The sequence below is a fragment of the Zonotrichia leucophrys genome, unplaced genomic scaffold (genome assembly GCF_028769735.1).
Source record: "Zonotrichia leucophrys gambelii isolate GWCS_2022_RI unplaced genomic scaffold, RI_Zleu_2.0 Scaffold_345_54933, whole genome shotgun sequence".
Classification (NCBI taxonomy): domain Eukaryota; kingdom Metazoa; phylum Chordata; class Aves; order Passeriformes; family Passerellidae; genus Zonotrichia; species Zonotrichia leucophrys.
In genome coordinates this window covers 1-54,933 of record NW_026992550.1, presented here as the reverse complement: position 1 = coordinate 54,933, position 54,933 = coordinate 1, and the positions used below count along the sequence as shown (strand labels likewise).

The 54,933-nt window shown below is 49.5% G+C and overlaps 2 protein-coding genes and 1 pseudogene across 2 annotated transcripts; 1 reads left to right on the top strand and 2 right to left on the bottom strand.

Annotated features, from left to right (window-relative positions):
* Positions 1-2,347: 2,347 nt before the first annotated feature.
* Positions 2,348-3,130, bottom strand: LOC135441569 (protein NYNRIN-like; the record flags this gene model as incomplete). Its single annotated transcript, XM_064701127.1, has 1 exon — positions 2,348-3,130. A coding segment is annotated over exon 1 (783 nt), but the record flags the coding sequence as incomplete, so codon positions are not given.
* Positions 3,131-11,086: 7,956 nt separating this feature from the next.
* On the top strand, positions 11,087-12,019 carry LOC135441568 (olfactory receptor 14A16-like). The gene has a single exon (XM_064701125.1). It carries the CDS (start codon positions 11,087-11,089, stop codon positions 12,017-12,019), a length of 933 nt encoding a protein of 310 aa, XP_064557195.1.
* Positions 12,020-13,314: 1,295 nt separating this feature from the next.
* LOC135441567 (zinc finger protein ZFP2-like) lies at positions 13,315-24,838 on the bottom strand (annotated as a pseudogene).
* Positions 24,839-54,933: the final 30,095 nt, after the last annotated feature.

The following is a 54,933-nucleotide window of genomic DNA, read 5'->3' as shown; positions in this document are numbered from 1 at the left end:
ACATAACTCAACACATAATATCAACGGCTACAAAACTATTTTTTTTAACAAACCAATTCACACAAAATTCATAACTGAACTATAATAAAACATTTTGCTAAATTTCATTTCTTTTCCAACATTTCCCCCCTTTTGAGCATCCTTCAGTCCTGCTGCAAGGATGCTCAACCAACGGTATTGACAGTAACATCTTCATAACAAGGTGGGGGATGTTCTTCATTCTGCCGCCCACGGGTCATCACCTTCAGCAACCGGAGAGATCGCTTCTTTTCCTATTCGATCACACCTAAAAGGCATCTATATACAATCCATATAGTCACCAAAAATACTAAAAGCATTAGTACATTCTGTATAACAGAAGTAATCCAGCCAGACAGGTGAAGCCCCAAAGAATCAAATACTGCTCCTATCCAATTATGCTGTGCTTCCCTTTCAATTTCCTTGGTTTTTGTTTCCACTTCTGCCAATTGGGAAATATCTTTCTCCACTTCAAGTGTAACATTTGGAATGTGTACACAGCAATGATCTACTCTCCTACTCAGGTAACCACAAACTCCATGTTCTTTTAACAGTAGCAAGTCCAATGCCATTCTGTTTTGTAAGGTCATTCTTGATGTAGCTTGCAATTGCAAATTTAGATCTTTAAATCTCTTCTTAGTAGCTGCTGCCAATCTTTCTCTCTGTCCTAACAAGTTGTTGAGCATTTCCCTATTTTGATATGTTGCTATTGGAGGGAATAATGACTCTAATATCCACCCAAATTGTACTCCTGCGCCAGGTTCATGCCACTGCTCCTCTAGGGATTCTTCCCTCTTTTTGAGTCCTTTCCTTTGAATCAATCTATTCTGTTTCCAGTATGGACACAATGTGGGAATCCCTAGGGTAATTTGTGTTACTGATCCATCCAAAGATAAATGTGTGGTCCACTGTCCGTGTCCCAACACCCAGACTAGATTTCCAGGACTGTGCACAGTAGTATATCTGCAATCTATAGGTCCATCCATGGACTCTCTGCTAACCGTGTGATTATACCCCCTACACTCACATCCCCATTTTAATGCCATTTTCACTGGTACCAATCCAATTCGGTCTTCCGGTGTATCACATGTAAAAACCTCAGTACAATTCCAATCCTCCTTCTGCGGTCTGAACTCTCGGGAAGATGTAGACGTGATGATGGCCCTATAATGTGACTGATTCTTTACCCCTGACCATTGGATGCACCATTGTACTTCCCCAAGGTAATTATAGTGTTCCAAAACACTGGGTCCCCATAATGTCTTCCAACTTTTCCAGGTGTCAAAATTCTGAGTGATATTCTGACAACTCATCTCATTTCGTTGGAATTTCGTTCTTATTTGTACTGTATTGCATGGCTCATCTACTGGGGTTGCAATCAAACACCTCCTGGTATTTTGAATCCAACCATAATGATTGGGTTTCATTTCACATTCCTCTTTAGTCATAGCCTGAATGGTCATGCACAAATCCCTCCATACCTCTACTTGTTTGGGAACTGACTGGCAGGACCATGAAACATTCTTGAATGATTCAGGCATTTTGGTTACTGGTATTATTCCCCAGGGAATTGGTTCACCTGCAGCCTGTGGTAATGGCAGACAAGCTGTTATTTTAGTCACGTTCTGCATGATCCCAAAATCTCTAATTAATCCTACCACTAGGTTTTCCTGCTCAGCATTTCGTTCTATTGTATCATTAGCCTCCCGTCTTATCCTTCTACCGTGTCTCTGTGAGGATGACATCATTCTGTCATGCCTCCACCATGCATTTCCTATTCTAGGATTAGTGACATTCAACCACCCACAACCTTTGCCTCCCTTCTCCCACCAACTGGTCCCATCCTCTATTCTGTCCCAGGTCAGTTCCCTATTTTGCTTCCACTCAGCACGATCCCTTGTCCATGGCAAAACACTCATACTCACTCTTTTGTAATCAAAACTATCCAGTATTTTCACCAAGCATGTATATTCTCCCGTATCGTTTGTGGTTACCTTAGTAAGATTCAGTGCCATGTTTCCTTGTTGTTTATCCTGATCCCAACCGACTTCTATCTTGCCTCGGCTTCTTTCAGCCCCCCGTTGCCATATTGCAATAACTTCACCGGCCTCAACTTTCTGGCTGTGAAACATAACACAAGTTAATTGAACATCCATCCCTTCCATGGCTGTAACCTTTGTTTCTTTAACCTGTACTAAAATAGACCCTTGAACGGGTACCAGTCTCATGATTACTAGCAGCAATATAATTAAGAAGGCGGCTTTGCGCGGAAGATCATCCGGGTTGGAGACACTATCTGGGTTTCCCATTGGAACGGTGCCTTCTTTACCCTGGTGTAATGGATCCAAGCATCCATCCCCTGGACCTTCACCGCCGTGTAGGTCGTCATCATCACCTGGTGGGGTCCGCTCCATGATTCCCGTAGCGGATCCGTAATCCACTTCTTGACGTACACCTGGTCCCCAGGCTGGATGTCGTGGACAGAGTTCTCCAGCGTGAGCGGTTTATTCCACTGTAACGTATTTCTTAAAGAATTCAAAATCTTATTAAGTGACATAACATACTCTGCAATTGCCTGATCCCCACTCGCATGTACCTCCCCTTTTAATACAGTTGCATGATATGGTTTGCCATATAGTATCTCATATGGACTTACGCCTGCCTTTTCCCTCGGTTTAATTCGAATCCTGAGTAGGGCCAAAGGCAAAGCCTGAGGCCAGTGCAGTTTAGCTTCCTGGCAAATCCTTTTGATTTGTCCTTTCAGAGTGTGATTCATTCTTTCCACCTGCCCACTAGACTGAGGTCTCCAGGGAGTATGCAAATTCCAGGTTATATCTAACATCCGTGCTAATTCCTGCACTACCCTGGCTATAAAATGAGGACCCCTATCTGACGACAATCCTAAGGGTACTCCAAATCTTGGTATTATTTCTTTTAACAAGGTTTTTACCACCTCCTTAGCCTGATTAGTTCTACACGGAAAAGCTTCTGGCCACCCTGAAAACGTACATACGTACACTAACAAGTATCTGTATCCCTGTGCCCTAGGCAATTCAGAAAAATCAACTTGCCAATAATCTCCTGGCTGTGGCCCAATTTGCAACTTTCCCATTTGTATTTGTCTCCTAACTACTGGATTATTTTTCAAACATACCGGGCACATTGCATTAACTCTTTTTGCCATTGTTAACATCTGATTAGAGATTATCTCATTCTTTAAAAATTTTACCAATGCTTCTGCCCCCCAATGGCATTTATTATGTTCTGATTCCAAAATAAATTTCATTATGCGAGTAGGTACCACTATTTGTCCCATCGGTGTAAAATATCACCCGAGCTGATTCCTCTGTGCCCCTAGCAAGTTTATTAGTTTTCCATCTTCTATTGAATATTTGGGCTCCTGATTCAGGTATGGGGTAGCTGGATTTGTTCTTACCGGTACCAATGCCATTTGAGTCCATACTTCCCGTGCCACTTGCCGTGCTGTAACATCAGCAAATCGATTTCCTCTGTAAACTTCTCCTTCCGCATTCTGATGTCCTTTAACATGCATTACTGCAACTGCTTTGGGACTATGTACTGCATCCAGTAGCTGTAGCACTTCCTCCCGGTGCTTGATATTGGTTCCCTGTAAATTCAAAAGCCCCCCTTTCTTTCCATAACGCCCCATGCACATGAACCACACCAAAGGCATATTTAGAATCTGTCCAGATATTAACCCTTTTGTCCTTGCTCAAGTACAGAGCTCTGGTGAGTCCAATCACCTCTGCCTTCTGGGCCGAAGTTCCAGGTAACAAAGCCTTTGCTTCTATTACCTGATCCGATGTTACCACTGCATACCCAGCATAGCGAGTCCCATTCTCGACAAAACTGGATCCATCAGTGTATAGTTCCCATTCAGGGTCTTCCAATGGTTCATCCTTTAGGTCGGGTCTGCTGGCATACACTTGTTCAATTACCTCCACGCAATCGTGCACCAGTCCCCCAGCCTCCTGGTCACTGTGTAAAAACTCTGCTGGATTAACATGGTTAGTAGTCTTTATTTCAATATCATCCTGCTCTCTCAGGATAGCCTGGTATTGCAATATTCGACTTGATGATAGCCAGTGACCCCCCTTTTGCTCCAAAACAGCCATGACCATATGGGGAACAAACACTTTCATTTTGCCCCCAAAGTCAATTTCCGGGCCTCCTGAATAAGGATTATTGTTGCCGCCACGGCTCGTAAACACGAGGGCCACCCGGAACTTACCGAATCCAGTTGTTTAGAGAAGTATCCTACCGGCCTCTTCCATGATCCCACCTTCTGGGTGAGGACCCCCAATGCCAGTTTTTGCCTCTCATTCACATACAACTGGAATTCCTTGGTCAGGTCAGGGAGTCCTAGGGCTGGGGCCTCTTTTAGTGCCTGCTTCAATTCCTGGAAGGCCTTCTTTTGTTCTGTCGTCCATTCCAACCGATGCTGCTTCAAGGCCTCATACAGTGGCTTGGCTAGGAGACCGAAATTCATGATCCACAGTTGACACCATCCCACCACTCCTAGAAAAGATCTCAATTCTTGATGGTTACGAGGCAAAGGAATAGCACATATTGCCTCTATTCGGTTTACTCGCAAACGTCTCTGCCCTTGTGTGATCTCACAACCGAGATAAATAACGCTGTTTTTGATCAATTGAGCCTTTTCCTTAGAGACCCTATACCCTGCTTGGCCAAGCATATTAAGTAATTTAATTGTTAATTCCACACACATGTCCCTTTCCTTAGTGGCAGAAAAATGTCGTTCACGTACTGCAGGACTACATACAAGGATGGAGATATTGTTACCTGGGTTGTCTTCCATTCCTCCAGCTCCTTGGCCAGTTGATTTCCAAAAATAGTGGGGCTGAGCTTAAACCCTGTTGGGAGTCTGGTCCACGTAAGCTGCCTCTTTCTCCCAGAATCAGGACTCTCCCACTCGAAGGCAAAATATTTCCTACTCTCTACTGCCAGTGGGATACAGAAGAAAGCATCTTTAAGATCAATCACAGAAAACCATTTAAACTCCTCCGATACAGATGTTAACAATGTGTAAGGATTAGCAACAACTGGATGTATGTCCTTTACTATTTCATTAATAGCTCTCAAGTCCTGTACCAAACGATATTTACCATTAGGCTTTTTCACTGGAAAAATTGGAGTATTATACTCCAATTCACATTCCTGTAATATTCCTTGAACCAAAAATTGTTTAATTAATGGGGCTACTCCCCTCCTTGCCTCAAGCTTCACGGGGTATTGCTTTACCCTCACTGGTCGGGCCCCTTCCTTTAGTTCCACCTTTACTGGCTGGGCAGCTTTAAATTTTCCGGGGACCCCTGACTCCCACACCCAGGGTATTACAGCCTGCTCAATTTCTTCTGGAATAGGAGAGGCATCCACTTCCTTAATCACAAAAATGCCTGCTATTTGTTCCTCAGGTATCTCCAATTTCACCCTTCCCCCTTCAAATATTATTTTCACATTAAGTTGGGACAATAGGTCTCTGCCAAGAAGGGGTGTGGGGCAATTTGGCATATACAAAAATTGATGATCTAATTCCTTCCCCCCAAACCTAAGATTTAAAGGTTGTAAAAATGGTTGTTCCTCTAGCTTCCCTGTTGCCCCCACCACCTGTACAGTTGTGTCACTCAAAGGCCCCAATAGTCTATTAAGTGCAGAATATGTAGCTCCAGTGTCTACCATAAATTCCTGACCTTTCCCATTTATCTCTAAAACTACCCTTAAACCTTGGTCTAGTCAGCTTTGATTCTGATAATTTCCCAAAACTAGTGCTTGAGCAGTCTCTGCTGGTCCTCCCGTAAATCCTCCCACATGAGTATTCCCTACTAATCCCATATTACCCCCTCTAACCGGGCATTCATTTTTCCAGTGCCCCAATTGTTGGCAAAATGCACACTGGTTTGGATCCAACCTCCCCGTGTTAGGTGCAAACCCAAATCCTCCCCGACCTCTCATCATCCCCCTCTGTCCACAATTAGCTCCTCCCCGACCTCGTCCCCTAATGAATTTTCCTCCTGCCCCTGTCTGTTGCATTACAGCCAGAATACTAGCTTGTTGTCTTTTTGCAGTTTCTTTTTCCCTGTTGTTGTATACCTTCCATGCTACCTCCAACATTTTATCCAAATTCCAAGTATCCTCCCCTTCCAGCTTTTGTAACTTTTTCCTAATATCCTCTTGTGATTGCCCTAAAAACAATAATGCCAATTGAAGTTTCCCTGATTGATCTTCTACATCTAAATTAGTAAACTTCCAAGCCATGTCTTTTAATCGTTCCAAAAAGGCAGACGGAGACTCATTCTTGTCCTGCTTGACTGAATACAACTTAGACCAATTCATAGTCTTAGGTATTCCTGTTCTAATTCCTTCCACCAACAATTCCTGATATCGTTTTACAGCCCTTATTCCTCCCGTAGAGTTTGGATCCCACCTGGGTTCCTCACTTGGCACCAATTCATCAACTGTTTCATTTAGTTGTCGCAACCTAATCTCCTCACAAGCCTTTTCTCTCATGGCTTTAATAACCATTTCCTTTTCTGTAGAATCCATTATAGTACCCAATAATACCTGTAAATCATTCCAGTCCGGATTCTGAGTTTTTATCACCATTTTAACCACCCTTGCCACCCTTTCAGGGTCCTCTCGGTAACTCCCAGCCGATTGTTTCCATATTACCAAGTCCCTTGGAGAGAAAGGCACCTTTATAAGTATCCTTTCTCCCTGTGGTCCCACAGCTTCCCTTAACGGCGCAATTAACTGTGGCCCCTTCTGCCCCTTCCTTCCTTGGCGAGTCCGCTCTGCTAACGGAGTCCTTTTAACACTTTCACTCTTTTCACCATCACTATCACTCTCGCTAGACCCCATTTTTATAGTTATGTCAGCAGGGGGAGCAAAAGGTACATTTGGAACAACCGGACCCCTCGGAGGTGCTACACAATAGGACAAATCTTCCTCAGTCGGGGGATACAAATCACGCTCCTTTCTTTCTTTACATCCAACACACCCGCTCTCATCATTCATCTGTAAAACCAAAATACCACACTCCTTTTGCCATTCTTCTTTCCGATATAAAACGAAAAACAAATCTAGATATGGTATTTCATCCCATTTCTCATTCCTTCTTAAAAATTGCATCAAAGGTTCCATTATCCCCAATTCCAGTGTACCATTCACCGGCCATCCCGCTTCCCCAATCTCATATTCAGGCCACCAACGGTTACAGTAATCTATCATTTTGTTCTTATCTAATTCTTGAGAATAGCCTTCTCCTTTCCACCTTTTCAATATACAACCTAATGGCGTATTTCCAGGTATTTTTCCATTGGCCTGCACTAAAGTTTTAAAAGTTTTAAAAGACATCATATTACAGCCTTTAATTTTTAATTCCACCTTTAGTCCCAATAAACCAATATGCCTTTTCGCCATCCTTCCCCAAGAAAAAAACAATAGGAGGCGAATTCCGGACCTGCGTCCCTTAGACGTCTTATGGCCGGAGCCTAGGCTTTTTTTTCCATTAACCACCAAACCAAATCCAATTATCACTTTTTCCCAATATAAAGCGCCTTTGGGCTTACCTTATGCAGTCGTCCGACAGGCGCGGGGGAGCCGGGCATGACCGATGACTCCTCCGAGAAATGCTCGGCACCGGCTTGGAGTATATCGAGATGCAAGCCGCCCCAGCTACCCTCGGAGTCCCGTCGCGGTCGCCAGAAAACTGTTGCCCGATTGATAAAGGACACAGAACTCGGATAAGTTTTGTGCGGCGCTTTATTGAAGGGCCCGGGGGCCTGCGGACTAACGTCCCAAAATCAGAACCCCTAAATTCACACAAGGGTGGTTTCCTTTTATATACATGCAATTCATAACAAAGTCTCCAAGAAACAGTGGCCCTTCGCCAAACTACGGACCCTTGTAATACATTCCCTAGTTCACGAGCAAAATCATAAATGTTTTGCTTGTCCTATTGTATGCTATCCCCCAAACCGGTTAGTCTTGTTACTCTCCTACCCTGGCTTAATGTTTATTAAGTTTCTAAGGCCACCTGCCAAGGTTACACATAACTCAACACATAATATCAACGGCTACAAAACTATTTTTTTTAACAAACTAATTCACACAAAATTCATAACTAAACTATAATAAAACATTTTGCTAAATTTCATTTCTTTTCCAACACCCCTCCCCCCAATAGCCGTACTCCGTCCCCTGGACTCCCAGGGCTGTCCCTGCCTGGGCAGCGCAGGGCTGGGCTGTGTTCTCCAGCCTCTCCAGCAGCCCCTCAGCTCTGGCTGCGCTCGCTCTTTGCCAGATGCGGCCAAGGACCAGACTCAAGAGCAGGATCCCACCCATGGCCGCTTCCACCAAGCAGCGCAGGTACCTGCTACCATCCCTCCTGGACCAGGCCTGCTGCCACTGCTTGGCCAGATCCTGCACTTGGAGCAGACCATGGAACGTCCCTCTCTTCCCGCCTGTCCTTCTTCTGCAGACACTGTGGAGGTTCCTGCACCTTCAGCGCAAAAAGACCAGCGGCCCCGCACCCGAAGGCACGGCCGAGCACAAATCCAGGCCCAGTGAGCTGCGGGCAGAGCCTTCTGCCAGCACAGCGTCCTCTGACCTGGCTGCCAGCTCGGACTGGGAAACATGGCAGTGTAGACTCTGAGGGCATATGTTGCATGAACCTCTCCAGCCACAGCGAGTCAATCCACAAGAGCATTCAGGTACTGAAGGAAGGGTTCAAGAAGCTTCAAGTGGAAAACAAAGACTGGTTCAATAAAATCTTCTAATCCAAGGGACAAAAGGATCGGATGATGTCTAGCTAAAACAGGACATTTAATTCTCTTAGTGGTTGTTGCTGTATTTTTAATTATCCCATGTTTGTTTGGATGCTTTTAGAAGTCTTACAAAATTCTTTCAGTTCTGTCTTTATTGTAAAACAGAAAGAAGGAAGATACCCAACACAGGCTCCTCATGGACTCCTTGGAGGAGAGAACTGGAGGTCCGGAAGGCACAAAAACCTCTCAGAGACTCAGTGTGGGAAAGAAAAGTACCTTAAAAGTACCTAAAAGTATTCTTAAATACATAAAGTATCTTAAAAACCTTGAGTATCTAAAGCCATTAATGAGCCCCACTGACTGCCAGTACAATGCTCTCAAGGGACTTGTTAAAGCAGAAAATTGGGGCCATGATTGCACAAACCTCTCACAGAGTCTGTATCAAAAGGGAAACACCAAGTACCTTTAAATAAATGAAGTACCTTGAAGCATTAATGAGCCCCTCTGAGTGTTGTTACTGACAAAGCCTCTCAAGGGACTAATTACAGCAGATAATTGGAGGCCATGATTGCACAAACCTCTCAGAGACTCCAAGGCTAAAGGCAAACCCCAAGTCCTTTGACAAACCTGCAGTCCCTGCAGGGAGAATTAAGGAGCCCCCAGAGCCATTCCTGAGCAAGGCTCGCCAGGGACTCCTTCCAGCAGATCCTTGAGGCCAATGGGATGTGGGCTAGGGGGGGATGCTGAGGGCAGGACAAGGGGCTGACAGTGCCCAGCCTGGCTGGGGCTGTGCCAGGAGGCCCCAGGGCCTCAGGACAAGGTGTCTCCTCACAGCCCTTGGTGGCACAGACCCTGCTGTGGCCCAGGGCACCAAGACTTGGCTTCTCTTTGTCCCCACCTGTCATCACTGCCTCCAGTTCTCTGCTCTGCCTAGGGCCTGGGGACACTTTTTCAGTGGTGTTCCTCAGTGGGACCCATTAAAAGTCCAAGAAACTTTGGAGTGTGATTCTGACTTGGAGTTCTGGAGAGGTTTCTTCAGCTCCCTCTCAGGGACTGATGTTCAGGGCCTGAGCACAAAGCCCCAGAGGCTCATTAAAGTCCTTGTGCTGTTTCTGTGCTGCTGAGCTGGGCTGGGCTCCTGGCACAGAGGCAGCTCCTGGTTACCAAGAAGAGCTTCAAAAGCACATTTCTCTTGATGAGCAGCTCTTCTGCCAGCCCAGCAGGGCTGGGGCACTGCCTGCAGCCACCCCGGGCACAGCACAGAGGCACAGAGAGCTTCAATCAGTCAGGGCTGGGAAGGTGCTGAGAAGTGCCTGGGGCAGAATCACTGCCAGCCCTTGGCACAGGAACCTCTGGCTGCAGGACAATGCAGCTGCAGCTCCTGGAGCCATCTCCTGAAGCTGGAACATCCCAATGCCTACAGACCCTGTGAGTGCATTCTCTGATTGTCTCTTGTGCAGAGCAGCCAGGGGTGCCCTGGGCTGTCCTGCAGAGCAGGGTCCTGCAGCCCAGGGCACTGTGCTGGGGCAGGGACTCTGCTGCCTGCCAGGGACAGCTCTCAGCCAGCCTTGGCAGCTGCTCCCAGCACTGGGGGACAAGATCTGGGTGGGAGGAGAGAGCTAGAAAGGCTTGGAAGTGTTCTCCTTGTGTGGTGATGATGCTGCATTGTCCAGGACTGCTCTCATCCCGGCATGTACCTGCAGAACATTTTCAAGTAGATTATACAGGGAGCATAGCAAGGCAGGGGCAACAGGAAAGGGGAAGTCCTGCATTTTTAATCTATTGTTTTGGGTTACCTGAATGGGAAATTGACCATAGATATTCCTTTTAGTTCAGCTTGAGGCAAATAAAAAAAAAAAGAAATTATCTCTGATCTAAACAAATCAGGCAGTGACAGAAATCAGCACAGGGCCCCTCCCAGGCAGCATCAGTGTCACTTTTCCAACCTCCTCAGGGTTGCTCTGACGTTGCCATCAGAGCCTGCAGATCCAGAGCTGCCCCTGGGCAGTGCCTGAGCTGGGACCGGTCTGCAGGGCAGAGTTGAGCCCCCAGGGCTGGGCTGGGCTCTGGCAGCACTGGCAGGGCCCATCCCTGGGCACAGGGGAAGCAGCTGCTGGCAAGGACAGCTCCAGGCAGCAGAGCCCTGGGCAGGCAGTGGGGGGAAAGTGCCCCCAAGCTGTGCTGGGACATATAAAGTCCTCTCTAAATGCAACTATTCCATCATTATTTTTCTTACAGATTCCCATGCCAAGATAGTGCAAATGTCCAACAGCAGCTCCATCAGCCACTTCCTCCTGCTGGCATTGGCAGACACGCGGCAGCTGCAGCTCCTGCACTTCTGCCTCTTGCTGGGCATCTCCCTGGCTGCCCTCCTGGGCAACAGCCTCATCATCAGCGCCGTAGCCTGCAGCCACCACCTGCACACGCCCATGTTCTTCTTCCTGCTCAACCTGGCCCTCAGCGACCTGGGCTCCATCTGCACCACTGTCCCCAAAGCCATGCACAATTCCCTCTGGGACACCAGGGACATCTCCTACTCAGGATGTGCTGCCCAAGCCTTTCTGATTTTATTTTTTCTTGCAACAGAGATTTGCCTCCTGACCATCATGTGCTATGACCGCTATGTGTCCATCTGCAAACCCCTGCACTACGGGACCCTCTTGGGCAGCAGAGCTTGTGCCCACATGGCAGCAGCTGCCTGGGCCAGTGCCTTTCTCAATGCTCTCATGCACACAGCCAATACATTTTCCCTTCCCCTGTGCCATGGCAATGCCCTGGGCCAGATCTTCTGTGAAATCCCACAGATCCTCAAACTCTCCTGCTCCAAATCTTACCTTAGGGAATTTGGGCTGCTTGCTGTTAGTGCCTGTTTATCATTTGGTTGTTTTGTGTTCGTTGTTTTCTCCTATGTGCAGATCTTCAGGGCCGTGCTGAGGATCCCCTCTGAGCAGGGACGGCACAAAGCCTTTTCCACCTGCCTCCCTCACCTGGCTGTGGTCTCTCTGTTCTATAGCACTGGCACATTTGCCTACCTGAAGCCCCCCTCCATGTCCTCCCCATCCCTGGATCTGGCCCTGTCAGTTCCGTACTCAGTGGTGCCTCCAGCCCTGAACCCCCTCATCTACAGCCTGAGGAACCAGGAGCTCAAGGCTGCAGTGTGGAGACTGATGACTGGATGCTTCCAGGAACATTAACCTGTTGGCCAGTACTTGCAAATCACTTGTAATAAAAGTAATCTTTGATACTTCTCTTGGTTTCATTTTAGAATTTCATTACCTTTGTTTTACTTTTTTCTTATTGTCCAAAAAGAAATTTCATTGTTTGTTCCATTGGTCATTTTGTTCCTCTCCACTATCCCTGTAACCAAAGACTGTGTCAATGAGGTCTGTCTTCTTGGTGCCTTTAAATGAAATGATGATCTCTCCCAACAAAGTTTTCAGCAGAAAAATGCAGAACTTTTCTGTCCTTTTGTTGCCTTCTCTGGAGCTGCAGCAGCAATGTCTGTGTGCAGAGCTGGGGGCAGATCAGTGCTGGCCCAGCAGCTGTGCCCAGCAGCAGCATTTGGTGTTGCCAGTGCTGCTGCCGTGGCCCTGCCCCGCTGCCCTGGTGGCCCTGGTGTTGCTGCAGGGCCTGAGTGCTCTCGGGGCCGGGCACAGCCCTGGGGGTGGCAGTGCCGGGGCTGCAGCAGGGACAGGCCATGGGCACTGCTGGGGCAGCGCTGACGCCTCAGCCCAGGCCCTGGGGGCTCCAGGCTCTATGCCCAGGCTCTCTCAAGAACATGGCCAGGCCAATGCTCAGCACAGAAAAGCCCCGTGAGCAGCCCCAGGCTGGCCATGGGCAGGCTGGGGGCAAACAGCATGGCTGGGGCTCTGCAAGGGCCCTGGGGCAGATGGGAAAGAGCAGCAGAGCAGGGGCTGATCCATCCCCAGTGCACTGGACAGCCCAGGGCAGCGTCCCAGAGCGTCCTCATGGAGCTGCCAACAACATCCCCCCTCTGCAGCCCTGACCTCTCCCCCAGCTCACACAGGTGCCCCATCCTTGCAGGCACAGACACGGCAGCACTCGCTCAGCAGCCCCTGTTTGCATTGCACAGAGCAGACAGGAGCCACCCCCATGCTGTTGGTGTGGGGACATGAACCTGAGGGAGCACAAATGCCATCAGCCCCTGGGGCCGGCAAGGGCTGGGGGACACCAGGGAAAGCACTCAGCTTTGTCCTGGCCTCTGCAGTCAGCCAGAAGGTTTGTTCCCATCAGCTGGGAGTTTCCTGTGCCACTGCAGATGCTGTTGCTCAGAGCCAGGGCTGCCTGGCAGCCACGCCCAAACTGCCCTGAGCATTTCCTTGCCTTTACCTTTGCTTTCTTTACTTTTCCCTGCTACAAATGTCTTCCTTTTTCTCACCACAGGGGGCTTAGAACTGGACACAACACTCAAGGCACTGTCCAACCAGTGCTGAGCACAGGGGAGGAATCCCTGCCCTGCTCCTACTGGCTACACCATTTCTGATCCAGACCAGGAGCCATTGGCCTTGTTCGCCACCTGGGCACACTGCTGGCTCATGTCCAGCCTGCTGTCTATCAGTCTCTGCAGGTACCTTTCTGCCTGGCTGCTGTCCAGCCACTCTATCCCCAGCCTGTAGTGCTGCAGGGGTTGTTGTGGCCAAAGTGCAGGACCCGACACTTGGACTTGTTAAACCTCACCTTGCTGGATTTGGGCCCTGGATCCGGCCTGTCCAGGGTCCTCTGCAGAGCCCTTCTACCCTCCAGCAGATCAACACTCCCAGGCAACTTGGTGTCACCATGGTTCCATAAGGCCCCAGAGTGTCCCAATGATCTCCATGTTTCCATGAGGCCTCCCAGTGTGGCAATGTCTCTTTGGCTGCATGGGACCCCTTGGTGTCACAAAGTCCTTTGGCTCCTTGGGCCCTGCAGTGTCACAATGGCCCTTGGTCCCCCAAGGCCTTGCAGTGTCACAATGGTCCTTGGTTCCATGAGGTCTGGCAGTGCAGCAATGCTCTACTTGGTTCTACAGTGTCACCATGGCCTCCTGGTCCCAAGGAGCACCACAGTGTCAAACATCTTTCCTTCATTCCATGAGTCTCTGAGGAGCAGCACTGGCCCCTTGGTTCCATGGGGCCCTGCAGTGTCACAATGGCCCCATCCTGACACCAGGTCCTTCTCTGTCACAATGCTCTGCATGGTTCCACAAGGCCCTGCAGGGTCACAGTGGCCTCTTGGTTCCATGAGGCCTCAGAGTGCCACAAGGAATTCCTTGGTGCTGCAGTGTCACACTGATCCTGTAGTGTCACCAGGGACCCTTGGTTTCATGGGGCACCAGACTATCACAATTGTTCATTTAGTTCCCATAGTCCTTGAAATAGAGCAATGGCCCCTTGATTCCATTGTCCCCAGGCTCTCCCAAGGGTCTCCTTTGTTCCACAGTGGCCCAATGGCCCCTTGGTTCTACAAGGCCCCGCAGGGTCACAAAGGGGCCCCTTGATTCCATTGTCCCCAGGCTCAAACAACTACTTCCATGGCTGGTTCCAGAGAATCACAGAATGAGCAAGGTTGGGCATGGAATTCCAGCACACACCTCAGCTCTCTGATGATCCCAGCACCATGCTGGGCCTGTTTCAGGCTGCAGCAGAGCAGATGTTGATGGGACAAGGAGCCCTGCAGGGCTGGCAGGGACCTGCAGCTTGCAAGGTGCTCTGCTCTCCCTCAGGTGCTCTCAGAGAGATCCAATCCCAGCTGGGCACCTCAGGGCACAAGTGGCACTGCCTGTTCATGGGCACACAACTGATATCTGCCTGGAAAAGGGCACAGGTTTTAGTACCTGTTAGTTCCATAATATATAAGCAAATCTTTATTCTCTGGGTCATTTGAGTACTTTTAAGAAATGGCAAAGTTTTCCCACCAGGAACGGGGATTTCTTGGAAGTGTACTGATGGCAGGAGAAGATATACTGATCTTCCCATCACCTTGTGTCATCAATATTCAGCCTAATATTTAATCTCTCTCTTTTCCATCAAGTGTTTCCATCTCTCCTGTTTAAATGGCTCTGTCTAAGGACATCTCTTCAGAGGGATCTCCAGAGGGATCTCTGACTTTCCAACTGCTCACAGATTTTCTCCTCCAGATGTTATCTGGATGTTCAAGGGCCTCTCAGCTGACTGATTTCATGGTTTGAGCTCCAAGCAGTTGTCCCATCTTTCTGATGTTCAAATAAATATTAGTCAACATCATCCTGAGGGTCTTTAACACAGAATTCCCTATTATTATGTCTTTGTCAAAAACTCTTCCTGTACAGAAATTCCTTGGGGATGGGGGACATGTCAGATGCTGCTGGGACATCCCAGAGAGCTGAGAAAAGAGCTGTGATGGTTATTAAACTGTTCAAATGTCCAACTTCTGTTTGTTGACAAGAAACCTTTCTGTGCCTCTGAGTGTCACCAGGCCCTGAACCCAAAGGACACAAACCTGATGAGTTGTGGTTCCCACTGCAGGGGCTGCACTTGGACCTTGGCTCTGCACAGGAGAGCTCTTCATCCCCTTTCTCTCTTTTCCTCCCTCTGGGCATGGAGGGAGATCCTGAATTCAGCCTGTGACTCGTGTGTGCAAAGACCAAATCTGGGCAGAATTGGGGCAGGGAGGGTTAGGGGGCACCTTGGGATCTGTGCTGGGCACAGAAGGTGTTTTCCATTGCTCTGAGACTGTCTGCTGTAGAAAGTGGATTTAATATCCAGCAGAGAAATGACTTTTGCGTTTGATGGAGCTGTGTGTTCCCTTGGCTTTGTTGGCTGACAGGAAATGAACATCCCTCTGTGTCTTGGGCAGCTCCTTCTCCAAGGAAAGCAGGTGGGATTTGGAGCCAAGGAGCTGAAAGCTGCAGGTGCAGCCTGAGCTGGAGGGAGCTCAGATTTGCACAAGGCTGCTCTGAGTGCCAGGGCTTGGATGGGGGAAATGGTGGGGTGGGGGTAGGGACAGAGTCTGATTGATTGTCAGCTATGAAGGATCATGATTTCCATATCTATTCAAACTGCATGAGGTGATACTTGGATTCAGTGTCAATTGGAGATTGCTATTAACAAGGGGAAAAAAAAAAAACCTAACAGGACCTAAAAAAATGTTTTCTTACTGTCTTTTATAATAGAACATATTCAGTTGAATGCACTTTTGAAATCTCTGTCAGTAACTACAAAGGATTAGGAAACTGAAATCAAATGATTCCCAGAGGCTTTGGTTGTTAAGGTGTTCTGAATGCTAATGAGCCCTGGGACACTGAATTCCTGCACTGAAGAGCTGAAGGCTGAACAAGCCTCTGCAGCAGGAAAATTCAGCAGCAGCCTCCAAGGTGCTGAGGATGTCAGCAGCCCCCACTGAGGCCATCCCTGCCCAGAGACCGTGGGGGAATGGGCAGACAAGGAGAGCGTCCCTGGGGCTGGGGCAGCACAACTCAGAGGCACCAGCGGCTCCAGCTGGGCAATGGAGTGTGGAATGTGGCTGGGAAAGCCCTGCCTGGGCTGGGCCAAGCAGGACACACAAGTCCTGACCCCTAAACGCCGAACAACTCTCTCAAGGAGACATTTAAAAAGAATTACAATTGCTTGTGTGCTGTGAGTTGGACTCCCTAGAGATATACGAACTGGAGATTCTCAGGAACTCAAAACAACAAAACAGCCTTTACTGGCAACTTTAGAAAATCAGAGAAACTTTGGCAAAATGTTTTTTATGACACTGTAGTGCTTTTCGTTTATTAATTATAGATCTTTCTAATCTTGAGATTTCTTAATTAATGTACTGATGAATATGTTGGGTTTTAGTGCTGGTTAATTATTTATGTATTTATCTTGTTGCGAGATAGGATTACAAGAAAGGTATAGTAGGCTTAAAAATTTAAAAGGGTATAAATAAAAATTTATTAAAAGTAAAATTAAATAAAAGGTATTAAGAATTAAAATAAATTTTTTAGAATACTTTTTTTTTCTTTACTTTTTTTCATTTTACTGAAAATGTAAAGAAACTAAACTAAACATTTCTAGTCAGTTCACTATTTCTAGAATCGACTTTTTTAGTTTACTGTGGGGAGAAGTTTTTCTTGTTAAGTTTATGGAGATTTTTTTAAAAGAGGGAAAAATAGGTTGTTTTTTGTTCTTAGTTTTGTCATGGATAACAGTTGTCTGGGGATCTTTGTTATTGTGATTTTTTTTATTGCTACAAGCTTTTTTACAGCTTGTTGATGGGTCATGTCAACTTAAGGGGTATTGTTTTAAAGATGAGCTGTTTAAAGCTAAATGTTTTTATTATTTTCTTTTAAAATTAGTTTTATCTCTGACAATAGAGATCTTCTCTTGGGGATACTGGATGACAGTTTTTTCCCCCTGTTTAAACTTTTTGTAAAATTGCAGTTATTTTAACATTTATTTATTTAACATGCAGGTTTTTCTTTGATTAATTTGAAATATTTTGATTAATTTGAATTTTTTTATAGTTTTATGTGTTATAAAGAAAAAGAGTTTTTTTCTATATAGTTTATAAGAAGATTTTAGTTTTAAGATTAAGGTGTTTTTTCTTCTTTATTGGGGGAGGGATTTAACTTTTCACTGAATTTTATGGTTTTATTGGGGTTTTTTAATATATATATATTTTTTTTTTTTTGGTTGAGGGAGGATTGAAGTATTGAAAGTATTTACACCTGATCCGCTGATAACTTGTGGGGGAAGTTGTGGTTGAGTTGTATTAGGATTGCTTTTATGACTGCTTTGGGGCTTTTTATTGTTTTTAATATTAGTTGTAGGGTTATTTTGTATGGGTTGTAGGTTGTAGGAGTTTTTAGTTTTAATTGTGTTGGAGAAGGGGACTTGATGGTAAGATTTTAATTGCTGTGGCCAGCTTTGTTCTGGTTTGGGTTTTGTAGCCTCTTTTGTTTTCCTGTTTGGGAGTTGTTGGATTTGGTTTGCTTAGAATGGGGGCTGATGGGGAAGGTGGCCTGCAGATGGGGGAAGGGGCTCGGCCCATGGCAGAGTTGCTGGGTTCGGTTTGGTTTGGTTTGGTTGGGTTTGGTTGAGATCAGGGCCAGGGCCAGGGCCAGGGCCCACTGCTTCTTTGTTGACTGGAAAAGAAAGAGGAGGTTCCTGAGTTTTTTCATCTTTTCACAGAGGCGTGTTCAGTATCTCAGTGGTTTAACAGACTGTCAGTTACACAAAAAGTTTTGTATTACTTTTAAAAATACTTCACATGTCAAACTACAACAGACATTCAATCAACAAAAAACACTTCTCAAAGCATTAACTTCGCCCATTCAACTTCAAAAATTCTAAGCCTGTTCAATTTCATGTTGATCAAAATTTGAAAGAGCACAGAAACTGAAGAAGAAGACACAGAAAGAGAGCAAGGCAAAAAAGATACAGAGGAGCACACACAAAGCTACCAACTCTTGGATTCCAGCACTGTTCAAATGGAAATTCCATGAGGAGGTAGGGTCAAGATGTGTGCTTGCTTTGTGGTCAGCCTTCAATACCCCTTGGTCTCCCTGGGCCCTTCCCCTCAGGTGGGCCTTGGGCTCATTTGGTCCCTCAGGAGCTGGGCTGGGGCTGCAGAGGTGGCTGTGGAGCATTGCCTGTGCTGTGCCAGGGACTGGCAGACACTGCTGGGCTGGGATAGAGGCTCTGGGGGGATTGGGGTTCCAGGGCAGGGCAAGGCTGGACCTGCTCCTTCCTCCCCCCACACACAAAATGTTTCCAGCCAACAATCTCCTCCAGTCTGTCACAACAGGGAATGTTGGGAATGTTGGAGGTGAAATCCCAATTCTGGCCATGGGTACCTGGACTAGAAGGACAATTCTTTTCCACAGGAATAAACATCCCAGTTCTTGGTTCATTTCTGGTTTGATTGCCTGGATTTTGTTTTGTTTTGTTGCTGCTTTTTTTCCCTGGTGTGCCTGAAGTGTCCGGTCAGGAGCAGAGTGACTCTTGCCAAGGAACTTTGTGCTGCTGTCCCTTAATATTCAATCTGGTTTTGGCTGATCCCTTGCTGGGGATTTTTTCAGCGCTCTCAAGCCCTCATTGGTAGCAGGGTGAAGGAGCCCTGGCCCAGGCTCTGGCCCTGGGGGACACGGGGACGCTGCCGGGGGGTCCCTGTCCCCCTGTGCCACCCCCAGGGCCCCGGCCCCCCGTCCCCGTGTCAGGCTCTGGGGTCGATCTCCAGGAACATCCTCTGGGGGAGGCTGCAGGGCCGGGGGTGGGGGGACCCGGGGGGACCCGGGGGGACAGGGGACCCCGCTGTGCACGAGTAGGGTTGGACTGCTCTGGGGGGAACTGTGAGGGGGGCCGGGGCAGAGTGACCTCCCCAGTGACCTCACACAGCCCCTGTGATGTCACATGGCCCCTAGGATGTCATACAGCCCATATGATGTCATACAACCACTTGTGATGTCACACAGCCTCCTGGGATGTCACATACCTATCTCTGTGATATCATATCTCCCCTGTGACATCACAACGCCCACCTTGATGTCACATGGACATATCTGTGATGTCACACTGCCTCTGTGATGGCGAAAAGCCTCCTGAGATGACACAAAGCCCATGTGATGTCACAGAGCCAACTCTATGATGTCACCCTGTGATTTCATACAACAGTGCTGTTTATGTCACAGAAGACTGCTATGCCACAAAGTTACCCTGTGATGTCACAGCCTGCCCTATGATGTTACACAGTCACCTGGTGATGTTACAACCCACTCTCTGATGCCACAGAGCCACACTCTATGATGGCAGAGTCTGCTCTATGGCCTCACACCCTCCTCTGTGACATCACAGCCAGCTCTGTGATCTCATAGAACACTCAAGAACTCAGTTACATTGAAACACTGAAGTTTCTTGTATTTGAAGAGATTTCTGTCAGGGACACAAGTGAGAAAGTGTCCCCAGGTTCCAGTTAGAGCAGAACACTGGAGGCAGTGATGGTAGGTGGGGACAAGCAAGGCAAAGGTGTCTCTGGTGTTAAGCAAAGCTGGATGTGTTTGAGGAATGCAAAGGGCCAAGGCCTGAGCCCCAGCCCCTGGCCAGGCAGATCCTGTCCCCTCCCTCCTTGCTCAGGGCTCTTCCCGAGATGGGCACTGGCATGTGGGGATGTGCAATGGCAAGGGCAGGAGCATGGGGCGGCCCCTGCCAGGCTGCTGAGCAGGGACAAGGAGGCAATGAGGCCCCAGGCCTGCAAGGGTCACTTGTCTCCTGCTCCTGCCTCAGGCCCAGGCCCAGCAGCCATGGCCAAAGTGCTGCCCAAGTTGGCTCTGGCAGGGCTGTCTTGCAGCTGCTGCCCATCCCTGTGCCCTGTGCAGCCCAGGCTGTGCCACCGTGTCCCTGCCCTGCGCCTCTGTCCCTGCAGGCTGTCGGCATCCCCCGTCTGCCCCACCTGGCTGGGCCCTTCCTTTGCTGACAGCTCTGCCTCCTGCCTGCCTCTGCCTGCACACACAAAGCCTTGGGCTGCTCCAGGCTCATGCTTGGGGCCGTGCTGCACCACAGCCCTGCCCTGCCAGGGAAATTCCTTTCTCTTGGTGCCAGTCTGGGCCTCCCCAGCTGCCCTTGGTGCTATTATGTCTTCTTCAGGCTCATTCCTACTATGAAGAAAAAGCTCCAGACTCTCTGAAACCACCCTTCCATCCCTCCCAGGCTATTCCTGTTTAGTCCTCAGTCTCTACCCCACTGACCCCGGAGCTATCAGCCTCTCCCTAGTGCTTATCTGATGAGGCCTGCAAACCCCATCTTGGGAGATTTTTGGGTCCTCTCCAAGACCTAGGAAAATGGAAAAATAGTGATTAAAGGATTTTTCTCCTAAATGTTTCCTTGACAGAACAAGGGTCAATATCTTTAAAATGAATGAGGGTGGATTTACATTTGGTAGAAGGAGGAAATCTTTTGTAGTTATGAGAAAGGCACAAAGCTGCAAGTGAATTTCCAGAGAAAGGGATGCCCCATCACAGGAACTGTCTAAGATCAGGACAATTTGTGCAGCCTGACCCAGTGAAACCTTCTCATCTTCAGGGACAGAATTCCTGGTGTGTGGGTTCTCTGATGTGTTGGGTGCCCTCACAATGCTTCTGGCCAGAATGTCTGCTGAGGGCAGCCAGACTGCTGCAGGGGCAGTGACCTCACAGCCATCACCATGGCAGCCCTGTCCCCTGGGCCTGGCTCTGCCCTTTCCTCTGCCCCTCCATTGGCTCTGCTGGCATGAAGAGTTTTGTCATTAATATCTTGTCCCCAGGGTGCTGGGGCCAATGGCTTCCCAGTCAGGCTCCTGGAGCAGAAGTGGCTTTTCAGAGCCCAGCCAGGAATGAGCCCTGGGGCAGCAGCTCTGCAGTGGTGGCAACAGGCCGGGCTGCCAAGGGAGGCTTCTGGCCATGCCCTGCAAGCAGCTGCTGCTGCCAAGGTGCCTTTGGTGCCTCAGGCTCTCCCTGGCACAGCTCCCAGCACGGCACTCTGCCCTTGTGCCCGAGCCCTTCCCTGTGCTGGGGCTGGCCTGGGGCTTTTCCTGCAGCGGGACCTGCCCTGCTCAGGGCACAGGAAAGGCAGTTCCTGCTGGAGCAGGAGGCTCTGACTGCAATGGGCTCCAACAACTCCAGCGAGGCCCTGTTGACTTCAAAACTGCTTCCTAATGCACTATATTCTAATAATTGTTATAGCTCCTGATCTGTGGAGTAAATTACTGTGCTAGTGATCTTTCCATCTGATCATGATCAGAATAAGCCAGAGACATATTTATATAAATGTATCTAGTATTCTATCATTAATCCTGCGGGACAAATTTTGTTGAAGTTGAATTCCACCTGTTCAATCTTTTACACCTTTGACAAAGTCTGGGGCTGGGATTGGATCCAGCCACTCCCAGTCTCCTCTCTTAGAAGGAATTTTAGAAGTCTACGGGCCTTGCAGGTGTTTGAGGAACCATGGTGGCTACGGGGTGTCATTTCTTCACCTCATGACTCAGCAGGTGTTTCTCCAATAAAGAAACAAAGCTTTTGCCTGAAGCTCCCACTGTGCCCATGATAGGAACCCCTGTGAGTGTCTGGGACATCCCAGCTCTTTGGCAGCCTGGGGACGCCTGGGATGTCACCATGGAGCCCCCGTCAGTGCCTGTGACAGATTGATGCCTTTGCAGCCCAAGGTCCCCTGGGATGTCACCATGGAATGGCTGTGACTGCCTCTGACCACAGGGCTCTTTACCATCCCCAGAAAGCCCTGGGAGGTGTCCATGGAGCCCCTGTCTGTGCCTGTGACATTCCAGCTCTGGAACACCCTGGAGACTCTTGGAATGTCCCCATGGAACCTCTCTGAGGGCCTGTGAGAAATCTGATCCTTAGCAGGCAACCATCACCAGCCCCCTATTGCTCTGGTCAGTTTCCATAGCAACTGCCACCAGGCCCCTGTTGCTATGGTCAGTATCCATGGCAACCATCACTAGCCCCTGTTGCTATGCTCAGTCCCTTGGCAGCTCCATGGTGACCCCATGCCAGGGGTGGTAGCCATGGACACCAGATCAGGCCTGCAGCCACAGCCCGTTGCCATGGCAACCATTGGCAGCCCCATCCCCAGGCTCATGGGATCCCGGAACCACAGAATTGGCTGAGCTGGGAGGGACCCATCAGGATCCTCCAGTCCAACTGCTGGCCCTGCACAGGACACCCCAACAATGCCAGCCTGGGCCTGGCAGCGCTGTCCAAACGCTGCTGCAGCTCAGAGAGCCCTGGAGCTGGGACCCTTCCCTGGGGAGCCTGGGCAGGGCCCCAGCAGCCTCTGGGCAAAAACCTTTTCCTGACATCCAACCTGAGCCTGCCCCGACTCTGCTGCAGCCGTTCCCTCCACTCCTGTCCCTAGGCCCCAGAGGGAAGAGGTTCCCACAGCCCCAGCCAGGGACCCGTTCCCAAGGCTGTTGCCAAGGCCACCAGGGCTGGGACCAGCTGAGATGCTCGGTTTCCATGGGCCGGGGTTCAGGAATGGGATTCCCCAATTTTCTGCTCCCACTAAAACCACCCTGCCCTCGCTGCCCTCCCACCTCCAATGGAAAGCACAAAAGGCAAAGATCCCGGGCTGGGATAAGAACGATTTATTGGGAACAGCAACAAAATAAGGAACAAATGGAACAGAAATAATATTGATAACAGAAGGGATAAGAAAAACTATTTACAGGGAAAACTAAACACAATTCACTGGGTCTGCCTGGCCACAATTTCCCCTGCCTGGAATATTCACCCTTCTCTTCAGAGAGAGTCCCTTTCCTGCCCCCAGCAATGACCTGAGGTGGGAGTAAATGTAATGACAGGGCCATGGCCAGGCCCTCATGTTCTTCCATCCCACATCATATCATTGGCAGGGGCAGGAAAAGGTACAGCTGTCTTCCCAGCATGGATCACAGGGAAAATGGGTTCCTAGGGCTCTTCCCAACGTGGGTTCTCCCATGGGGGATAAAGCTGGAGCAGTGCATGAACTCTTCCTGCAGTTGGGGCATGTGCAGGATTTTTTTTACTGGTGACTCCGTTGGTGTCTGGTCAAATGAGAGCTGCTGGTGAAGCTCTTCCCACACTGGGGACACTCGTAGGGCCTCTCCCCAGTGTGGATGCGCCGGTGGGTGACGAGTGTGGAGTTGTGCTTGAAGCCCTTCCCGCAGTCAGGGCAGCGGAAGGGCCTCTCAACCGTGTGAATCCGCTGGTGCTGGACGAGATGAGAACTGGTGTGAAACTTCTTCTGACACTCAGGGCACTTGTAGGGCTTCTCCCCAGTGTGGGTCATTTGGTGGATGATCAGTTGGGGCCTCCTACTAAAGGTCATCCCACATTCCCCACACTTATATGGCCTTTCCCCAGTGTGGATCCTCTGGTGGCAGCTCAAGAGAGACTTCAGACTGAAGCTCTTCCCACATGCCCCACATTCATAGGGCCGTTCTCTGGTGTGGGTCTTCTGGTGGGATATCAGGTTAGAGTTCTGGCTAAAGCTCATCCCATATTCCCCACACTCGTAGGGCCTCTCCCCAGTGTGGGTCCGCTTGTGCCTGATGAGGTGGAAGTTGCGCTTGAAGCCCTTCCCGCAGCTAGGGCAGAGGAAGGGTCTCTCATCCGTGTGAATCCGCTCATGCAGGAGGAGATCAGACCTGGTGTGAAACCTCTTCTGACACTCAGGACACTCGTAGGGCCTCTCCCTAGTGTGGATGCGCCGGTGGCTGACGAGGGTGTAGTTGTGCTTGAAGCCTTTTCCACACTCAGGGCAGCAGAAGGGCCTCTCATCTGTGTGAATCTGCTGATGCTGGAGGAGACTGGAGCTGGTCTGAAACCTCTTCTGACACTGGGCACACTCGTAGGGCTTCTCCCCAGTGTGGATGCGTTGGTGGGTGATGAGGTCGGAGCTGCAGCTGAAGCCCTTCCCACACTCACCACACTCATAGGGCCATTCCCCAGTGTGGATCATCTGGTGGCACATCAGGGTGCTGCTCTGCCTGAAGCTCTTCCCACACTCCAAGCAATTGTAGGGCTTCTTCTGATCATGAAGCTGCTCATGGACCACCAGCTCTGAGCTTTGGCTGAAGCTCTGTCCACCTTCATGGCTCAGGGAGGGTCTTTCCTCCTGAGAGCACCCTGGACTGGCCTTGGAGCCCCTCTTCCTGTGGGATCTCTGAGGCATTTCCTCCCAGTTGGAATTCTGCACCGTGGCACTGCTCAAAATGGCCTCTTCCACAAGGTTCTGTTGGGGGAATTTGTCCTTCTTGGTCTCCATCATCAGCTTCCTCTCTGGGGGAGGAAAGACAAGGAGAGGATGGGATTTGCCTCTGAGCCAGAGGGAAGGAGAAGGAGATCCCCCCAGTGCATCCCTGGTAGGATGGTGTTGGCAGCAGGGTTGTCCTGCAGCTGGGGGCTGTGCTGGGCTGGGAGATGGAGCAGGAGAGAGGGGGAAAGGGGCACTGACTTCCTCCTCACCTGCCTGGGTGTCCTGGGGCATCTTCCTCTTCCTTGCAGTCTCTCCCTCCATCTGGCTAAGTTTTAGGAATGGGAAATCCTGTTCTGGGAGGAAAACAAGGAATGAGCGCACTAAATTTTGCACCGGATTGAAGGCAAACCTGGGGGGAGTCTAAGCCAGAATTCCAATTAAAAAACAAAATTAGTATCAAGGCAATGATACAGAAACACTGCCTTAAACTGACAGAGTCAGGATATAACCTGACACCCTGTTGGTCAGGGTGATGGCAGCAGTCCCATTAAATGGTGGCTGTAGTCCTGTTGGAGAGATGAACGTGGTTCTGTCAAAACAGTGATGCTGTAGAAGGGTCTGGTCTTCCTCTCAATGTCCAGTGGTGGTTATGGAGCTCTTGTCCTCTGGGAATCCAGTAGGCAAGCTGCTCCTGGTGTTGCTAGAATCAGCTTATATCCAGGTATAAATGCTTGGTTCCTCCCCCTGAGTGGAGCATCCCACAATGGGATGATGGAATTTTATCAGTCCTGCAGTGACACTCAATGGCCCATTCACAGAAGCTATCTCCCCTGGAGGGCGTTATCAGGGCTGAGTCATGGAAGAGATAAAGAACACTGCCCCACCTGTTTATAGCAGTTGATGAAGATGGGGATTGAAAACATGCATTTGGTTACATCTTGCATGGCAACCTTGTCCTGGTTTAGGGCAAATTTGTTAAAGAATCTGCAAAGGAGGGCCCCTCCAGAAAGCGAAACCCACACGGCCCCTCCCCCCTACCGGTTCGGGAAAAAATTCCTCGGAGAGAGGTGGAAAGAACCTGTTTATTTGACTGGCCCCGCACCCCCCAGCACACAAAATGAACAATACCCGATGACACCGCTCTGAGAAAGATGGCAAAATCAGAAAGTCTCTTTCGGGGGTGGTTGCTCTGTTCTCAGTCCCTCCGGCGCTGGACCAGCTGCTGCAGCCGAAACTTCGGTGTTCCCGGGTCCCAGTCCGGAGCAGGTTCGAGGTGGTCACAGAAACAGGAGAGGAGAAACAGTCCAGGAAGCAATGTGGACTGTTTAGCTAGAACTAGGTAATAAGCAGAGGGAGAAAGCAGAGCAGAAGCAAGAGCAGAAAAAGAGAGCAAGCAAAAGCAGCAAGCTGAAGCTGGAATTGAAAAAACAGCCTTATGTACCACTTTTCTCTGTGTCCCTGATAAGAGAAACCCAAACAAAACTTCCACTCTTCAGAGCCGGTCTTAAAGGCATAGAACAGATGAATGGGGATATACAAGCATCATAACGTCACCCCAGGACAAACCTGAAACAGTGGGGTAATCCCTGCTCAGGGGGTGAACACCACCTCCCTTACCCAAACTGGCTTAGGTGTAAAACCCCCACCCTGGAAGGGCACACACACAAAGACAATGTCACACTTGGCCCTGCTCCAGGAAGGTCTCTGTCCCTGTCACTCCATCTTTTCTTTCTCTTTCTTTCCATCTCTCTACCTACATTTACTGTCAATAAAATCCACTTGAATTGTTCAATTAGCACCTTAATTGGGCAGAGGCATCTCTCTAACAATTTTCTTAACCAAATTGCACATTTATTTATGCACAGTGAGTTCAGGGCACTGTTGTCTGACCCAAGTGCCTTTGCAACAGCATGGTTCCCTCCTCTGGGGTAGGTTGTGGTTCTTTCTGGAAAGAACTCTTGGAAACTTGGACACAGCCTTCCTCCTGAACAACTTATCAGGAGAATGATGAGAAAAATGGCTGTATTGTGGTGGCCAGTGTAAAAAAAAATTTATGTTCTCTTCCTTTAAAAGTTTGTTAAAATCACTGGAGGAAAGGGAGCAAATGTTACCAGGAGACTGACAAGGTTCATGTCACCCCAGGTAAAGAACACAAGGCGCTAAAAGTCCCACAGAAGCCCAGCTCAAGTAGAAAATTCCAAATAATCCTGATTCCCAGGCTTGGGGCTTTACCAAATTGACAATCATTTTTCTCTTATCCCTGTAACCTTTGTGACAGTACACAAGCTTCCCTTCCTTTTAAAAATTTCTGTATTGGGAAATTTCCTTTTCTTTTATGGAACCTGCCAGCACTGAGCTGGAGCTGTGCAGGAACAATGAAATTGGAATTGCCACAATTGCTTCTGATTGTCAGTTTATTCATATTTGGGATTGTTTGCATTTTCATCCAAGTACTTGTCGGAAACTCAAATATTCTTCAAAGTATTTTGCAGAGTAAGTTGATTTCTGCAAAGTTTATTTTGTCCAGTCCCAGGGATTCTCAAGGGTCTTTGTGCTCTCACCTGGGGGATGCTTGGGAGGGGGTTAGGGGGGTTTTCCTGTCCCTGTCACCCCAGGCTGTTCCCCAGGGGTCTCCACATTTTCACCAGGAATCCCTGGGGGTCTCCATACTTCTCACCCCGGATGCCTGGGAGGGCTCGGGCACTCTCTGTCCCTCTCAGCCCAGGCAATGCTCGGGGGTCTCTATCCCCTTGCCCTGAGGGATGCTCGGGCAGTCTCCATCCCTCTGGCCTCAGGCAATGCCTGTGCAGGGCTGGGGACCAGGGGCTCTGTGTCCCTCTCACCGCTGAGGGTGCTCGGGGCTGGGGGGGCTCTCCCACCTTCTCACGCCTGGGGAGGCCGGGGGGGTCTCTGTCCCTCTCATCCCTGCTGTGACCCCACCCAAACATCATCGGGGTCAGAGGGACAGAGACACCCCCAAAGCCCCAGAATGGCTGAACCTGGGATTTGGTTTGGAGCTGAGGATGTTGGAAGGGGCTGGAATTGGGGCTGGAGTTGGAGATGGGGCTGAATTTGGATTAGAGCTGGAATTGGGGTTAAGGCTAGACATGGATTAACTTTAGGCTGGGGTGGGATTGGGTCTGGGATGAGATTAATGAGAAATACAAACTGTGAGTGTGTCTAAACATGGAGTGAGACTGAGACCAGGATTGGGGTCAGGTTTGGGATTGAGCTCACCCAGAGCGGGACAGGGGGGATTTCACAGTGGGAAGGTTTGGGGAAAACCCTGGTTTGGGGAAAAACAAGGTGTGAACCCTTTGGGTTGGGGATTCCTCCCATCCACGTCCATTTCCAGAAGACACCTGATGTCCAAAAATCAAGAGTGAATCAAAAAAAGCCACCAGGAGTTTCCCATTTCCAGTCTCATCCCTCTTGGGTTATGGTTGGTCCCCCATCTCAGGGCTGGTGGGGATTCCATCGGTCCTGGGGATCCCTCCTCTCCAGGGTCCTGCTTTTGGATTCTGGGAGGTTCTGGGGTCCCAAGGTCCCCCTCTCCAGCCTCCCCTCAATCCAGCCACTTGGGGTTCCCCCTTCTTTCCACCACTCATTCCTGGTTTAGGGCAAATTTGGTTGAAACCCTCCAAAAGGAGTTTCCTCTAGAATGCCGATTCAGCAGCCCCACCCTCAAGCCAGTCCGGGAAAATATTTCCAGGGAGAAAAGTCTAAAAAAACTTTATTTTACAGGCAAAGCATTCACCAGCACAAAAATTGAACAATATTAAGCAATAAAACTTCCTGCTGCTCCAAAATACATGACAAACTCCGAAAGTCCCTCCTTGGGTTGTAGCTCCTCGCACTCAGCGTCTTATCAGTGCCTTATCAGTGGCTTATCAGTCTCTTATCTGTTTATTATCAGTCTCTTATCTGTTTATTATCAGTCTCTTATCAGTCTATCCAGCGCTGGGAATGCCTCGGCCCAGGCTTATCCTGGTGGGCCTCAGGGAAGAGCTGCTGGTGGTATTCTGGTTGTTCAGTCCAGAGCAGGTTTAAACAGCTCCGAAGAAAAAGAAAAGTCAGAGTCCAGGGAACTTCTCTGCCTCAGAGACCTAAAAACTGACTAAAAGCAAAGGAGAGATCTGTCCTGCTGTCTGTCCATCCAGCAGCTCTATTGTAGAGGAGTGAGTGCAGTTTCTGAAAACAAACTGCAGCTTCTTCCTCCTTCCCTTCGCTCTCAGAACCAGCCTTAAAGGTGCAGAACTCATTTCTGGGCTAAACAGACCCATGAGGGTACGAGCACCATGATGTCACCCCAGGACACGCCCCTGTCAGGGTCAGGGGGTCCTGTCCCCGCCTCATCTCCGGGCTGCCGGGGGTCCCCCAGCTCTGGTATCGCCCCTTCCCCTCTCCCCACCCCGGGGGTCCCCCGTTCCACAGCCCCGGCTCTCACGGGGATCCCCAAAACCAATGTCCCGCCCCGTTGGTACCGGGCCATGTCCACGTGGACCACCCGGGACCCTCCCAAGGGGCGATCGCGGCTCCCTGAAAAAGCTCCTCTTGGAGGGCCCGGAGATATCCGGGGCTCGAGTCTGGAATCTCCCAGCTCTGAACACTCTCTAAAAGAATCCTCCCGGAGACCCCTGGTTGGAGTTATTTGGGAATTTAGCTACTTGAGCTGGGCTTCTTCTGGGACTTTCAGCAGCCTTGTGTTCCTCACCATGGGGTGAATGAACCTTGTCAGTCTCACAGTATCATTTGCTCCCTTTCCTCTTGTTATTTTAACAAACATTTCAAGGAAGGAAAACAAAATATTCCCCTTTTCCCTGGTTAACACATCAGCCATTTTTTTCATCAGTTCTCCCATAAGTTCCACAAGAGGAAGGAGGAACTGTGTCCAAGTTTCCAAGAGTTCTTCCAGAAAGAACCACAACCTGCTCCTCGGAGGGAACTGTGCTGTTGTCAAAGGCACTTGGGGTCAGAGAACAGTGCCCTGAACTCACTGTGCCAAAATAATGTTTCAATCTGGATAAGAAAATTTTCGGAGAGATGCCTCTGCCCCAGTTAAGGTGCTAACGAAACCAAATACAAAATGGATTTTAATGAACAGTAAATGTGAGGTAGAGAGAGAGATGAAAAGAAATAGAAAAGGGGGCGAGAAAAACTGAGTGACAGGGACAAAGACCTCCCCTGGGGCAGGGCAAGTGTGACATTGTCCCCTGTGTGTGCCCTTCCCAGGGTGGGGGTTTTACACCTGAGCCAGTTTGGGTAAGGGGAATGGTGTTCACCCCCTGAGCAGGGATTCCCCCACTGTTTCAGGTTGCCATGCAAGATGTAACCAAATGCATGTTTTCAATCCCCATCTTCATCAACTGCTATAAACAGGTGGGGCAGTGTTCTTTATCTCTTCCATGACTCAGCCCTGATAACGCCCTCCAGGGGAGATATCTTCTGTGAATGGGCCATTGAGTGTCACTGCAGGACTGATAAAATTCCATCATCCCATTGTGGGATGCTCCGCGCAGGGGGAGGATCCAAGCATTCCTACCTGGATATAAGCTGATTCTAGCAACACCAGGAGCAGCTTGCCTACTGGATTCCCAGAGGACAAGAGCTCCATAACCAGCACTGGACATTGAGAGGAAGACCAGACCCTTCTACAGCATCACTGTTTTGACAGAACCACGTTCACCTCTCCGACAGGACTGCAGCCACCATTTAAAGGGACTGCAGCCACCACCCTTGCCAATATAGTGTCAGATTATATCCTGACTTTGTCAGCTTAAGGCAGTTTTTCTGTATCATTTCCTTGATCTTCATTTTCCTCTTAAATTGCTTTTCTGGCTTAGACCGTTACCCAGGTTTGCCTTGAAACCAGTACAAAAAACAATGTGCTCATCTGGTTTTTTCCACCAAAAACAGAATTTCCCATTCCCAAGTCTTGATTGGATGGAAGAGGAGGCTGCAAGGAAAAGGAACATTCCCCGGGATGCCCAGGCAGGTGAGGAGAAAGTCAGTGCCCCTTTCCCCCTCTCTCCTGCTCCATCTCCCAGCCCAGCACTGCCCCTGGTTGCAGGACAAACCCGGGGTCAACGCCGTCCTGCCAGGGATGCACTGGGGGGATCTCCTTCTCCTTCCCTCTTGCATGGAGGCAAATCCCATCCTCTCCTTATCCTTCCTCCCCGAGAGAAGGAGCTGAGAATGGAGACCAGAGGTGAAAAATCCCCGCGGCAGAACCTCGTGGAAGAGGCTGTTTTGAGCAGCTCCACAGCACAGGAATCCAACAGGGAGGAAAAGTCCCAGAGATCCCACAGGAGGAGGGGCTCCAAACCCAGCCTGGTGTGCTCTGTGGAGGAAAGACCCTCCCTGAGCCAGGAAGATGGGCAGAGCTTCAGCCAGAGCTCAGAGCTGGTGGCCCATGGGCAGCTTCATGATGGGGAGAAGCCCCACAAATGCTTGGAGTGTGGGAAGAGCTTCAGGCAGAGCAGCACCCTGATCAGTCATCAGATGATCCACACTGAGAAATGGGCTTGTGAGTGTGGGGAGTGTGGGAAGGGCTTCAGCTGCAGCTCTGCCCTTGTAAACCACCAGCAGATTCCCATTAAGGAGAAGCCCTTCCGCTGCCCTGACTGTGGGAAGGGCTTCAACTGCAAGTCCAAGCTCATCATCCACCAGCGCATCCACACTGGAGAGAGGCCCTACCAGTGTCCCACGTGTCAGAAGAGGTTTCACACCAGCTCCAATCTCCTCCTGCATGAGCGCATTCACACGGATGAGAGGCCCTTCCGCTGCTCTGACTGCGGGAAGGGCTTCAACCGCAAATCCACCCTCGTCACCCACCGGCGCATCCACACTGGGGAGAGGCCCTACGAGTGTCCCCAGTGTGGGAAGAGCTTCTCAGACCGCTCATTCTTTAACCGACACCAACGGAGGCACCGGTAAGGGAAGCCTTACGAGAACCCTGACTGCAGGTGGAGCTTCACGCACTGCTCCATCTCCATCCCCATTGGAGGACCCACAACGGTCAGAGCCCTGGTGACCCACATTCCTTGTGATACACAGTGGGAAGTGATTTGTGTTGCTTTTTCTTTGCCTCTTATTATCTTTTGATTTATCTCCTTTCCTTCAAAACACCAATAATCAGGGTAAAAATCGACCCAATTCATCTAAGGCACTACAAGCCTCACGTTTTACTTGTGTTTTGAGGGAAACTTGGATTCTTGGAGATATCTGGGAGAATATGGAGGGTTTTGGGGGTATTTCGTTTGGTTTTCTTTATTTCTTGGCACTCCAAAAGAAGAGAGGCATTGATCTGACAGCTCAAAACTACTCAATGCTACTGAAAACTACTCAATCCCACCCTAGAATTCCTCGATTCCACATCCCCTTTGGGTGAAATGGGGTTGAAGGTAGATTGGGTGAAGTGGGATGCAGATCAGGAGGGATGAGATGGGCATTGGGTGGGGCAGGATGGGTGGGATGTGGTTTGGGAGGTGTGAAATGGGGGAAATACAGCTTGGGAAGGGGGTCTTGATGTCCAGGATTGGTGGGAACGGTTGGGTTTGGGACAGGGGAGGTGGGTTGGAGTCTGGAATGAGACGGCCAAAGTTTGGGGATGATGAAGGGAAGGGAAGCCCGTTACTGAGTGAGTTTTTGGATATTCCATGTTCATGAAGAGATGCTGGGGTATCTCACGTTTCTGAGGTGGTTTTGGGGCACTCCCCAGCTCTTGGGGGTTTCCCGAGAGCAGCTCCATGGAGCCCCATTTCCAGAGGTGGTTGCCATGGGCACGAGCTCAGGGATGTAGCCAGAGTCCGTAGCCTCATGCTGAAGAGCAGAGAAATGATGAATGGCCCCAGACAACTCCAGTGTGTGCTTGCAGACCTGTGAGCTTACTGAGGAGAGGTCAACAGCAATCCCCTGGAGAGATGCACCTTAGAGTCCGGGCGTTCCTCACAGCTCAGGGTGAGGAAAGAAGCTTCCCCCATGGTGCCTTGCAGCACTATATTAATTTATCCCAATTCTTTCCTCCCTATTGGCCTGTTGGCCTTTCCCACCCCTTTTACCCTTATATGTTCATGTTCTGGTGAGTTCTCCCTTCCCTGTAATCCCATTGGTTTATGTCTCTGGCTACCCACTCTAGCATTTCCTATTGGTCCCTTCCTTGTGTACCACCCGTGAGCCCTCAGACCGTTGGATCTCTGATGCTCTTCTCCACCATTTCTTTTCCTCATTTATAACCTAGACCCTCCTTTGGCTTTGTCTTTGGCCCTGGACCTCTTCAGTGTTGCCTGAATAAAGCACATTGGAACTCCATGCCTGGAACCTCCGGTGTCTTCACTGCCGACCTGCTCCATGTGTGTATTTGTGTGTGTGTGTCTTGTGTCTGTGTGTGTGTGTGTGTGTGAGTGTGTGTGAGTGTGTGCTGGGGCTCTCATGGCTCCTGCCCATTGGTGCAAGATGCTCTCAGGGAAGTTGCATCTACCACCACCACAGACCACAAGAGTGGCGCCCAAACAGGGACCTTCGTCTGGTACCCCTGGAGAGCGTCTCCAGCATGGCTGCAATCTAAGTTGCCTTTGAGTCAGCCACTAGCCTAAGACAACCTCTGAATTTTATCTGGGCACGCTGAAGGGAGAGACCTGGAACCCTCCCAAAGTCGTGGGCTGGAGGATTGCTTTCCTTGACACACCCCCACGAGATCCTTTGTTGATGCACTGCTGGGTGAGTATGTTTCAGTTAGAGTCACCCTTTTCTTTTGTTTTCTCATTTTAACTTGTGGATGGAAAGACTGCAGAATGGGCACAAAACTCTTTCCACAATGGGAGATTTATATCCAAGTTACATTAGCCCTACTTGCTCGGGAAATTCATTTTTCAAAGGGGAATTTGAAAGCATTTGTTCATCTTCCTTTCAAATATTTTATGTTACAAGGGAATCAGTTTAATCACTTGAGATTTGGGGTACGGTTGGGATCAAGATATTTGTTTTATAAATGAAGGGAAATTTTAAAGTAGAGAAGTTTTATTGTCTTTTTCATTCCATTTATGGCAAAATGTTTTATCTTCTTTTTTGTTCTATTTATGATTCAGTTTAAAAATCAGGGGAAAATTTGGGAAAAGTTTTGGGTCTCCCCTTCAAAACCCCTTCCCTTCATCCTCTCCCCAAGCCCCTAGACCCTCTTCCCTGCCTGGGGAGCAATCAGCAGGTGGATGTCGCTATTCAGCACAGGGTTTCTGCTGTCTCCCTGGTGCCTCCCGATCTCCACTCTCCCCTTACCCGGACAGCACTGGCCATGCTGCTCTGGACCTTCCCCTCAACCTTCTTCCTATGCCCGCATACCCTCTTTCATCTCCCCCAGTGGCCATTACCCCACAAAATGGCGCTGGCAATGTGGCAGCCCTGCCATTTTGTCCCCTCCTGATCCAAGTTTTTTCCACCCTCCACCCCAAAATGGCCACTTTCCCGCCTCTCCTCTGCCCTTTTCTGTGACAGTGGTCACAAGGGTTGCAGGATGAAGAGAGAGGTGAGAATGTTCATCTCATGTTCAGAAGGCTTGATTTATTATTTTATGATATATATACTACATTATAACTATACTAAAAAGAAATAGAAGGAAAAGTTCTCAGAAGGCTAGCTAAACTAAGAATAGAAGGGAAAGAATGAATAACAAAGATCTGTGTCCCAGCAGAAAGCAAGAGCAGCTCTGCTGTGAGTGGTCAGTAAATCCAAACATCCACAAGAGACCAATCATGGACCCACCTGTTGCATTCCACAGCAGCAGATAACCATTGTTTACATTTTGTTGCTAAGGCCACAGCTTCTCAGAAGGGAAAAAAATCCCAAGAAAGGATTTTTCACAAAAGATGTCTGTGACATGTCACCCTTTTAAGTTTAGTTTAATTAAAAAGAAAAGTGTTTGCAATTTTCTCTGCTGGGCACATGCCGAGGAAAGAACAAACACTTGACAGGTTATCTGTTGCCAGTCAAAACCTCACTCAAGTGCTGGTGTGGAATGAGCAGGGAATTTGTTCACCTGTAGAACTTACAATTCTATCAAATCACTAAAACAATCGTACAATATAAGAAAATGCAAAAACAATACAAAGAAAGTCTAAGTCCAAGCAGCTGAGCTTCAGGAAAAGTCCATGGGCTGAAGATGTTCCTCTTTGCCATCTCTGAAAAATCCTTTTGGTCCTGAAACAGGCTTGCTGCAGAAAAGTCCATCAATAGTTATCAAAAGTCTATTGACAATCATCAAACAATTTCAAACAATTTCAGACAACTCCTGGAAATTCTTGCCAGAGCCCTTTATTGAACAACTTGGGCTGAAGCTAATTTTTGGCCCTTCAATGCTTCAGAGCTGCTGCCAGCTATTTAAATTTTTTGTGTGTGTGTGTGTGGGGTGGTTTTTTTGGTTTTTTTTTTTTTTTTTTTTGGGGGGGGGAGACCAGCAGCAGCACAGCAGCCAGAGAAAGGCCCTGGGGGGCCCTGGCCAATCAGAAAGGCGGCCCAGGAGCGGAAGGGGGAAGCAAAACCCCCAAACCCATCAGGAGGCCGGACGGTGGCCCTGGCCCAGGGATGTCAGCCCAACAGCCCGGGCCCAGCCCCCGAGGCAGGCTCTGCCTTGCCACAGGCCTGCACTCTGCTGCCAGTACAATGGCAGAACGAGTGATGAAACGCTTCTTTTCCCCAAAATCACCAAGGCATGCCAGCAGCGGGGGAATTGAAGCTGTCCCAAGGATCTTCATCTCAGGTCTGGGGATGTTTGTTCCCCACAGCAAGCAAACCATGATCGCTTCCCGCTGTGCCCTCTGCCTCTGCAATGCAAATGCAAACAGGTGTGTCTCCCATCAGCCTCACGGCACCACCCCCTCCGGGCGGGGGACCAAAGGCAGAACTTTCGGGACCCACCTGCCCCTCGCCGCTGGTGTGTGCGAGGGGCGGCGGAGAGATTCGCACCCCCCAAGGGGCAGCAACTGACCAAACACCCCCCAACCCGCCGAGAACGCTGATTTGGAACGCCAGCAACAGGGCTGCACTCACAGCCAGCTGGCGAGCCATGCCTCCTCCACGGAAGGAGAGGCTGGCGCCCTCTTCCCCTGTCCCAGCTCCCCCCGCAGGGGCAGCCCCGGGACAGCCTGAAAAACTTGGGGGGGAAATCGCGCTGGGTGCAGGAGCCACTGCGGGCTGCTCCGAGGGTCCCGCGGGTTCAGAGCTGTTTTAAGCATCATCCTGAACAGGGACTTGCTCGGTTTGAGGCGGCGGGGGTGCACGGGAACACGCCGCTGCTGTGTCACTTGGCTCTGGGAGCGGCAGCTCAGGCACGCGCTCTGCCTCTGCGGGACAGCCTGCTGGGCACGGCACGGGGTCGGCAGCGTCTCCTGCCCCTGGCTCTGGGGTCAGCTCAGTGGAAGATGCAGTTGCAGAAGCCGCCGGAGTGCGCACGGGCAGCGGCGGGGCCGGCACGAGCAGTGGCGAAACGGCCGGGGGGAGCGGCGGCGGAGGATCGCTGTTGCCCAGCAACATCGGCGCAGCCGCAGGGAGCGGTGTTTCTGACTCTCAGGCACAGGCGGGGAAGCCAGCGCAGGCCCGGGCAGGGCCGCCCGGGGAGGCGGCTGTGGGGAGGGTCCGGGAGGCGGCCGCGCCGGCCCGGCAGGCGGGGCCTCGGAGACCGGTGCCGCCCCCATCTCTGAGTGGGGTGGGGTCCAGGAGGCCAGCAAACTCTCATCAACCCCCGGAGAGAGACGAGGGGGGGGGAAAAGACAGCTCCATCTGAGCATGCTCCAAAAACGCAGAGAAAAAAAACTTCAGCTCCGGACAAGATCTCCCCGCCCCCCGCCGGGATGCAGGGGGGCTGGGAGGCAGCAGATCATCTCCCTCCAAAGGGTCTTCTCCTGCAGGAGTTGGGGGAAATGGGGCGAGCCCGTTGCAGTTAGCAATCCAGGGAAAAACAGCTGCTCTTCGTTCCAAGACCGGAAAGAGTGCCTTAAATGTTAGGTAAATTCGGGGTGTCCGAATCCATGGTCCAAAAGGACTTGGAGAATGGATTCCATGCACTGCCATACAAACACCTCCAGGGCATACAGCACATTCGTAAAAAACCCAAAATCTTTGCCCATCAGAAAAACTCATAGAAATGTCTTTCTGACAGGAAGATTCACAGAATTCAATCCTCTTCACCCTATTTTTGCCAGAGGGCAATAAGCTTCTCCTCTGAAGGGGAGAATCGAACCTCAGCCCTGGTGGGAATGCCCCACCACCTTTGCAGCCATAATCTGCGAAGGCCAGGATCATCGGGAAGGGAAATGCCAACAGTACCTTTTGACAGAGTCCAGCATGCTCTGGCCATCTGCATGGCGCTGCTAGGCTGTCTGAACATCTCCTGGAGGCTTTTCAGAAGGTTCTCTTTGTGGCAGCCTTGCTGTGAACTCTGTCCAAATCAGGATCTTCAGTTCTTCAGCTCCTGGCTAGAATCCACTTCTGTGGTCACTTGTGAAGCAACCATCAATGCCACACATTCGGGGTTTACCCAGTGCAGCTCTTGCTCCTCTGGGGTCTTATCAAGTGATGATTTCCTCTTCAGACGAGGGGTCCCCAACTGATGATTTGTCGTTCAGTCACTCGGGCTTCACCAATTGTGACAGTGGTCACAAGGGTTTTGAGGTGAAGAGAGAGGCGAGAATGTTGACCTCATGTTCAGAAGGCTTGATTTATTATTTTATGATGTATATATATTACATTATGACTATACTAAAAAGAATAGAAGAGAAGGTTCTCAGAAGGCTAGCTAAGCTAAGAATAGAAAAGAATGAATAACAAAGATCTGTGTCCCGGCAGAAAGGAAGAGCAGCTCTGCCATGAGTGGTCAGTAAATCCAAACATCCACAGGACACCAATGATGGATAAACCTGTTACATTCCACAGCAGCAGATAACCATTATTTACATTTTGTTGCTGAGGCCACAGCTTCTCAGAGGGGAGAAATATCCTAAAGAAAGGATTTTTATCAAAAGATGTCTGTGACAGCTGTGGCTGTCAAAAGCATTCACAACTTCAAGAGGCAAAGAGAGGGGTTTCAGAGTGGCCATTTGAGAAGACAGCCTTTCTGAAATCTCTGGCACATGAGGCCCCTCTGTCACTGCTTCCTAGAAGCTGTGAGACCGGGCCATGCTGCTGTTTGTTGTCACCTCCCTGTACCTGTCCCTGAGACACAGTGCCACCGGGCTGTTATTGGGGCATTTTCCTTCTTTGCCAGCCCCAGCAGGCATTCAGCAGGGAGAGTCTGCACTGCCACTCTGGAGCTGAGTTTCCACTGTATGATCTTGGCCTCTCTGTCACCCCCTCCACTCCCCCTCACACATTCCCCAAAAAAGCAGCAGGATGTCTGCTGGGACCACCTCAGCCTGCAGGAAGGCCAAGTGGGTCCTGGCCTCTCCTGACCCACAGCACAGCTTTCTTTCATCCCAGCATGGAAATATAAAAACTGTATTATCACATCACACAGAGGGCAAGGAGCCTTTTTTTTGGCTGCAAATGTCCACAGGGCATTGGGGAAGAGGAGAAAAGAGTTTTTTGCAGCCAGCAACCCGGCTACTCAGGCAGGATGATAGGAAAAGTGTCTGGAAGCTGCTTTTTAGGACTTTGGTTGTTCTGCTGAAGCTTTTGACAGAGCTGATGGGCAGATCCCAGAGCTGTGGAGAGTTCCTGGGAAATTTGTCCTTGGATATATTTATTAATGCTCTCCCAGCCATGAACTGCCATCTGTGTCCTGTCCATATGTTACTGCCTTGACTGCTGAGTGTCTGAGGTGCCTCTTGAGGCTGCTATGGACCTCCTTCACCAAGGAATGGATTGTGATAAAACATCCCTTTCTGCTTCTGTTTGGGCACTGACAGAGCCTGGACCACTCTGGCTGGAGCTTGGGCTCTGGGCAAGCAAGACTGCTGATGAGAGCAGCTCATGGTCCTCAGCTCTTCCCTGCTGCTGGGACAGACAGACATGGCCATGGGGACAGAATGGAGCTGCCCCATCTGCCAGGGCACTAAGAAGGATGTGAATTTTTCTCTGCCCTGTCACCACCAGTTCTGCCTGGGCTGCATCCTGCAGTGGGCAAAGAGAAATCCAGCGTGCCCACTCTGCAGAAGAATGATAGAAGCTGTCAGGTTTTCTGAGTAGGATGAACAGGACTACATACAATTTGCCATCAGCTCCCCAAACAATTGCTGGAGTCCAGCAGGCAGAGAGCCTGGCCACCTTGCTGAAAGCAGCCCCCAGACCCTGTGATGGCTGCTCCATCTTCCCCACAGGGAACACTGTCCCCAGCTGGCAGGGGCTGCAGGACCAGAGCCTGGGGATGGCCTCCTGCCCAAGGTGCGGCCGAATTTTTCAAATAACAATGTCATCTACTGGACCAAAGGTGGCTCTGGCTGCAAAGAAGCTGGAGGAATATGCCAGCACCAGAGATGGCTGGTTAAGGAATTCATAGAGCAGCATCCTGCACGCCCTCTGTGCCTATGGTCAAGTTGCCAAAATCTTGGTGCCAGTACTGCAGCTTCTCCTCTGTAGCAGTCTGAATTGCTGCTAGCAAGTCCAGGGTAAAGAAGCAAAAAGGACCTTTGCATAATCTCCACAGATGTTTTATTCAGCTGTGCAGGGAGATGTTCAGGTCCCAGCACCCACACACAGAGGGTCTCACTTTGTCTCCACAGGGGCCCGGGGGCTGACCCTGATCTCGGGGCAGTACAAAGATAAGGGGACCAGTGAGGGAATAGGGAAGGTGTGGCTCAGGAACTCAGGAACAGACATAGGAACAGGGGAAGGAACCAATGGGGTCTAACAGCTTTTGAGGGAAGCTTCTTGTGTCTCCTAGACCAGGGAATGCCCCCCCCCCAGGGTCTCCACAATTCCCCGTGTTTTATATTATTAGGAAAGTTCTCTGAAGGACCTGAATCAACACAAAATGACAAAAACAATCAAAAGCACTCATAAGACAATTGCTCAAAATGCAGACAATTCTGAGTTCCCAATGTGCCAACAGATTTCTTGGAGTGTCTCAGATCTGGCAGGAGGGATGCAGGGTTTTCTCAGCACAGTTTATCAGGAAACTGAGTCACTCATACTGAACCTCTGGGCCATGGCCTCCTCACTGCCATCGTGCAGAAGGGAGGCCCAGAGGCTGCTGTGCTCTGCTCCTGTCAGGGATGAACACAGCGGCTCTGTGGCCAGTGCCAGCTCCAGCTCCAGCAGCTCACAAGAGGAGACTCCTTCCAGAAGCTCTGCTGGCTCCAGTGTGGCAGACCAACAGAGCCCACTGGAAGCCCCCTCCATTGCAGCCACCCCCAGCTGCGCCCATCATCACTGCAGAGCAGGAGCTGCCCAGAGGAGCCGCGGCCGGAGCTCATGGCAGTGGCAGGTCCCTGTGCCCAGGGCAGAGCCACAGAACCTCTGCTCCTGCCTGGGACAGGGGCTGCTCACCCTGGTGTCCCACCGAGAGGAGGGATCCTGGGCCCCAAACTCTGCCCAGCCCTGCAAAAGGCCACCCCGCCAGCAGGGCCAGCAAGGTTCCTGCAGCCATTCAGTCAAATCAGAGGAAACAAATGTCTCTGTAGCTGACACAGTCTCTGCACACAGCTTTCTCCCCCTTCTCCTGGTGCCTTTCCCTGACTCCAGCAAGAGCTGCAGGAAATGCTGTGTGAGCCATGATGACGGAAGAGCTACTGATAAAAACATTGGGGTGAAGCTTTCAGAGGAGTCAAGAATGGAAGACTGACCAACCTTCCAGCCAATAGTATGCCAAAAGTTTCCATTCTTTAAATAATAGACTGCAATAAATTAATAAAGATACAACAACAAATAAAATCTCCCACAGCTGCTGGCTTTCCTCAGGCTCCATGGTCTATGTATTGCTAGACTCACTTCATTTAGGCAGAATATTAACTGCCCTGACTTGTTGGAGACTGACCACAAGGTCTCATCTGTGGTGGGCAGTCACTAAAATTAGCTCAGCAGAGGCATCTTCAGCTGTCCAAGTGTAGCAGAAATACATATTCTCTGCTTCATGACTGTGTGGCAGCAGCTGCTGGTGTGGGTTTGTCAGCGTTGCTTCATGGATTACTCCTGGGAAGGAATTGTGTGCACAGGCACAGTGTGATGGCTTCGATCTCCTCTAATTACTCCAATCGGATGATGGCCAGAACTTTTAGGCAAAAAGCATCATGACAGATAATTTAAATATTCTCCAAACTACTCCTGTGGTTTTGATTTTCTTACTGATTAGGTTCAGTGTCTGGCCTCAAGAAATCAGTCCAGAAAGAACAGGCAAACCTCAGCTTGCAAGTTAGAGTGCAAGTCTTTAATCTTGCTTTTTGCAGCATGTACAAACAACTTTTCAACATATTTGCAAAAAAATCTCTTAGTTCTTGCTATACCTATCCAGAACCTCTCTCCTAGTTTTATTTTGAATTGAGATCCAAGCATGATTTTTTTCCTGGACAGGGAAGTAAGAACCAGCTGCAAATACAGACTACAAGTGTGAATCTATACTGCAGGAACTGAGGTGTAGCTTGGAATTAAAGGCAAGAAGTGATGCCATGGTAAATATGAACATTTAGTGCTGGCATAGGAGCCTTCTGCAATGCTCCACCAGCCCATGGTTCACATTGCTACAAACTCTCTTTCTGTGTTACAAAGAGTGTTTGATAGAGCTGCTGTAAGTAAAAAAAACAGCCAGAATGTAAATTTTCGTTAATATGGCAAACAATGACTATCTAATAATTCAGAGCTCATAGAAGTGAGTATTCAGATTTCCACTTAGTACGTGCTGGCAGTTTTAATTTGAAATCAACAGATTTATTGAAATCAAGGTTTCCATAGGAATTAATTTGCTCTATGATCCAACTAAAAATGCCTCATTGTCTGATAAATGTAGTAGAAATTTGCAAAGTCAACAGTCCACAGATTTTCATTTCTCGTTTAGTGGCTATTCTGCAGGAAAGCTTTTACAGACTAATCAGTTTGGATGTAATTAAAATGCCAGTACATTTCATCTAGCCATTTTGGTATTAGAACAAAACCATATGACTGCACAGCCTTTAAAAAATATTTTAAAATAAATTTTCAAATCAACAGTCTGAGTAGGACTCAGAATAAAAACTCTACCAAACTTTAACTCCATTGGAAGATTCCCTTGTCACCCTGTGAATCAACTCTACATTCAGAAGATTAAAAGTCCCAATGATGGTGGTTTTGGTACGGTCAGGAATTGGGGAAGGGTCTTCTTCCTTCTCAGCTCCATGCTGCAGGGCCTTTGGGATGTGGCCTGCTGGCCGTTGTTTGTGCAGCCCTGGTGTTTCTGCATGAGGCAGAAAGTGCAATTGCATTTCCAGCCCAGAGCCCGTGAGGAGTGGGGCGTGCAGAGCTGTGCCAGACCCAGGCCAGCAGCTGCGCCGCCAGAGGGTTTTGGTTCCTGCCCAGCGCAGCTGGTGCATCTCTGCCGTGAGTGCCTCCCCTTGCCAGGTGCCCATGGACAGCAGGTGCAGGGTTCTGCACGGGGCACGGAACAGGGTGGGGATGTCTGCTGGCAACAGAGTGCAGCGGAGAGCAAACAGTCCAGGATGGTCCTGGAGTGTGTGACAGAGAACTCCTGACACAGCTGTGACTGAGCCAGTGAGGGAAGGCACTGCTGGAGCTGCTGTTTGTGAGGAGAGAAGGGCTGCTGGGTGACAGGAGGGTTGGAGGCGGCCTTGGGCTCAGTGATCACAAAATGCTTGTGTTTGATTCCCAGAGAAGAAATGAGAGATGTTGGGGAAGTGTTGACCTGCAACAAATTGTGAATTTGTTAAGCTTTAACAGGCAGTGCTTAGTTGTACCTTCCCTCACACCAGTGGTTGATGTGTGCATGTGGATGTCTTAGCATTGAGAATAAAGACAGTGGGCCTACTGAGGAGGTAGCTGCAATACATTCAAGGAGAAGAAGGCTCTTAACCATGGGAGGAGAATTTGAGGAACGGGATGTTCCTCAAGCGACCCCTACTCTAAATGTCAGTAATTTTGGTGAAGTGATTTAAACATGTCAAATACTTTGTGAGAATGTTTAGCCTGTGAGTTTGAGCAAAGTAATGAATAAAAGAAATGAAAGTAATGTCTTAGTTCCGTGGATACTAACATGTGGGTGTGCATGTTTCAGGGCAGTGATTCCTCACACACCCAGCACTGCAATAAAGTAATGCCTCTTTTCTCACACTGAGCTGGCAGTGTGGATCGGGCCCTGCTCGGTAACTTTCATTTTGGTCATTTCTATTGAAGCATAAAGAATGGTTGAAATGAAATCTTTTCCAGCTGTTTCCCTTTGGTTTACCTGTTTGAGGGTTGAAATTCTGTGCTGCAGGTGTGCTGGGTGTGTGCAGAGCAGTGCAGCCCCAGAAACCCCTTGGCTTGCCCACCAGTTGTCATGCCTTGTTGCCAGGTGTGCCCAGCTGTGGCAGGAGAAGGAGCCGGCAGCGCAGTGGGCACCGTGCCCTGCCCAGCCGGGGCTCTCTGGCACAGAGCAGCAGCAGCGCCAGCACCGTTCAACCGCTCCTGCCTTGGCTTCCCCTGGCACACAGAAGCCTCTGGAAATCAGCACCGCCAGTGGCGTTCCCAGCTTGGAGCAGCTGCTGCTGGCGGGCAGATGCTGCCAGTTCGACTGCTGCCAAAGGGGAAGAAAGGCAGAGATGTACCCGCACCGGAGCCCTGGGCATGTCCAATAAAGGTGCAAATATGTGGGGAGATTTGTTAGGAAGCATTTCAGCTGTGATGCCAACAGTGGCTTCTCTCCTGGTTCTGTGTGTTCTAGACGAGTAATGCAATGGTTGGCTCTGACAATTAAGAAGTAGATGTTATGTGGATGTTCAAATGTGTAGTGATGGTATTGTAATATATCCTCCCATAGTCCTCTTTCCTGTCCCCCTTGTAACAGCCTTGGTAGTCAGGGCATTTGGGGAGGGCTGGCTTGTGACCAGCAGGCAGGGTGTAACAACACCTGACCTCCAGTCAAGATGCATGAAAGTAATTTCCACCAATGGACAGCAGAGAAAGAGCTGACTGACAAATCTTCTGGAGGAGCTAAGGGTATAAAAGGCAGAGCATCCTTTTTGTAGATAAGCACATGGTTGCTAGTTATGGAGACTCCCAATGCTGCAATTTTCCTTATACATTCCTTTGTTAATGTTTAATAAACCTTTAAAATGTTAAAAGTGAGAGTAATTTCTCACACTTGCAATGCTGTGGGCCATTGTCTTGGTCTGGTTTCCTTTGCTTGTGTCCCATCTGAGTGCTCAGCTGGGGTACAGGCTGTAGGTGCTTGGGGCACTCTTGGAGTTCCTCTTGGATCCCCTGAACAACAGGGTTTGGCCCATGAGGGACTTTGTGACAGATGAGAACTTCCCAGCTCTTTTGTGTTTGCTGTAGGGAAGGTTGGTTATTGCTTTGCATAAACTCACAGACCAACATGGAGCGTTTGCTTTGTGATGTCAGGGCATGGTTGCCACCTTGTCATAGTGACATCAGAAGGTTGCCTTGGTGCACGGAAGGCCTGAGTGTCAGAGCAGCCCTAGGCCTTGCTCACATCAGGAGAACCTTCCTGGTCAAAGCATCTGTCAGTAGGCAGCTGCCCACTGACAAGAGGCTTGTTTTTTTAGCGTTTAGAAAAATTGCAGAAATGCCAGTAATTAACCATCTGGCCACTGCAGCTTTTGCTGCATATGGCATTACTTATTCCATTTATTATTTTACGAGTTTCGCACGTAAGTAGAGGCTTCCCTTCTGCTTAGGTTAGGGTGCATCCTAACCTGGTTTTTGTAGGTCTTCCTGTTCTTTCTTGGTGGCTGAGTTTCTGATTTTGAAAGAGAAAGACCATTAGGATGCCTCTGGTTTGGTAAAGCTCCTGTCAAGAGGTCCAGCTAAAAAGGGTGTGTCTGTAGCCACAGGGGCAGCATTTGCAGGGGAACCTGCAGGGCTTCCATTCCCTCCACGGGAGAATCTGTGGCAGCAGAGTCTGTCATTTCCTCTGTTTGCTGGGTCAAGCCGGACAACTTCCAAAATGCAGACTGGGAGGCTTCTCAGAAGGCCTTCTAAAGACTTTGTAGTTCTCCCCAGAACTCAGGCAAAGCTTCTTTTATTCTAAATTTTGTAATGAAAGGATTTGACTGTCCGTTTTGACCCTTGACTGAGTGCTAAAAGAGTGATTCCCTTTGCAGTGAAGTGCAACCGCCAAAGCACTGAGTGTCTGCTCCTGAGCCCTGGAGCTGATGCTGTGCTGTTTTACAGTAGAACTGCCACAGCTCAGGGGGATTTGGGGCAAGCTTTTCTGGGTGACTGTTTTCAGCAACTTAATGGGAATTAGTGCATGCAACTTCTTCTTTTTTTTTTTTTGTCTGAAAGACAAGAGAACAAAATCTGCTTTATCTGTTGGACAGAACAGAAGCATGAGTGTTGAAGAACAATTTGCATTTTCTTGATCATGTTTGTATTCATTTGCTGGCTGAACAGGCCGAAGTGTAGGCACAACCAAGATTATTGTCCTGATCTCTTGCTGGCTGTGTGAAAGAACTATGCCAGTGGAGGGATGTTGATAAAGAAAAATACCAAACCTCTGTTTGGGTTGACTTCTTCTCTTCTGTGGGATTCAGCAGCCCAGGCAGTTTTCTCACAGCACTTGTTCTGTTTCCCTTGCCCACTCCAGGTCACCTGAAGCGTGTATTCAGAGGTGCTGATCCTGAGGTGAGTGAGAAAGGAACATTTCATGTTCTGGTGCTTAAAATTGTAGAGCAAGCTGTGAGCTTGGCCTGTGGCAGTAGAGTGTAGAGGGCCAGCTCGGTAGGCTGAAAGAAAATCCATTTCCATGTCTGCAGCAGCAATAACAAAGGCATCTCTGGCTATTTCCTAATTTTCCATTTCAGAACTTTCAAGGAATGAAAAGCTCATGTTGCAGAGAGAATGTTGCTTCTTGATAGTAGCCAGGGTGTAATGTCTAATTCAGAACTATTAGCAATTCTGTTGAATTAGCCCATTTAAATTTAGTCGTAGTGACTTAGAATCCCATTGTTATCAAAGGTTCTGATTTGTCCTTAGTAGAGCTGGTTGTAGAAGTAGAGCTGAATAGAATAAAGTGCTGAATAGAACTAAGGTTATAAATGATAGGTAACTTTCTGTCCCTCACACTGCTGTCTGTCCACAGATCACAGAACCAACAGCAGTCTCTCCTCTGGCTCCCTCTGCTCATGGAGAGGAGGCCGAAGAGGAGGCAGATGAGGTGGATGAGCGCCAGCCTCCAGCTGTGCTCACACCACAGCCTGAACATTCTGAGCCAGTAAGTGCCAGTTCTGTGTGCTGCTGTCTTTAGTGCAGGGCAGAGCTGCAAGTTTCTGACCAGCCAGCACTTGCTGTTGCTGGCTGAGGATGCTGAGTGCTGGAGTCCTGCCAGGACCTAGTGATTGCCCCCAGCCTGTGACAGCTGGACAATGGGCTTTGGTCTGTCATGTTTAGGCACCAGCTTCCTGGCATTTTGATAGGGGCCAGCCTGAAGCACGAAGGCTCCCTGATCCCAGAGCAGGGAGCATGTCAAAGACACTGTGCTCAGCCTTGTTGGATACACAGGGGACACTGTGGTGTGGAGAGACCTGTCCCCCTGCACAGACTGGCCAAGTAGCTGCAGGCACAAAAAAATGTTGATCTGACCACAAAAGCTCTTTGTGGTGCTTTGTCCCCACAAACTTCTTGGGTGTGCTTACTTGGGAGTATTTCAGAGACACACTGGGCATGTAGAGTTGCTGCTTGAAGTCAGGGATTTTGGTGCCTTTGTTGCCAGGTTGCTCTTTTGCCTCTTCAGGCAGAGCAGCCAGTAGCAGAGCAGATAGGTGCTCTGAGTCTGCCTGTTTCTTGGTCTTTGATAAGCTGCAAGGAGATGACTGTGTTGTCCATGAAACTGTGGGGATCCATTCTTGTCTAGTGTGGGCAAAGAAACAAAGTGAACCCTTCTTCTGAGGCAAAAACCAGATGCTGACTGTGTCTGTTGATACCTTCTATTGTGTAGTTTGCTTTGAAAACTTCATTGGAGCCTAGAGTGGGAGCAAAACTGCAAGTCCTTGACTGCTGTACTGTAATGCTAAAACCAGGATGTACACCTTGCTATGGTGCCTGCTGTATCTGAAGTGAAATGGGCACCTTTGTGGCTGGGGAGCTGCGTGGGCCCAAAGGACGCAGGGCTGGCGGCCCTGAGCAGCTGAAGATGAGGCAGCGTGGGGCCAGGGGGCCAAGAAGGCCAAGGGCACGGTGGCTGTGCCAGCAGCAGTGGGGCAGCAGGAGCAGGGCAGTGAGCGTGGCCTGTGCTGGGCAGCGCTGCGGCCACAGCTGGAGTGCTGTGTGCAGCTGTGGGCCCTGGGAAGCAGAAAGTCATGGAGGGGCTGCAGCGTGTGCACAGAAGGACAGGGGAGCTGGGCAAGGGCTGCAGCACAAGGCCAGGGAGGAGGTGGAGGTGCTGAGGGAGCTTTAGCCTGGACAATGGGGGCTCATGAGGGACCTTCAGGCAGACTGCCATAGATCCCTGCCTTAGATCCATAGAGCCAATGCTCAGCACAAGGGCTGTTTCCCTGCCAAACATCCCTTCACTGCATCCAAGTGCTTTAGACACTGGAGTAGGTAACACTTTCATATTTTATTTGTTTGTTTGCTAGAAGGAGAATCCTTGGGTAATTTCTCCTTCTCCAGGGAGCAAGGGAGCTTTTTCTCAATCTTTCCTGCCCTTTTCCAGCACTGGCAGAAACACATCACTTTCAGGGTAACGGCTCCCATGTCTTTTGGCAGCCCAGGGAATCAGTGTGTGTTGTGTTTGGGAACTGAGCAGGAAATCAATGCCCTTGCATTCCAGCTGGTGCTCAGAGATTAGAGGAGCTTCGAGGGGCTGGGCTGCATTTCTGATTCCAGCCACTTCAGCACCATCAGTGTGGCCAAGTCCAAGAGAAGAACTTGCCGAGCACAGACGCACAAAGAGTGCAGTTCCCAGTGCAATGCTCTGGGTCTGACTGCATTCCATAGGGACCCACACGCTCCAGATTCCCCAAGAGTGTGGGTTACTGAAGCAAAAGGAGAGCAAGTTCAGGATGGCTGCTGATTGGGGCACTGCTACCGAGTGCTGATGTGTGTAGCGACAGAAAGGACAGTATTGATTCACGGTGACCCCCACGTGGGGAATAATGTGCTTTGGCTCTATGATTTAGAAGGTTAAACAAATGCTTTATTAAGCTATGTTATATTACACTAGTACTATATCAAAACTATACTAAAGAGATATTACACTAAAAACACACTAAAGAAAAACTCGTGACTGTCTCCACACAGTCTTTTATCTAATTAGCTAATCAATCTAAACAGCTATCACTAAAATCCAATTAACAAATCACTTTCAGTAAACAATCACTATAACACATTCTTCATGTACTAAAAAACAAGAACAGCAAGTAGAGATAATAATTGTTTTTTCTTCTTCTCTAAGTTTCTCACTACCTTCCCTTAAAAAAAACCTAGGAGAGGGAATTATATCTCTCTGTGTTCAAAGAATGTAAATACCACAGCACAGTAAAGAGAGATTATAAAAGTGAGATCTGTCTATCTATATATCTATTTGAATCTTCCTGGCTCTGCTCCAAAGCACTGGAAGATGCAAAGCTCACCTAAAAGCATCCCTTCAGGAGAGAGTAGAGACAAGTTCCATTGATGGATCCTGAGCAGGCAGAGATGTTCCCCCTCCAGAGATGGTTGTTTTTTACCCTCCTGTTATCCTCCTCCAGCCTCTTGTGCCCTGAAGCCTTCTTTTCATCCTTTAAATTTTTGCATGTCCTAAGGGAGTGGAACTATCCCATGCTGTAGCTGGGGTCTGGTGACTTTGCTCGTACATGCCATACATGACACATGGTTTCCTTCGCTGGCATCCCCAGGGCTGTGTAAGTGCATTCGTTAATGGGGCCTTATGAGAAACTCTGTTACTGCTGGTCAGAATTCTCAGTTGACAAAAGAGGGAGAAGAAACACCTTGGTCCTCCTCCATATACTGAGATGGCCATAGAGGTTCTCTGACTTCCATCAGAGATCTTTGCATGTATCCTTATCTCCTGAATGACCCAGTTTTCTAACAAGAGTGTGGATGTCAGGAAGGAGGAATGCTGGTGCAGGCCTGAAGAGAAGGTGAACTCCAGAAGTGTCTCTCACAAGGAGTGAGCTCACCCAGGAAGCCCCTGCAGAGCCAGGATGGAGCTGTGGGACAGGGCGGGGTGTCAGTCACTACTGAAAGACAAACAGGACATGGCAGAAGCAGAGGGAGGCTCTCACCAGACCCTTGAGAAATGCCACCCCTTCCCTGTCAGCTGCCTGAGAGGCTGTTGGAGCTTCAGTCCCAGATTTCCCCTGATTGTAGGGCCAGGGTCACTGTGGAATCTGTGCCTCCCCTCGGGCAGAGAACGACCCAGCAGAGCAGCAGCACAGTGCTTTGGGAACGTGTGAGCCCAGCAGCCTTTGAGTCTTGGCCCATAAAGGGCGTATGGGAAGTTGAAACCCATCTTCTCTTGCTTTCTGTGCAGGTGCTTCTAGAGAAAGAGCAGGAGCACACTGCCTCATCTGAGATGCCATGCCAGACTCAGGGAGAGCTGTTCCCTGCCCGAGAGCAGGAAGAGCAGCTCAGGCAGCAGGTGGAAGAGCCACAGGAGAATGGCCAGGTAAGCCTGCCTGGCCAGGTGACAGAGGGAAGGGCAGGAAGAGGGGCATAAACCAGAGCTCCTGGGACTGAGGAGGCCAGGAGTCCCACAGGCACTGGAAGGACAGAGCCTTGCAATCTGCAGAGATCAGCGCCAGGACAGGATGGTTACAGTGGAAGCAGAGCTGGGTAGGGAAGCAGAAAGAAGGGGCTGAATAAATGTGATTTTGAGGCTAAAAGAGGGAAAAGCTGAGCTTGATGGCAGCTCTCAGTCACTTGCTCTGCTTTTGTGTGTACAGAACAAGGCAGAGCCACAAGCAGAGCTGCCTGAAGCTCAGAGTGCCATCATGGCAGCGAAGAGGAGGAATGAAGACATCCAAGAGGAGAAGAATCTCCCTATGCAGAGGGGCAATCAACAAAAACAGGTGAATGAAGGAATGGCAGCCACTCCACTCATGAAAGTGAGTCCTTTCTGTTGTTCTTTACAGAAAATTGATGGACAGATGCAGACAGAGCTGCAGGAAATTGAGGCTGGGACCAAGGCAAGGAAGAAGAGGCTAGACGAAAAAATTAAAATCATCAAAGAGAAAATGAATCGCCTCCTTCAGGAGCAAAAGGCTCTAGAAGAGCAAGTGAGTGAAATAGCACTAGGCACTGCAGTCACCCAAGGGGTGGTTTCTGCCCTCCTTGCCTTTCCAGTGCAGAGCAGAAGGGGGTAGGTGATGCCTCTGAGTGCCATCCTGATGAGGCCTCTGTCAGAGCTGCTCTCAAGGACACTTCCTGCTCTGCTGGATCTCAGCTGATGCTCTGGACAGTGGCATTTCTCCTCTGGCCATTTAGCCAGCAGTCATCCGAATGAACTCCTGCTGGCTTCTTCCAGGTCACCTTGTTTCTTGAGGTGTTTTTGCAGGTGAACATGGTCACTCACATAGATTTGGAATACGAGCTGCAAGCTGTCTGTATCCCTTGTGAATCTGCTCCTGTCCTTTCCTTTACTTTCTTCCCAGTCAATGACTCCTGGCTGACGGGGACAAGCTGTAGTCTCTGACTGCTTTGTTCTGTTTGACTTGAGGTGGAAGTGTCACCATCCTACCTGGCAGCCTGCAGAGAGTTCCAGCAAATGACGGGCAACCAAGAGCCCCGAGGCTGGCATGAGGCCCAGGAACTGAAGCATCCAGAGATGCTGCAGGATAAGCACGTCCTTAGGAAGGTGCAGAAAAAGAGAATTTCATGGCAGGAGGTAGAATATTAGAATGAGGAGCTGCAAATGTATCTGCAGACCTAGGAGGGGGAAAGGAGTCTTTGGGAGGAAGTGGAGCGGTCGTTGCTGCGGTCATCCTTTAGAACAAGAAACTGGCTATGAACTCGAGTAAAACCAGCCTTTGGTTTTGACCATTTGGTTTCACAAGTGGACATCCAAAGCAATCCGGTTGAAGAGCTCTGCATGTGGCTGACAGCAGCTTCCTAAGGGCTTGCATTTCAAATGGCAATCTCTCTTGTATTTCAGGGCAATCTCTGCCACACCTTCCTGACATCAACTCATTTCTTGTCTCAGATCTACACCGACTCTGACACTGAAGCTGCTGCAGAAGCAGCAGTGCCGTCCAAGGGAGCCTTTGCTCCCCAGCTGAAGAAGTGGAGCCTGAGCCCTTGGTTCACCTCTCGTGCTGACCCAGCTGCTGCTCAGCAACAGGAGATGGCGGGTGACTCCCTGGAGCAGCAGAGTGCGTCTGGTATCTTTCTTATCTGAGGGACAGTGTGTTGTGTGCGCGTGTCAGCATAGCTGAACCAGGGTTCTGTTCAGTTTAGTGTCACAGAAGTGCTGGCATTGCTCCGAGGCAGCAAGAGAGAGCTCTGGGTGTTCCTGCTGCCTCTGACGGCAGCTTAGACTGGCTGGAGTTTGCCTGGGCTTCCCTCTCTGCCGAAGGCAGAAGCAGGGATTGCTCCTGGATCAGCAGAAGGCTGTGACTGCTTGAGTCCTAGCCACTGGCAGAAGCCCTGCTGAGATCAGTCTCTAGGAGAACACATCAAGCGCTTTGTGATTCTGCAGCACAACCCAATGGATCTGCTTCTTGTCCTTAACAGCTGCCAGTGCTGTGCTCTCAGATAAGATCTGGTAGGGTTGAGAAGAGAGCCCAGTGGATTCTGTGTCTACCATCACCTGCTGGGACAAAAAGGGCACTGATCTGTGCCTTGGCGTGGCTGATCTCAAAGCCCATCCTGTTGTGTCCTGAATGGGGCAACAGCTTGTCCAGGGCTCAGGCTCACTCTGGCTTCTTCCCATCAGTGCCTGTCAGTGCTCATGCTTGGGCTTTGCCAGCCTTGTTGTGGTCGCTGCCCTGTCCCTGAGGGCTGTGGGAATGCAGAGGCTGGAGCCTTCCTTAGCTGGGAGGGTCCTGCTGCTGCCCGGCTGCTGCAGCGCGGAGCTGCCTGAGGCAGCAGCCCCTTCTCTGGGCCGGCTTCTGCCTCGCACGGCCTGGGCTCACAAGAGGGTCAGCATCTCCTCTGGGCAGCTCTCTGTGTCACAGGGGCGCCTGAGGAGCACTGCTGTCCTCTGTGCCTGTGCCCGCCGTGCCGAGTTGGGAAGATGGGGACGTGTGCGGTGCCGAGAGGGCGAGTGCAATGGGAGCGACGGATCCGCGCTGTCAGGGTGAAGAGAAGCGGCGCGGTTCTTCACACGGAGCACGGGCAAGGGCGTCTTTGGGCTCAGCCTGCTCATAAAGGGTGAGGGTCCTGATGCTGAAAGCCCCGTGGGGATTTGTTCTAGCATGAGCTGCTCTGGTTTACAAACGCAGAGGCTTCTTCTGGCAAACTGCTGCAAGGTGGAAAAGATGGGAACACTTGGCAATATTCCTCCTGTTCTGAACTTCACATCTGTTCAGAGGAATTGATTCTAGATGTCCAGGTGCATTTAATCTTAGCAAGTAGGAAACCTTTTCTAAATCGCACAGTGTTTATTCCCAAGAAAACAAAGGCACTGTTAGTTCCAGCTCTCCTTAATGTTTCTAGATGACAAACTTACTTGCCTTGGTAGGTATTCTCTTCTGGTCTCAGTCTCCTCTGAATGTATCTCCCTATGCTTCCCTGTGTGCCTGCTGTCTAGAGGTCTCTCACTTCAAAGGATGCTGGAAATCAGTCTCTGTGCCAGCCACTTGTGCTGTGGGCCTGCTGTTCTTTTCTTGTTGTTCCAGTTCCTGTTCCTGTTGTTGTTAGCCAGCTGTCCACAAAGGGAGGGCTCAGAGCTCCAGACAGTGGGGCTGCCTTTTGTATCTCCTAGAAGGTGGGATCTCTGCTTTAAAGTGAACATCTTGCATTTTGTTTCCCTCAGGGAGAATGGTGAAGATGGAAAGTCCTATTCTAAAATACATTGAACTGGAAAATATTGGCAGTGGGTGAGTCCAAGCAATGTTAATTGTACAAAAATACGCATCAGGTGTTTTGCTGGTGGAATAGGTATCAAGTGTAAAGTCTGACAAGCTGCAAATGTGTTCAGGCACTGGGCTTAGATTGTCAGTGCTGATCAGAATTTCTAAATGTGCTCAGAAGGCATTGTCAAAGACATCTCAATGCTTCCAATGTCCTGCAGGTCTGCAGATTGGCAGCACAGATCTCCTGTGTGGGCTGGCTTTCACTGCAAGATCTAAATGGCTTCTCCTTTCTCTGCTTCTGTTTTGTTTCTAGGACTTTTGGAGACGTTTATAGAGCACTCGACACTGCCACAGGAGCAGAGGTAAATGTCAACAGCACCTGCCGACTCTGCTGCACTCGAGGGCTTTCCCCTCTGGTGTGAGCTGTGGCTGGAGCTTTGGGCAGAGCTGTGCTGAAAAGGTACAAGAAGCACAGACTGGTGCCAGCCCACAAAACACATTTGGGACTTTGTCCTCCTCAGCTGCCAGAAGGAAGGCACGGAGGCAGCGGTTCCTTTCAGAGAAGGACGCGCTCACTCGCTCTCCATTGCTAAAACAAAGGTGGTGCCTTCGAGCACCTCACTGCTCTTTGGGGCTACAGCTTCAGAGTCCTGAATTCTCATTTCTGGCTGCCAGCAAATCCATCTGAAAGTTACTGGTAGTTCCTTGTCCACCCGCAGTGCTGCACTTGGGAACTGCACATAGGGAGACCTGCAAGGCGTCCCTGAAAGCCCTAAGCCCTGCCCATATCACAAGATGTATCCACAGAGCATTAAGGCATGGATTACTTCTTCTGAGTCCCAAACAAAGCAGCAGAGAGTGTGGTCAGAGGTTTGTGGGTGATAACTGAGACACCGCTGTTACCAAGTGGACAAGGCAAAATGTCAGTGGCCCCACGTGTCCTGTAACTGGCTCCCAAGGGAGCAGAGAAATGGGCTGTTGGAATGTCAGTTCCTAATTACTGCAGTGCCTAACCACAAGGCAGTTTGGCACAGCTCAGCTGTGTCATTGCAAAATCACTCACTCCACGTGCCTTGTGGTCTCATGCCACCAACTTCTCGAGTTACTGATTTTCAATGTCATTTTAGGTGGCCATAAAGAAAATACAGCTTCAAGGACTGAGGAAGAAGGAACTAAAAGTCAGTGAACTCATGGTCATGAAGGTGAACAGGAATGCCAACCTGGTCAACTGTTTAGACAGGTGAGTTGTGCTTTTGTCCCAGGAATGTTTGTTCACATATTGCAAACATGCAAGGCAAAATCCCACTTTGGTCACTGGCAGAAAATAGAGCTGTAATTATTGCCTAATTATTATTGCTCTTTTCATCTCCAGTGGATGGGAAGAGATTGCATTTTGTCTGCATGAGTCTTTGCTGGCACATGGTATTTGAAAATTGTTCAAAAACCCGGATGAGTTGTGTCTTACAAAATCAATGATCTCTATATTCACAGCCACCACTTTGTTTTGGAGCTTGATTTTTTTCAAGTGTCTTCCTACGTCCAGGTAAACTATCAAGGATTTCCCTTGGATTGTTGCCACTGTTTTCCATTGCTATGCATGCCAGGAAGACTAGGTGCTTTTTTCCAGAAACACCATGCGTGACAGGTTTTATATCTGGGCTCTTACTAAACTGCACATTTTGCTTGCTGCCCATCTAAGACATCTCCTTTTTTGCAGCTGTGCCTTTCTCCTTGAGACTGCACAGATGGCAAACAATGCACAGCCAAGAGGGAATGTCTCTTCCTTTATTTTGTCTTTGTCTCAAAGGGACCTGTAAAGAAGAATCAACCCATCTTTTCCAAACAGCAACCTAGCCATGTACATTTATCTCCACGCCCTTGTTTCCTCCTTTCAGCTACCTTGTGGGTGAGGAGCTGTCCCTGGTTATGGAGTACATGGATGGAGGCACTCTGAGCGATGTCATCAGCCAGACCTACTTGTCAGAAGATGAGATGGCAGCCATCAGTCGGGAGGTCAGCAATCCCAGCTGTGTTTCCAAGGGCTTGGGCAGCATTGTCTGGGAAACAGGGGCTCAGAGCTGGAGTGATTTCCTGTGCCAAGCTTTGTTTCTGTGTTGCTGGTATGCTATGGGCAAGTAAAAGCATCTCAAGTGAAAGGCCTGCCAGTGCCCCTGCACTCCCTGTACTCAGTGCCAGTACTCTTATCTCCTGCTGTTGTATTCTCGCTCTGTCTCTTGTATTTGTATTTGTATTTGCTGTTCTCCACCTTGCCTCTCTAAATGTTTGCCTGGAGTCTGTCTTCACTGCATTCCTTGCCTGTAAAAGCAAAGG

Coding starts and splice junctions, on each gene's coding strand:
- LOC135441568 (XM_064701125.1), top strand. CDS start 11,087: ATGTCCAACAGCAGCTCCATCAGCCACTTCCTCCTGCTGGCATTGGCA.